At 36.2% G+C, this 72,089-nt stretch overlaps 2 protein-coding genes across 2 annotated transcripts; both read right to left on the bottom strand.

Moving 5' to 3' along the window:
- Positions 1–33,042: 33,042 nt before the first annotated feature.
- Positions 33,043–34,667, bottom strand: LOC140160288 (uncharacterized). The gene is made up of 2 exons (XM_072183559.1): positions 34,491–34,667; positions 33,043–34,150 (listed from the first exon to the last, which is right to left on the bottom strand). The coding sequence occupies exons 1-2, from the start codon at positions 34,510–34,512 to the stop codon at positions 33,135–33,137; spliced, it is 1,038 nt and encodes a 345-aa protein (XP_072039660.1). The 5' UTR covers positions 34,513–34,667; the 3' UTR covers positions 33,043–33,134.
- Positions 34,668–37,001: 2,334 nt separating this feature from the next.
- On the bottom strand, positions 37,002–46,828 carry LOC140160001 (uncharacterized). The gene is made up of 8 exons (XM_072183268.1): positions 46,429–46,828; positions 46,194–46,253; positions 43,069–43,183; positions 42,283–42,431; positions 41,502–41,744; positions 40,790–41,116; positions 38,299–38,561; positions 37,002–37,214 (listed from the first exon to the last, which is right to left on the bottom strand). Exons 1-8 carry the CDS (start codon positions 46,826–46,828, stop codon positions 37,002–37,004), a joined length of 1,770 nt encoding a protein of 589 aa, XP_072039369.1.
- Between the last annotated feature and the right edge of the window lie 25,261 nt (positions 46,829–72,089).

The raw sequence follows: 72,089 nt of genomic DNA, 5'->3' as shown, positions 1-72,089 counted from the left end.
TTAGTATGCATTGGATCCCGAACCAATAATCGCCTGGGACTATTGGACTGCACACATTCCTTACAAGATACAAGGACCATCATGAATCAAATTGAGTTTATTATGTTAGCTTGTACAATGTATGTCAATCGTAAGGATTTCCAAAGTTAAATCGTATAAAGTACTGTTGCTCTTGTCCCAGATATCTATTCAATTTGTCATCTATCCAGAAGACAACATTAAAGCCCTAATGTAAATTTTAAATTTGTTATTCTATACTCAAAATGCTGAAATAATACTAGTAATAATTACTAGAAATCATTGTCGGGAAGGGTTTCTGCCGATTCTGAGCTGAAATAAGAAAATAAAGTAGAGTTCTATGTAGTTCTATAGGAAGGCATAAAGTGAACTTTAAGTCGAACTTTTCTCTGTTGACCTACAAACACAACACATATGATTCCATTTAGGTGCAAGTTGGGACATGTGTAAGCATTACAGATATGCCCAAAAACCATGTTTGAACAAAATATATAATATCGTACAGTATGGCTTTAATGTGACTAATATTTATCCACACGTGAACATTAAAATTTATCACTTTCATCACATTTTGAGATTATCTCCTTTATTACTACCAAGAGAATTATCTTGTGCAATATTTTAACCGACATAAAAAACGACATTAAGTAAACGACAGCTATACATTTGAATTAACGAGATCAAGTGACGTGGGTCGTTTGTCGAAACATGTGATTTTCAGCAGCGGGCAAAAGACGTATTCAAAGGAACATTATGGGTGCAACTTTTAGACAACTGAGTACTAGACTACACTACTCGTAGTTGTCTATGAGTTGTACCCGCGTACCTGTCTTTGTTTTTGCGTGTTTATATTTTGCTTACGGGCTCGCTCTTCATTCGCACGCATTTCGCTCGCACGCACTTCACGTAACAATCTTTTCTTTGGTTGTTTTAGGTTCGCGGATCGCAGCTCACACTTGATTAAGGCATATAGGATCTAGAATAAATTTGTGGAATTCAATTCCTATTTATGTAAATGGTTTGTTCCAGAACTCTCCTTCTTTGGATCCACTACTTGATGGATAATACTTGATGGAAGATGACGACAAATTGTGATCTTTATGTTCTCGAAAATGTTAGAGGGCATAAGGTTAAAATAGAAAACAGAATTATTGTAAGGAGACCATTAAAGCTCTTTTCAGCAATTATTCAAGCATCATTGAATTTTCATTTGAGCATATAATTTCCTTTTACTTCTTCTTTCGTACATAACCTACTCGTTTGCTTATGATAATGGAATCCTGTATTTTGGAAAAACAAAATGTATCAAAAGTATCTTGCTGCAACCACGCAGGTTAACTCAGATAAACATTTCCATAATTAACAAAATAGTCTTACAATAAACGCAATGCGGATGTTTTTTAATAAAGAGTTTGACGACAAATACTCTGCACATTCTATTATGTGACGTGTCATGTCAAAAGGAGACATTTTGGGGCAGGATCGTAAATGGAGAAATAGCCAAAAATCTGCCCGGTGCGATTTTTTTTCACAATTTGGGTTCGTTGCAAATTTGTGATGTTATTAATGTTAAAATGTTTAAAATTACGGAAAAGTAGCTGTATCTCAGCCTATGGAAGACGGATAAAGGTCAAACTTTAAGTTAAGACTGGCATTTCCGGCCCAGGCTAGGTCCAGATCTGTAACCAGATCTAGTTTTTATTCGGAATGTGTTCGTGCATGTGCAGATTTCATCAAAGTGAAATATCCACGTTTCCCAGGGACGTGTAAATTTTCGCTACTACAAATCGACTGTTTGGTAACCATAAATCGACTGTTTCCACGATTCCTTCGGATATATACATCAATTTGGATCGTCAAATTTCAGGATGGTAATGCGAAAAATATGATCGACTATAAATTATGATACCAAAAAATAGAAGGATTTAAGCTGTCGATTGGGCCTTAAAACGTTTACAAACATTTTTCCAAATACTGTAAAATATTTCTGGCAAAACATTTTGAAGACATTTTATGAGATATTTTAATAACATTAGTTGCACAACGTTTTGTAATAATATTTTTAAATACTTTAAAAGTGTTATGAAAACTCTTTATTAGAAAATGTTAAGAAAACGTTTTGTATTTGCTTCATGCTATTCTTTTGGTCATCTGATACATTTTTTTATTAATATATAATATACATTCTATAATGCTTTCATTCAATGGCATGTCTGATGGAACCAAAACCAATATTGCTACAAACGACAATATCAGTACATACTCTCCTTCCCATTGTTTGGTGATTTGGTATGGATTTCATGTGCCACTCTAGTTTCATATAAGTTGAAAATTTCAATAATTATAGTCAGATTGTCAACAGCAAGATCACATTGTTGTGTTTTTCAAATGTAAAAAGTGCTATATAGCGCTCTGTAGCTATCGGTAATTTTATACGTACATAATTATGTCGTATAATATGAAAGTTGATAAAAACTTTTAGTTTATTAATATGTACTTAATTACCGAATATTTCGGTAATCTCATTTTGTACAAATTTGCTAAATGCACGTATACCACTATGGGGTTCTCTAATTCACAATTGTAGCATTTTCAAAAGTCATGTAATTCACCATTTGTTGGCCATGGTTGCAAAGAACATTGATATGATTTTAACAGTGTTTTTTTGGTGAAGATGATTGAAGATTAACACATTACTCAAAGCGTAAGATTTGCTGCAGCGAATGAAACAAAATTTGACGGCACTATATTTATTTGCTCATTTGAGGCATGTATTTTATAAAATACGAAGGGAATTAACTGCCTTTAATGTAGGAAGCTTTGTTTTACAAGGAGAATCAGAGTTAAGTATTTGAAATATATGGGTCAGGAAAACATATCATATTCTTGCATTAATAAAATATATATAAAATTGATCATTGCAGTTTATAAAACAAAGGCGGAATGTCTCTTGAATGCAAGGAAATAAAATGGGAAAGACAGGAAGTTCGTAGTATTACGAATCGTTTAATGACTCAACATGCTCAAGGCAAAAAAACACCCTTTCCCAATGCACAACAAAACACACTGATTAATTAAGTTAACAATATCTAAGTCTTTTAATCAAAAGAAACGTATGGTTTAACAATAATTATGTGAGTCAACATAAACAAATGCAATCAATACATATACCCTCTTTAGCAAAGTTACTTATCCAGCAGCCTTGCTCTATTTCTCAGTGTTCTTGATGTATAACCTGAATCACTTGTCCTGCGAAGATCACTGTTTAGCGAAGTTCACTTTTAAGTGAACTTCGCTAAAGACTTTTAAATCCTTTGCATGAAATCCTCGCACGGTTGACTATCTCCAAAATGGTGTTAATTTCACCTTTCATATAATTTCTTGACTGTGTTGCAGTTGTCCCCCTGTTTCCACTTAGATTGATAGATGTGTTGTTTCATAAACCAGACTTCAGCAAGTCGACAGAAGAGTATATTCCGTTCATGGAAGAGGTACGCACATCGACGTAAACTAGATCTTCTCCAACATTGAAGGAAATGGACTGTAATAAACATGATTGAATAAAAATTGACTACATTAAATAGCTCTGCCTTTCTTTGAAGGAAATGGACTGTAAGCACATTAGCTAGTCCACAACAACATTCAACTGTGTTGAATTGTGTAAACATTTTCTTATATATTATTCTATTAATAGCCAATTACTACCTTCACATTATATGATGTAATCTGGGAAATTCACGAAAATAATTATAACATTAACCTTTCACATTGCATTACTTCCTGAGGGGATTCCAATATGTCATATCCATTTACAATCTAAGGGATTTTCCCAATGATGCAATACAGTGAATATTCTAGAGAAGAAGGGATTCGCAAACAATCCTAAATTCGATATGATTCAACTTGTTTTGGTCAACTTGATGAATGAGAAGGGATTTCCCAAAAATCACTCATGAAGTACCTCTAAAACATAAATCATTTAATTAAATTACTCAGGGCACATCACAGTAGCTAGACGGTCATGAACTCACATCCGTTACTATACAGTTCATGTAGTAAAGCTAGTTTTTATATAAATTATATAGTCACTCTTTAAACTACATCAAACATTCTTAAACTAGGGTTGATTTATAACTGCCTAACTCTTTTAAGTAAGGATATGCTTTCACCGTTGCCATTATTTAACGCATTTCATGAATAGTTGCATTATATTTTAAGCATTACGAGTACCGCTTCAACCAACTGTCTTTTTAAACCCTTAAAACGTTCGTTGATTAAACGTTTGTTTAAAAATTGTCTTTTGAAGCACAACGACTGAAACAGCATTTTTTTGGCTTAACGATGTTTTTGTTCATTACTTTGAGTTACATTCCAAGATCCTATTACATTAATACAGATAAGAGTCAATGAACTGAGAACTCAGCCATTGTGATTTCAAACAGCAAGACAATGAGATGCTTTGTTACATGAATAACGAATGGTATACGTCTCTGCTTCATCTCCTGGCCTCCATGCACTCCCATGACTGTTAAACCAAGCAACTGAATACATGAATACAAAACCCACCCAAGTCCATGGGAAGTGATTTTGAGAGAAAAACCTGTGTATCATTTTAATTCCTTAAGTTAGATTTACCTGGTCAATATGATAAGTTCTACGTGCAAATGAGTGGAATAAACTGTATAAAGTATGACGATTAGCATTTCAGGGACTTTGTAGGGTTCATTTTAATTTTTGGACTTGGGTGTTTTTTTGAATCATATACAAAGACAACAACGTTGGAATGAGATTACCACTAGTAAGATAATACAAAATAAAGCACACGGGTATGTATATAATGTTGATAAGCATTCTGCCATGTAATATAAACCACACACGTTCATTTATTAAAGCCATTTTTTTTTCAAAAGTGACTCTTCAGCAATGAATGTGTTACAAGTGGACTTTTTTACATACTGGATTTCAATCAATGTGTTACAAGACTCAAATCACGGAATTGTGTGATTCTTTCATACATGCTATTTCTCACATGCTCAATAAACACAGATGATGAATTTGAGTTGTTCTTTTATCCATATGACAGGCCTATGTATAGCAACAATTTCTAATGCTTAACTCAATTTGGCCAACGTATGGACTTGGGTGGCTTTTGTATTCATATATTCAACTCTTTGATAACATAGTGTATAAGAGACATCATTTAACTATTATTAGCATCATTCTCACACATATAATTCACGCTTGAAGAAATATTTACAAGCAGAGGATATGCGAAGAACTGGTGCTGTTTTGATCAGTTTCAGCCAATAGTTCCTGTACAATTGTTTACTATGTAAACTTTGTAACTTTGCCAAGAGATTCTGCTAAAATTATTCTCATGTGTTTGGTTTGCTAAATGTAGCATGTTGCGCTGAATGACCTGGCCTATAAAGCAACACCTGCATTCTTATCAGCGTACTATCTGGGTATACTAGTATTTGACTACCATCACAGATGTTACTTTTGACGGTTGAAGTTTATCCAAAGCGTTGTAAAAGTAACATCCCAGCAAACACAAAACGTTTTCGACATCATTCGCCAAAGGTTATAAAGGTTGTCAGAAAACGTTTAAATGTCGGGTTATATAAAGGGTACATTAATGGTATAAAACGTTTTCATAACATTAAATAACATTTGTTGGTAATTTACTGCACAGCGAACACAAATGTTTAACAGAAAACATTTAAATGTCGGGTTATATAAAGGGTATAAAAACGTTTAAATAACATTCCAAAAACATTTGTGAAAACTTGGTACAAATCATTCTAAACAGAATGTTATTTTGGGGTTGAAAAAATATTTTGCAAAAAATGTTTGCCCGAAATATTTACAATAACGTTTTTAAAATGTTTTCACGATCTTTATATAACCCGACATTTAAATGTTTTTAAAACGTTTTGTAAAAAATATTTTAAGAACATTTCTGTGTTTGCTGGGTGCAAATATTTTAACATAATGTTATTTAAGTGTTGACAAAATATTTGGCCAAAAATGATTGCAAAAATAGTTTACAATGACATTTCGAAAACATTTAAAAAATATTGTTGTAGTGTGTTTTCAAAACGTTTTAAAACGATGTCATGACCTTTATATAACCCGACATTTTAATGTTATTAAAACGTTTTTTACCTAAACCAAAACCCAAAATATAACTTATTTAAAACGTTTTAAAAACGTATTTGTGTTTGCTGGGATACTATATGTAGGTTAAATACACTTTGAGGTACATTCAACAATACATTTACATTTTTTTAAGAACCATGACTAGCCCTTATGTAGAGATGACGATTACGACCGATCATGATGAATTGGAGACGCCAGACCCGCCAGAAGCATTGCATTCCATTACAATACATTGAGTGTAAAGTTAATATTATAACAATTTATATGCGGTAAAATGTCATGAGAAATAAAACTGTTGAAATGTAGGAGAAACGAGTTTGGTGTTGATGATGAATTTTTTAAATCAAATATTCGAAGTGCTTGATTACAATTACCAATACTGAAGTTATTCATTCAATTGTGTATCAAATACAATTACTTATAACACCTTAGGGAATGACAAAAAAAGTATTCATCATTGCAAACACATGCCGCTGAGTGCACCAAATCCGCGTAACTTTGGAGTAAGCTACTAGTTTAATAAGTTGGCAACTTACTCTTCATCTTTTGCGGAGTAAGTTGACGAGTATCTCAGAATTTCTTGACTTCCAAATGTGCGTAAGTTACTAGACTAGTAAAGTTACGCCGCAGCTATTGTTATTTACTCGGTAACGTACTCTTCATTGTTGAAGGAGTAAGTTGGCGAGTAAGCAAATCGACTCATATATAGAGGAGAAAATCATTGATATTGATGAGATTTTTAAAGTAAATAATAAGATATTTCGCATTCTGCGTGTGGAGCGTCTCGTATGCGGCACCACAAACCTTTTGTGTAGGCCTGCTGACGGAACATTTTAATTTAAGGTTGGCCTTAACCCTGAAACTATGAAAACCTCATAGTTGCTCATAATTACAAACATAATTGTAGGGCTATATAAAAGAACATATATTTAAAATGGCAAACATTTGAGGAAATGATGATGGTATATCATAAGCGACGAGATCCAGGTTGGCACTACGAAAAAAACTTATTATCACCCGAAATGCCGGTGATGTCATTATTCTGGAAGGGAGAACAAGGAGTAGTTACTCGCCAGTTGCGCTTCAGAGCAATTCTCAAAAATACTAGTTTAGTAAGTTACGCGGCAGTTGCGGGGTAGTTACTAAAGAAGTAAGCTACTATCTAGTAAGTTACGCGGATTTGGTGCACTCAGCGGATAGATTTGGGTTAATGAATAATTGTTTAGCATTTCCATCGACATAACAGTTTATCCAGATGTTGACCCAGTTTATTATCATGAAAGATAATCTATGCCATGAATTGTTTATCCTTGTTCAACTCATCACGAAGTTTTAAAACTCCGCGACAAACTTAAATGGTTGTGGCATACATAGGAGCTATAGGGGTTAGACTGCCATTATCTGAGTTTAAGTCTCTTGGGTTAAGGCACCTTATCTTGGACGACCCTTGTTAACGACCCTTATCTAGAGTTAAGGCACCTCATGTGGGGTTTATATGCCTTATCTGGGGTTTGTGTTCTTCATTTAGTGTTAAGGCGCCTTATTTATTTATTTTATTTTTTATATTTTTTATTCATTTGGCAACAAACATCAAAAAATAGAAAATAACATAAAGGAGACTTCCTGAGCTGCCAGGGGCACTGAAAAGCACAGGAAAGCACTGTCGCCAGAAGGCGCAGTGCCTCCTACTCAGCAAACCTCAACATAATTTTACACAAAAGTTATATACAATTTAACACAAGAGACAAGAAAAAAAAATGGCTACAGTGACGGAAAAAATTGAAGTTGAAGCTAAGAGATGTTGTTTAGAAAAGCCCTTTGGGGTTTGGACTGCTTTATCGGGGGTCTGCGTCCCTTATCTGGGGTTACGGCGCATTATCTGGGGTTTAGACTGCGATATGCTAAGGTTAAGGCATCTTTGCCACAGGTAAGGAACGTAAACCCAGGATAAGGTTGTCTAAACCACAGATAAGGCGCCTTATCCCTAGATCTAGATAAGGGATGTAAATCGAAGATAAGGCAGTTTAAACCCCATATAAGGGACATGAACCCCAGATAAGGCGAAAATGACACATGTATGCTTCTGCTCTCATTCAAAAATCACATTTACGCTCTACCAAATGGGGGCCATCTTGGATTTCTGGGCAAAAATTATGTTATAACGTCAAATTAATTTCAGATTCGGATTTCTTGGGGTCGACTTACCGGGAAAAGTGTCTTTGTACACGATTTTAGGTCCTTTGGCTCAAAACTAAATTTTTCAAGATGGTGCTGGCCACCATCTTGGATTTCTGGGTTAAAATGATGCCGTAATGTCAAACTAATGTCAGAATCGGAATCCTTGTACTCGACATATCCGAAAAAGTGTCTTTGTGCATGATTATAGGTGCTCTGGTTCAAAACTTGGATATTGGCCTCTAGCGAAAAATGCCGGGATTTTCGCGAGGGACATGGGGGCTATTTTTTCTAAATGGTCCATAGAAGTCGAATCAATCGTCAAACCTTACTAGCCAGAGAGTGGTCACCAAATTGAAGTTTTTGACCGTATATAGTATAACCGAAGTACACTGAATAACATCTGATTTTATAGTTATCAAATGCCAGTCTCTTTTCCTTGTTATTTGTATGATAATAACTAATGTAACATATATCGTTGACTCGCTTTCTGTTTACATGTTAGTAAACTTTTACTTTTCTCTTTACTTTTCTATTTCTCTCAAAAGTACATCACAAATCAAATCAGAATTATGCCTGAAGCTTCAATTATATTTTTCACAAGACGGCATTTTATGGATCACTGCAAAAGAAAGGGTTGTTAAGATGAAGAATTAGCCAAGCAAGTCAGTGTAGCTTTTAGCCGATAATTGCTAAGTGATGAGGAGTTACCTGATGGTTTCAGCTTTTAGCATCATCAAATCTCAATATTAAGGAATTGTGACTCCGTGAAAAAATTAAGTCATGCAAGAAATTTAATATCCACACCTTTAGCGCTATGGAGCTATTGAGTGCTAATCCCAAATTGATATTTAATTATACTATACTATCTCAGATATCCATTAAGTTAATTGCGCAAGAAAAGCAGTTACGGATAATATTGAAACGTACGGTAGCCCATTGCTAACCCTAACATATAACCAGGTTTAAAACACCTGAAAATACTACCAAAAAGTTAAGAGAAAACAAGAGTATAATAGCAAATATAGCGGAATACAAATATCAGGTCAATAACGTTACTTAAAAGGGCATCTCGTGATCCACAGCCTCATCCCCACTTTTCTCAAAAAAAGTTGAGATTTTTATATCACTGGAAACATCTGGCTACATGTTTATGTACAAAATATTTCTTGCAGATTAAATCTTTTAGCAAAGATATCGTGATATTTGAATTTCGTTCTGGTGCACCAGAACGAAATTACAACGCATTGTCTATGGAGCAGTGTAATACACATACTCATGCATAACTCGCGAACACAAAATCGGAATCAACTGAAATTTTGGGAATAGGTTTTTTTCGTGGCTATCTAATGAAAAATGACATAAATAGAGGATGCTAGGATCACGAAATACTCCTTTAAAGAATAACGTTGTTGAGATTACTATTCGAATTGTACTCAAACAGATGTACTCGTAGAACTTGGATTCGTTCTAATATCAGATTATACACATTCGAAGTTGTGTATAATTAACTTTAACCTCTTTGCGGAATCGAGAATATCGCAAGTAGAGACCAAGACCAAGAATTGTTATATCAAATCAAATCAGTAGCGCCGGCCTTTTGTTGATGGTAAAATGTATTGTGATTGTGATGATTCACCATTGCAGCGAAATTACAGCGCTTTGAGTCCTCTAAGATCTGGAGAAAGGCGCTTTATAAATCCAAATTTTATTTATTTATTTATTTTATTATTCCATGATATTTTATGCAAATGAATATATAAAGTCCCCACGTGACCTATGGGCGCTGCCATACCAAGACCGACCGCTAAGTAATCAAGCGATGTACCGCAATACAATACATGTATTGGATGGATCAACATCCAAACTGTAACTATCGTTATTGAATACGCCTATTGCATCGTGGGAAGAAAATTGTCGTCTAGTACAAAAACCCAAAATCCGCGTATATACTTATGATAATTAAATTATTACTAACATGAGAGATTCTGCATTTTTCATATGTTTTCAAAAACTAAATCTGAAACGTATTTGGTCAATTCCAGCGAAAGCGGGACAAAATTCTCTCTATGTTAACTTTCCACTTTAAAATGTCAGCAATAAAGGAAATCACGTTATTGATGGAGCATATCATGTCACGTCCAATGTGCTCTCTTTGTGCATATAGGCCTTTACTAGCAAGTCATACCAGGGAACAAGTTATGATAGCTTAAATGAATTGGCGTTACCCACGAATCCAAAGATAAAGCACCATATATGTCATTGAATGTCCTTCAATCAAAATGAAATTATTACCGTTAGAAAGACGTTTGCATGATCTCTCATCATATGTAAAACGATTGAATTCCACCAAAGTTTGTGGACTCTAGAGGCCATTAAGTCAATTTGGCTAATAATTTTGTTACCCGCGTATCAAAAATAAAATGATCGTTCTGAAAATGTTAAGTGAATATGCCATAAATGACTATATCATGAAACGAAGTTTCGTTCTATAATTCTGAGGTCCAAGTGATTATTTTATGCAAATACGTTTTACCCATAAAATTCCATAAAATCAAATTTGACGTTACCCACGTATCAACTGTTACCCACGAGTCCAGCAAATATAATTGCCATAACTTAAATTAACATTTAATGACTTTGGACACTGAATTTAGTTTGACAAGCGCTTAAAATTGTAAATCGTAAAAATACGTTCACCGCTTTAAAAAAGAATCTACGTTTAAGTTTAAACTTTTGTTACCCACGAATCCCGAATAGATGCTAACCTTGAAAAAAAAGGAGATTGTTTATTTTAAGTTTAAATCAGCACATATTCAAGCCATGGGTATGCTATAATTTTTACAGTACTTACAGTTTATGCACCTAAGAAACGCAAACCCCAAACGGTACTATAGTACTTATAGCTTTACCCACGAATTCGGCGTTACCCACGAATCCAAGGATTTACTCGTAAATTATATGTTTCTTATGCATCTTAGCATTTTGAAAACATGCGAAATAGGTTCCAAAACAGTCCTGTTTAATAGCGTCCTCTTGAAGGTATACTGAAGCTGTATCATGAAGTTTTGATTGATTATCCTAAATTGCCATTTTTTGGGTAAATGCAATTGGTTAGAGAAACAGGAATCATTGAAACACAATGGAGGAATAACCGCATAATGGTTTCCAACCTTCTGTAATATTTTCTATTTTGCCGCTTACCAATACATACCTTCAAATATGTGTTACCCACGAACATTTTGGTTACCCACGAATCCCTACTTAAATTATAGTTAACAATGTATTGATAGTGTTTTGGTACATAGGAACTGTCAAACACGATTTAATAGAATTTTTGCTGCATGAAAATATGGAATGATTTTACTAAAATAATAATATAAAACTGTTTGCTCTGTCTATTTGAATTTGGCAACTTCATTATTCTCAAAATTTTTATACCCAAAATGCCATAATGATCCATTCTAAATATTCCATGTAGTTTGTATTTTGATTAAAATTCATTTTAGTGCCATTGCAGCCTAAATTATTGACATACGGAAAAGTATTTTTTATTTTTATTTAAAAAATTAATAGGAATTGCTATTTTCAGACGCTGTTACCCACGAATCCATCCGAGATCCTCATCCTGCGACGAGATACAAAATCTAACTTTATATTTATATGAAGCATTTATTCTAATCTTTCGAAATAATACAGTAATGTTAAATGACAGCCACTTTGGAAAGAGTTCGAAGAATTGACACAATCTTAACTGTACACCTGGTTCTTTCTTAAAATTTGTAATAACCAAAATATTTCTTTGTAGATATATGTAATAAAATTCTATTTTACGTTCAAAGTCTTCACCGATTTCTAGTGTATATGAGTCACACATAAAATATTGAAAGATATTAGAGAAAGTGAAATTTTATGGCGTACAACAGGTGAAAAAGGCTTGAATTCGTGGGTAACATGCATATGCGCATTTAACACTTTATTTGGTCTAGCAAGAAAAGTCATTTTTCAATCCGATGGCACTCCCACCTGATGATTCACTAGATATGATCGTCTCATTTGATAAGTCTAGAATTGAAAAGGAAAACATTTTCAAAATGGCCCCCAGAGAGAATTTTGTCCCCCTTTGCCTGGAATTGACCATTTACAGACGGAAAAGTACTTCGTTATCGCTTGAACGTGATTCTGCCTTTAATATTTAGAACTGAAATATAATATGCATTATGCACACGGAAGATTCGGATCTAAGAGATTGATATATGTGAGTAGATATCCACGTACAAAGTTTATTCCCAGCATTTCAAATGATTCCGATTTTTGCGATTGGGAGTTTGACCTATGTATATGATACACACCGACATCGCCTGGCTAATAATTACTTTCTATGCAGAGATAGTAAAACCAATACCCGGGATCGATACACGTGAATGTCCTATGCACGAGTTTGATATGAGACGAAAATCTTTGGATACCGGGGTAGAAAATGATGAATATCTCCCGTAAATGATTTCGTATTAAGAAACCAGATATGGTTCCTTGCACTTGAATATATATTTTGAACAGATATGATAGTCGTTAGCTTGCGTCTTGAGATAGAAGCTTGCGTCTTGAGTCAAAAACTGACAATAATTCTGATTTATATGTACCGAATTATACAGCGCAGTGTATAGGCCAATCGTGGGGTAGTCTAAAAGCATATGACCTATGGCGTACATGTACCATACTCGACTCGGCGAGGTCAGTCACCGGCCTAATCGGGGCTATTGTCAGTAGCCTTAGTCAGATGTCCTTCGGCCCATTATACGACTCAAAACTATTAAACAGGTCGATACAAAATGGCCATGCGTGGCGGTGGATTCAACCTACCATGACGATTTCTGCCATGAAGATATCGGGGCGATGACACAGTGTGATATTGCTACATAAGCTAATGATTATTATGGTGTAATTTCGTTTTGAACGTAAATACAAATTTGACGATATTTCTGCAAGATATTTTTGCACACAAACATTATGTAGCCAGGAAGTTTCTGGTGGAATAAAACCCCAGCTAGATAACAGATCATACTAGTCCGCGTGGTTGCAACTCGGCTGGTATACACACGTGGGTCAACAACGCGACGTTGCATGCGATTGTAGTCGACGTGAAGTAACCCCCTCATCTGTCACTGCGTCAACGTGCCAGTTAACACTGGCTACACTTCCAATATGCTTTACTCAACATGATTTTCACGGCTTTGTTCGGCTGAGGGGTTATACGGCAAATCGTGTTTTGCACTTTGTTGACTAAAATCTTTACTCAACTGATTATTTTAATAATCAGTTGAGTAAAGATTTTAAGTTCAGGTAATTTTTCAGCATGGTTGGCAAAGGTCAAAAAATAGATTTTGCTTATACCTTGGGGGGTTGAAGTACTTTGGTAGTGTGTTACACTGACGGACATTGTTCATCCATTTGTTGCTTGTTGCCATGGTAACAGACAATTCTTAGTTTTAAGCAGTTTTCAGTCAATTTCGGGGTAAAAAAAGTGAAATTTACCCTATTTTGGCGTTCTAATTGCAACAATGCATAACACATTTGTGCCAAACCAACTGTTACATGACATAGATCCATCTTCATACGTTACGAAAAAAGTTTAAAATGTTTTGGAAAAAACATTTTTATGTCTTTTTTGGAACTGGCAACACTGCAAGTTTTCACATATTGAAAAATGTGATATTTTACCCCATATTTGCATCGAAAAAAATCTATATGCCGGAGCACTCTGGATATTGATCTTATAGGAGGTGATGAAGGTGACTTGGCCTCACTCATATCTGATGAGAACAGCTTGGGCACTTGTATAGATTGGAAGCAGTGTTGCCATAAAATGATGTATTTTGGTGATTTTAAAAAATGAGATTTTTACAAAATATGATATAATTTGCTACTCAGAAGCAGGTTTCTTAAGATTTAATGTATCTCTACATATCCTTATGATATAGGGGGTCTTAGGTGCACTAATTCTGATGAGAAAAACTTGTTATATTGTATATCAAAAGGCAGTGTTGCCAGAAAATGATGCATCTCTGTAAATTATAAAGAAGAGATTTATTCAAAAATATTATATAAATTGTTACACTGATTACTGATGCATGTTTCTGGTATCTCTCCATATCTTTATCATAAAGGCGTCTTAGGTTTACTCATTTCTTATGAGAACAGTTTGTAATATTGTATATCAAAAGCAGTGTTGCCAGGAAATGATGCATTTCTGTAAATTATAAAAAAGAGATTTATACAAGAATATTATATAAATTGTTACACTGATTACTGATGCATGATTCTTGTATCTCTCTATATCTTTATCATAAAGGAGTCTTAGGTTTACTCATTTCTTATGAGAACAGTTGTAATATTGTATATCAAAAAGCAGTGTTGCCAGGAAATGATGCATTTCTGTAAATTATATAAAAAAGAGAGATGTATAGACAATATTATATAAAGTGTTACATTGATCACTGATGCAGGTTTCTTGTATCTCTCCATATCTTTATCATAAAGGTGCCTTTGGTTTACTCATTTCTTATGAGAAACGTTTGTGGTATTGTATTATGAAAAAGCAGTGTTGCCAGAAAATGATGCATTTCTGTAAAGTATAAAAAAGAGATTCATACAAAATATTATATAAATTGTTACACTGATCACTGATGCAGGTTTCTTGTATCTCTCCATATCTTTAGCATAAAGTCGTCTTAGGTTTACTCATTTCTTATGAGAAATGTTTGTCATTGTATATCAAAAGGCAGTTTTGATAGGAAATGGTGTATTTTTGGTGGATCAAAAGTTCCTTTGTCATGCATGATGATAAACTAAAGATGTAACAAATTGGGTAACAAATTCCCATAATAATACCAAGAATGTGGCAACATTTCACTTTCTGATATAATCTAACTGTGAAGTAGATAGCATAAAACTACACATTTCTTAATTTACACAGCATTGAATAATTATGTTGAATGGGAGTAACCAGCAAAACTGTTCGAACAGTGAGAAGTACCACATCAATTAACAAATACTGAAAACTGTCTCAATATTAGTGTCTGATAGCCACCTTTATCTCAACTGGTCATCATAACCGTTATTCATTTTCTGGAACAGGAACATTCTCTCACAATTTCCATAATTTTGATTTGATATTCTGATTTTCTGCGTTTGTCCAGCACGTTACCGGTATCTATGTCCAAGTCAACACATATATCTTTAAGAACTCTCAAATTTAGTGAATCCAATTGGCCACTGTGAAATAGTTCGCAAATGTTGTATGTATTCGACATAATTGGATGCTGAAGGCCAACAGTTTCAAGAACAGTAAGTAGGAGCGCGCCAGTTCCATCTGTATCAGCGTCTGTTGGAGCAAGAACTCTGGATTTAGCAGCAAGTCGACTAAAATATGATGTTATCTGTTGTGTGGTGAGATACTCTCCGAGTGTAAACATTCTTTGTCCATTGTTGTTTTTTTTACTCCGCATCTCTTTTGCGACAACATTGGGGTCACATTTCCTCCCTGACACCTCACCCTGGTTGAAACACTGGTTGAGAAACCCCTTTTGTTTTTCAGTGAATCTCTTTGCTGGCTTTCTTTTCTGCAGAGCCCATCCTTTGGGTAATGCATGCTGTTCATGTTCTGCTAATATAACACTGCTTTGTGTCACTGTTATCACAGGAACATCCCTTCTTTCAGATTCAAGCTTTCCAGCATACAGCATCTTAGCTTTGTCATGGAAGGTAGGTCTCTCCAAAGCTTGTTGATGTTTCCCACAAATGAGATGATTGTTCAGATTGTGAACTTTCATAAATGTCATGGTGCAACCTTCCTCTGGGCAAGAGAACAGTCTAGTTTCTGCTAAAGCGGATGCGCTTTCTTCTTCATGTTCTTCAGGAGATATCTCTGTTAGTCTTTTGCGTCTTGGTTGAACTATCTTGAATCTGCTTTCTTTGCATGCAGTGTTGCTCTTTATATTGAGATTGGGTACATTTACCAGTTTGACATTAATTAATGTCGGCTGTCCTATTTGGTAAGCTTTCCAAGCATACATGCCTTCCTCACTTAATTCAAAGTTGGTATACTGTGTAATCTTGTCGATTGGGTTTGCCACAAAATCTTTCACATTGTCACATAGAAATACCTTTACCCCTGATATACCGCCGTTACTCTCCACAGCCTTCTTGAAGGCTGTTGCCGTATCCACGTCGTTCCCTTCATTAATGTATAAAGATATGTGTGCTTTAATGGTGGCAGCCATCCTGTCGCATGGCCCCTTACCACCCTGAGGCTCAGAGAAGTCATATCTTTTGCATATAGGTGGCATTGATTGCAGTGTTTTTGCATTGTGGTAACAGGCAGCGTTGTCACTTCTGTAATATATCTCCTTGACATCTGGACAATCTGATTGGATTGTTTTAATTGCATGCTTCATGATGCCTGCTACAACAGAGCTATCTTGTGAACAGTTTTCAAATACATGAACAAGTGTTTCAGTTTCAAATTTATCATTGTTCAGCCGTGTAGCAACAGTAACATGCCAGGATATACCTCTCTTACCAAACCATTGGGACTGTGACTCTCTAAACTTCTTTGGCAAGTATTTCATTGCCCAATCTTGGGTACAGAGCACACGCTCTGTGCTAAGATGGTCTAGAGTGTATGCCCTTGCATTTTCTTGATTAACATATCTGAGTTGGTGAGCTTTAAAAGAATCGATGTCTTGCTTAGCTGTGTCTATGGTATAGGTGAGATCATCTTTGACTTCCCATGATGGTAGAGGAACATGGTCTACTGCTGATGTTATCTCGGTAATAACATCTTTTAGTGTGTTGCAACTTTCACATACATCATTGTGGGTATGTTGGCAATCATCGTCTGTATTTGCAGAGAGTGAATGCTGCATACAGTGATCTGCAATGGTCGACGTATCTTCTACATGCACCTGTAACATAGAGAATAGAGTACAATATAAGGCATAACAATGTTTAATTGGCGTAATATAAAAAATGGGTAGGTAGGTAGGGATTTTTTTTACTTTTAAAGCTGTAAATTGCGTTTGATGATAAAGGCCTTGGGACATTTTGTTTTTAAATACGAAGTTATATTGCATAAACAAGATGTGTTTTTCAAATACGAAAGTTAGGTTCTTACCTTATATTCACTAGTGAGGTACTGCTTTGAGGATCTTAGGCGTACATCTTGTTCTCGCCCCCATGCTTGGCTCATTCCAAGTGTAACGAGTCGATCAACAACACTATGCAGATCCACAAATGCATGACCATCTGAAAAAGAATGACAAGAAATATTATAAAACATGTTTACTTTTTCAGTTTCGAACACATATTTCTACTTATACCATTAATGTGTTTTTAAAATCAAAATAAATCACAACTTACTCTGTACTGCATAGTAATCTAATCCTTGAAGACACTTCCTAATTGATGCACTGCATTCTGTAAGAATCGTTCTCAGTGTAGACCTACGGATGGGTGTAAATCCAGTGTCGATGCAATACTGTTCATATTGAGTAATTATTCTCTCAGGTATCAACAATCTGATTACATTGGGCACCTTCAGAATTTCACCTGTTGAAAGCTTCAGAATCTTCTCACCAAATGGTAAATCTTGAACTATGTGACCACTAGTGATGAACGATATGAAGTGGTCCAGCTTTGCCACATCAATTTTGATTCTAGGAGTATGACTTGCAGTAACTGGGACGCCTCTGCCAAACTCAGTTTGATGTTTTCTTGCAATGGAAATCTTGTAGCGAGACAACCCAGGAATAAGTCGTTGAAGTTGTTTTACTGTGAGTTTATCTGCCATAATTGATAAAATCTGGCGTTTGGTGTCCCAGGTAATTGCATTATAGTAGCATTCCACTAGGGCGTCAATTATTTCTGCCTCTACTTGATCTTTACTAATACCAAGATGACTGCTCACAATTCGTGTTTTCTGAAGATCTAGCCAAACACTTTCAGCCTCACCTGGGGTCATAACATTTAACACGGCACTGATTGCCTCTCCAACTTGCTTAAGGTGGAGTCTCTTTGTTCTCGACTGAGCTTCTTGCCAAGTGGATGTTAGTATGTGTGGTTTCTCTATGCCACAAGAAGCTAGAAACTTGTTCAATAGTTGTTGTGGTGTAACTTCACTTGATACTCCATTCGATTCTGCTTCACTTGACCCTGTACTTTGCTCTGTGGTTTTTGGAATGTATCCTGGCGTCTCTGGAACCAGCTGTCCCAATGATTCTTGACTACTTTCAGAATGTTCCTGTTCTGGTGCACCTTCCTAGAATAACAAAATGAACAAATGAATAAAATATTGTATAAGCAGACAACAGAATGGCGTTTTAGTCAGGAGTATATGCATTTTAATTTAAAGCAATAATGTGTGATTTGCATAAAGATAGATTCCTATTTTGTATTCACTGAACACATTATCCCCTTTTAATTTTGAGCCAAACAAATGTGGTAGGGCCTATAACGAAGACAATTGCGATATCATTCCAGCGCCTACAATGCGTGTAGGCCTACTACGCTCGCCAATCGTATTATAATTATGTATTAACTGCACGGAGCATCGCACTCGACGTGTGTACACATACGCTGACATCCACGGGACATGTTAGCACTAGCAAGCCCTAGATCGGTAAACGCTGAATAAAACCGGGTCTCCCTGGTTTTAATATAAAAAGTAAAATTTTACTGTTATTAAAGCACTTCAGGCTTAGTCTTTTACGTGGTATTTTAGTACTTTTTTAGTATTTTATAATTATGCAAAAAGTAGAAATCCGAGTAAAATTGAGGGCGTCGTTGTGAAGCAAATCAAATTAAAATGATGAAAAATTCACAATACAAAAATTGTAAGAGTCATATTTACCATGGTTAAAGCAGCCAAATCTGTAGCTAGTTCAAGAGCAACTGCTTCTGATTTTCCAGCCTGGTCTTTGAGGATATTTTCTGCCTTTAGGTGTTCCCTACAGCGTCTGCATATGCCTGCATAGAAAAAACACCAATACATAATATATAAAACATATTATTTGTCTGTCTTGAGAAATAAATACATGTACCTAAACTTTAAAAAGTAGATATAAGGCCCTATATTGTAACTGGAAAAACAAGAGAACAAATTGCAGAATTGTTTCTTTGAAAAAAATACCCCCCAATAAAAGCAACAACATTAAACATGAAAGGGCCATCCGCATGTGGAACAAGGTTTTTTTTTTCATTGACAAGTTTAGGTCAATAACAATCCTGATGAAAAAACATTTGGCATTAACATTTTGTAATTTTGTGTGTAGTCAGGGGGCAATTAACAATTTCAGTTGGCAAAAAAGAATATCCAGTGGGTACATTCACAGGTTTGTACACAATCCTTTGCCCCACTGCTTTCGCTAAATGGTGCGACAAACTGCGATGTGTTTTCCCCCTTTCTGACCATAACCATGATAAATTAGTCCTTCAAGAATGACCCACGGCTATGTGGGGGGGGGCTCGGCGAAGCCGAGCATGTTCGGCGAAGCCGAACAACGAGGCCGAAGGCCGAGTAGCGAGGCCGAACATGCTCAATACTAGTATACATGTAGTTTTAAACTTCTCAAGCCGAGAGTCATTCTTGAAGGACTATGATAAATAAACTGCTGACCATACACCTAATATTACATTATGCACCACCAATGAATGTCCCTGACCCCTTTCCTGTAATTGAATACCCTTGTAAATCTAAGCATAAGGCCTACTAGCAGCACAGAAATTGCTGACCTCCGTGCATGCATAGCTAGGGTCTATATGATGCATGAATCAGTTTAGCTGTTTCAACAACAATTATAGCTATTATAGTTTGATATTTTGATTATTAAAATAAAACTGATTAAAAGAGCATGGGTCTTTCATATATAGGCCTTAGTTTTTGGGTCTTAGTTTTTTTGGGTCTTAGTTTTTGGGTCTTAGTTTATGGATCTTAGTTTTTGGATCTATATAGTTTTAGGGTCTTAGTTTTGGGGTCTTTAATAGGTCTAAGGTTTTAGTTTTACAGACACTCCATTTAACAATTTAGTATACCATAATAATAACAGTGATCAACGTTGTTTATAGGCCTAAATGATAAGTCTACGTATATCCGATTGCCTAAAGGTAATTTCACACGCAAGATGACACAGGCAATATGTTTAAATTACGTATAATAAAGGAAACCTACCTGATCCAACTGGAACTAAAATCTGGACAGTTTCCATAATTCTCTTTGATTGGAAAAAACCAAGTCCTCGGTCAGCACGAGGAGGTTGCTTCCTATGCATAGCAACTTCAGGTGGCACCTGGCATCGTGTTGAACTTCCTTTCCATTGGACTCCTAAGTTAAATCTGTGCAAAGGGCAAATGGTCAAAGTTGTGTCCTCCTGGTCGAAAATCCCAACACGCGCTAAAATAAGCGTAGATTCCAACGTGATAGATGAGACAACCTTCAAAATTCCCAAGTGTGTATTTATTTCTCTTTGGCATGAACTTAGTTGTACAACACTATCCGCATCCTTTGGAAATTTCGGATGGGATCCGCATGGAGAACCAGTTATAGCATGAAAAGAGCATGCCATTTTGCTCTGAAGACTTACACCAGTCACTGTGCTGATTAACTATCACAGTCAAGTATGTGGTGTGGAGTGAGATGAATGACCAGTATGACCAGTGTCATTGTGTCATTTAGCATTAAAATTTGTGTAGAGCAAGCTATATGATATAGGCCTTCAGTTCATCATCCCCTAAGTGGTCTGGTCTGAGCCACCAGACTGGTCAAGGACGCCAGACATAAACATTGTCTGATGACCATGCTGACCTTAATGTTCTAGCCCTACTACATGGCTTTTTTAAACTGCTAGAACCCACCCGAGGGAGGGGTCAGGGTTAATAGTCATAGACCATCTAATGTTATATGTTATTTTAGGTGGTCTATCTTGGTTTACCAGTCACCAATGGTCATTGGGTTTAGCCACAGACTCAATATCTGTGGTTTAGCAGGGTTTTTTTTGTTATTGGTACGGTCAAAGGGCCCTCTGGTAGGGCTACCATGTGCATCCCTGGTATTATCAAATCACAAATAAGGGCCTATGCATTGTCTTTTTTCCGTTTCTAAATTAAAAACCAAACTTTGCTAAAAAGATATTGTAAATAAAGGGGTCAATATCACTAAATCTAACTATATCAATTGTCAGGCTTTTCAAAGAAGTTAATTTTCTATTTTCTGGCAACAATGCTTTTTGATTTTACAATATAACACACTGTTTTCATCAGAAATGAGTGAACATAAGATTCATATGATAAGGATATGGCGAGATACAAGAAATCTGCTTCAGTGTAACAATTTATATGATAGTTTGTACGGAGATTGTATTAATCTCATTGAAAAAATACCGAAATGCATCATTTTCTGGCAACACTGCTTTTTGATATACGATATAACATCCTTTTCACATCAGATATTAGTGAATCTAAGACCCCCTTATCATAAGGATATGGAGAGATACAATCAATCTTGAGAAACCTGCTCGTAAGTAACAATTATATCATATTTTGTAAAAATCTCATTTTTTAAAATTTGCCAAAATGCATCATTTTATGGCAACACTGCTTCCAATCTATACAAGAGCCCAAGCTGTTCTCATCAGATATGAGTGGGGTCAAGTCACCTTCACCACATCCTATAAGATGAATATCCAGAGTGCTCCGGCATATAGATTTTTTTCGATGCAAATATGGGGTAAAATATCACATTTTTCACCGTGTGAAAACTTGCAGTGTTGCCAGTTCCAAAAAAGACATCAAAATGATTTTTCAAAACAATTTCAAATTTTCTTCGTAACGTATGGAGATGGGTCTACATCATGTAACATTTGGTTTTACAAAAATGTGTTATGTATTGTTGTAATTAACCAGCCAAAATAGCTTAAATTTCACTTTTTTTACCCCGAAATTGACTGAAAACTGCTTAAAACGAAGAATTGGCTGTTACCATGGCAACAAGCAAAAAGTGGATGAACAATGCCCGTCATTGTAACATACTACCAAAGTACTTCAACCCCCCAAGGTATAAGCAAAATCTATTTTTTGACCTTTGCCAACCATGCTGAAAAATTACCTGAACTTACAATACACGCTTTACTCTGCACACTGAGTAAAATACTTTTTAGAGTGTAGCATCACACATATAATTCACGCTTGAAGAAAGTTTTACACGCAGAGGATATACGAAGAACTGATCAGTTTCAGCCAATAGTTCCTGTACAATTGTTGACTATGTAAACTTTGTAACTTTGCCAAGAGATTCTGCTAAAATTATTCTCATGTGTTTGGTTTGCTAAATGTAGCATGTTGAGCTGAATGATCTGGCCTATAAAGCAACACCTGCATTCTTGTCAGCATACTATCTGGGTATATTTGACTACCATCACAGATGTTACTTTTGGCGGTTGAAATTTATTCAAATCGTTGTAAAAGTAACATACTATATGTAGGTTAAATAAACTTTGAGGTACATTCAACGATACATTTACATGACTAGCCCTTATGTAGCGATGACGATTACGACCGATCATGATGAATTGGAGACGCCATACCCGCCAGAAGCATTGCTTTCCGTTACAATACATTGAGTGAAAAGTTGACTCGCAATATTATACCAATTAAATCATATGAGGTAAAATGTCATGAGAAATAAAACTGCTGAAATGTCGGAAAAAACGAGTTCGGTGTTGATGATGATTTTTTAAAATCAAATATTCGAAGTGACTGATTACAATACCCGATACTGAGCTTTAACTCGGGTAATTTATCCTATAGTATATCAAATACAATTACTTATAACACCTTGGGGAACGACCAAAAAGTATTCATCATTGCAAACACACAGATTTGGGTTAATAAATAATTGTTTACCATATCTATCGATACAACATTTTATCCAGATGTTGACCCAGTTTATTATCATGGAAGATAATCTTTGAAATGAAGTGTTTATCCTTGTTCAACTCATCACGAAGTTTTAAAACTCCACGCTTGGAGAGTTATGTTGGTAAATTTTGATTGCTCCTAATTTGCCTAAGGTTGCTCAGCTTTTAATGAATGAAGTTTCCTGAGATGACTTACCACAAGGTTAACCCAAAGACATGATATCATGTCTTCGGAACTCAGAAACTTTTGCTGATGGGCATTTGAAATGTAGGTGCCCCGCCATGCTGACATAGTTATGTTGGTAATTTTCAGTGTATAAACAACATAAAACTGGGACTTCTGATATTGATTTTACGCTGAAAACGGTGTTTAATGTTATGTTTTAATATTTCCTGCCAATTCAGTATTTTAAAGTTAAAAGTAAAATTTTGGCATGTCGCGTGTAACTGGGACACCAAAGGGACACCAAAGTTACATGCGACAGTGCAAAATTGATTGAGAAAAGTTGCCAAAATGTAAGTCTGATATATATCACATAAGTACATTTGATAAATTAATTATTCTGACTTGAAAAACATCCAATATTGTACCAACTATGCTAAAAATTGAAGCAAAGTTGAATTTTGGTACTTCTTTGCAGTGTTGAAAAAATAAAAATGCAATTTTTTAAATTGTGAAGAACTCTTTCAAACATTTTTCATTTTCTTTTACTTTTTTCTTTACCCATCTGATCTCTCAAAAGTACATCACAAATCAAATCAGAATTATGCCTGAAGCTTCAATTATATTTTCATAGGACGGCATTTTATGGATCACTGCTAAAGAAAGGGCTGTTAAGATTAAGAATTAATCAAGCAAGTCAGTGTAGCTTTTAGCCGATAATTGCTAAGTAATGAGGAGTTACCTGATGATTTCTGCTTTTAGCATCATCAAATCATAATATTAAGGAATTGTGGCTCCGTGCAAAAAATTAAAGCCATACAACATATTTAATATCCACACCTTTAGCGCTATGATGCTATTGAATGCCAATCCCGAATTGATATTTCATTGTACTCAGATATCCATTACGTCAATTCCGCAAGAAATGCTATTACGGATATAGTAAAACGTACGGTAGCCCCTATTGCTAAAGCTAATAACCCGATTTAAAACACCTGGAAATACTACCAGAAAGGTATAAGAGAAAACAAAAAAGTATAATATAAATATAGCGTAATAGAGAAAATCAGTTCAATAACGTTAGGAGTTGTGCAATGAGCCCAGGGGAGGGTAAAATTGGGTGGGATTTTAAAGGGGGAGACTTTTTGGCATGCAAGCCGAGAGGGGGCCAAGTAATTTTTGGCACACATTCATGGAGCGCCTTTTATAAAATAAAACGCTCTAAAAAGGCTTAAGGAAACAGTACGGAAACGCTTAAATATGCAAATTTTCCTGCACGCTGCGCTCGCATCATGTATCTTCACAATTAAGCAGGCCGAGTGGGGGAAAGCGATTTTTGGTGAGCCTATAGGGGGAAGCGATTTTGGGCGAACCGTTTGGAAATCCCCCCTCGTTCGTAATATTATTGCACAGCCCCTTACTTAATGAATATAACGTTGATGAGATTACGATTCGGTACTCGTAGGTGGGTCAGTCCATATGAAATCAAGGAGGCCCCCCACCTGACCCCCTCAGATTTGCTTTATATTTTAGTCATATGTTGTACCTGTTAAAATATTAAAAACCTGCAAATCTGAGGTCTGTAGCTCTTACGGATTTTCTGTGGCAGCCATTTAAAGTTGGAGTAGGGTGGTCTAAAATTGGACTCAAAAGTTGCCCTTTAAATAAATTTCATCTTTGGGAGTCTGTGACTTCTTTACAAAAAGAGAAAGAGGTCTGAAACCTTGCATACACACTAACTGCATGCCCAATTTGTCAAAAAGTAAAAAATAAAAATTTTTTGTAATTGCGCGTTGTGTCACGGGGTCATTAAATATGCAAGAAAAATGTAATGTTTTGTAAACTGGCAAGTTTAGCCCCCTAAATTCACATTTGTTGTCAAATTAATTATTTTTTGTTGTCACTGATGCTAAATATAGGATAAATACAATACATATCCAAAAAATTGAGCTCACAATTCATTTACATTTCGAACAGCGCCCTCACGAAGATGAAATTTATTGCAAATTCAACATTTTCAGGGGGCCCAAAGTCGATGTGGTCCACCTTCAAAATTTATAAAAGATCACTTTTATATGACTACTAGTCTTAAATTACAACAGGTAAGTCCCAGTAATTGTCTAGGTTGACTTCATATAAAACGACAAGCCCAAAGTTGACCATTTTCTTATGATTGCATGTACTGCAAATGTGCCGAATTTGGAAGGCTTCAAAGTCAAATTGGCCCCAATATTGAAAATAAAATGGAAATTAAAGTAAATAGGGCCAATAACTACGCATCTAGTCATTTATTTTCAATATTGTGGCCATTTTGACTTTTAAACCTTCCGAATTCGGCACATTTGCAGTACATACAATCATGGTCAACTTTGGGCTTGTCGTTTTATATGAAGTCAACCTAGACAATTACTGGGACTTACCCAAGTTGTAATTTAAGACTAGTAGTCATATAAAAGTGATGTTTTATAAATTTTGAAGGTGGACCACATCGACTTTGGGGCCCCTGAAAATGTTGAATTTGCAATAAATTTCATATTCGTGAGGGCGCTGTTCGAAATGTAAATGAATTGTGAGCTCAATTTTTTGGATATGCATTGTATTTATCCTAGCATCAGTGACAACAAAAAATATCTAATCTGACAAAAAATGTGAATTTAGGGGGGCTAAACTTGTCAGTTTATAAAACATTACATTTTTTCTTGCATATTTAATGACCCCGTGACGCAAAGCGCAATAATTTTTTTAACTTTTTTACAAATTGGTCATGCAATTAGTGTGTATACAAGATTTCAGACCTCGCTCTTTTTATTAGGAAGGTACAGGCTCCCAAAGATGAAATTTATTCAAAGGGCAACTTTGGGTCCAAAGTTAGATTCCCTACTTCAACTTTAAATGGCTGCCACAGAAAATCTGTATATTAAAAATAAAATGGAAATAATAGTAAATAGGGCCAATAACTACGCATTTTTTTTTCAATATTGTGGCCAATTTGACTTTTAATAAATTTCATCTTCGTGAGGGCGCTGTTCGAAATGTAAATGAATTGTGAGCTCAATTTTTTGGATATGTATTGTATTTATCCTATATTTAGCATCAGTGACAACAAAAAGTAATTAATTTGACAAAAATGTGAATTTAGGGGCTAAACTTGCCAGTTTACAAAACATTACATTTTTTCTTGCATATTTAATGACCCCGTGACACAACGCGCAATTATAGAATTTTTTTATTTTTTACTTTTTGACAAATTGGGCATGCAGTTAGTGTGTATACAAGGTTTCAGACCTCTCCTCTCTTTGTAAAGAAGGCACAGACTCCCAAAGATGAAATTTATTTAAATGGCAACTTTTGAGTCCAAATTTAGACCCCCCTACTCCAACTTTAAATGGCTGCCACAGAAAATCCGTAAGAGCTACAGACCTCAAATTTTCAGGTTTTTAATATTTTTACAGGTACTACATATGACTAAAATATCAAGCAAATCTGAGGGGGTCAGGTGGGGGGCCTCCTTGATTTCATATGGACTGACCCAGGTGCCTTGTCGTAACTCTCTGACAAACTTTTAAAGGTCTGTCCCAGGCAAACAGTCTAGTCTAGCATAGTATATTCTTTTAACCAATCAATTATGACAGCATATATTTTATTCGTTTTATAAAACAAATATTGACTGCTTTATATTCGGGGCATGGCTAGAATTATAGGCCTGCGGTGATCTCAAAACTCATGAATATGCCCCTCAACTTCATCTCGGAGCATAGTCATTTTTTGAGATCACCTTGGGCCTATAATTTGAACCATGCCCCACATAGCAGTCAATATTTGTATAATATATAGATGTGGGTGCATGTAAGTTTAGGATTAGGTGATACGTAACACAAGCACGATCAAGTGCCTTCATAGAACTCCGACGTATGCATTACACACTGAACCAATAATCGGCTGGGACTATCAAACTATGTAATTACCAGATTTTATGAAACAGCAAAAGAACATCACGAATGAAGCTGAGTGTATATTTGTTCGCTTCTGCATATATCAATCGTATAAGAACATAAATCTTATAAAGTATTGTTATCCATGATCCAGATACCCGTTTGATTTGCCATCTATTCAGGAGAATTGTGTGACAGCAATTGTGTGACCAATTTGTCTTGAGTGATCAATCAGCCATGCACACATCAACACTGAATGTTGGCTTTATCACTTACACTTAGGTTATCTTCTTTATTACCTCCAAAGAAGATCAAAGTACGGTATTTGTTAAATACCACTAATTATGTATTGCACGGGTTCCAATGGGAAAATGGCTAATTTCGGGTTGAATTTTCTCATATTCAGAACTCTCACAGTTAAATGCCACTAATATCAGATGAAACTATATGATTTAGATGCCAAATGATCAAAAACTCAATATAGGTTGACCTGAGACTTTTCTTGTTTTAACGCACTGAACCGTAAACACTTTAAAATGGCAGTGCGCCCTCGAAGCTGAAAGTTACAATAAAAATATGGTAGGGCTAATATTTACTGAAAACCGAAGCCGTGCGTATGAATTTTGGTACTATTACAACAAAAATGTCATATAATGAGATAAAATATACTTTTGAAGCACCAAACCCTAAAAAGTACTTTTTTGGCTATATACCTTTATCAATTTCAGCGATTTTAATGCAGTCTTTTTAGATACCATGCAAACAAAAATAGTTACTCGTTGTATTTCCATGTATCGCCCGGGCCTATTAGTGCGACCCATTTTGCTTAATATAACTGAATACATGAATCTAAAACCCACCCAAGTCCATGGGAAGTGATTTTGAGAAACAAAAACCTGTGTATCATTTAAATTAATTCAGTTAGATTTACCTAGTCAATATGGTAAGTTGTACGTGCAAATGGGTGGGTTAAACTGTATTAGGTATGACGATTAGCATTTCAAGGACTTCGTGGGGTTCATTTTAAATTCTGGACTTCATATACAACGACAATAATGTTGGAATGATATTACCACTAGTAAGATAATACAAAATAAAGCACAGTTATGTATAATGTTGATAAGCATTCTGTCATGTAATATAAACCACACACTTTCCTTGATTAAACCCATTTTTTTCAAAAGTCACTCTCCAGCAATGAAGATGTTACAAGTGGACTTTTATACATACTGGATTTCAAGCAATGTGTTACAAGACTCAAATCATGGACTTGGTTTGATTCTTTCATACATGCTATTTTTCACATGCTCAATAGACACAGAGGATGAATTTGAGTTGTTCTTTTAAACATATGACAGGCCTATGTATAGCAACACTTTCCCATGCTTAACTCAATTAGGCCAAAGTATGGATTTGGGTGGCTTTTGTATTCATATATTCAACTGTCGCTACATGTGCTTTTCAGTCAGTCATATATTTAAAACCCGGGTGCATTAGATTCTGGCCAGGTACCCGTGTTCAAATCGAAAAAAGACGAGACTAGCGCTAGTCTCGAGACTCACACTAAGGGTATCAAATTTTAAAAAATGACTCTCTCTAGTGATATAATATTGCAAAATATTCTCTTCTAGTCCCGCTATGGATATCAAATTCACCTCTTCTAGGGGTATCAAGTTTTCTAATGATATGCCTAAAATCTTCTTCTTTTTTTTAGAATATTTGATATTACAAAAAGAACAAAGAATGACTTTTTAACTGTCAAAAGTACAAAGGTACAATGATTGTCAACTGACTGGCACTTACCAACGAAGGTAAAGGACTGTTATATCGATATGCTTGAGTGAGCAGCATACAACCACTACACTGTAATAACCTTATGTTTTGTGATGTGACGGGAGTTTTAAAAGCACAGTTCCTGAACAAAATATGATGAGCGCGCATACTGCCGGGAACGAAGAATGGGAATTGCCGACAAACTGGCAGTGCCTGACAATTGAATACCTGAGTGGAAGAAGGACCCAACTCCAATTTTTTACAAAAAATAGTAACATTTTATTGCCAGCAGACTGTTCTTCCTTGTGTGTGAAAGATGAGCCAAAACCCACCCTCTAAATAGTCTTCCACGTACAATTAATCATGGTTTTCATGGAAGAAAGGCCCAACTCCATGTGGGCCCTTCTTCCACAAATATAGGATTAAAGAGGAATTTTGTTCATCCATGAAATCTGCTTTTCACTACAATAAATTTTCTTGCTAACATATTACATGAGTTCTACTTGTGCTACCTAATTTCTGTAGCTATTTATAACACAGAACTGGCACTTGCAGTATATTAGTGGAAGAAGGGCCCAACTCAAGCTTGTATTAGACCTGTACCGTTGCCATTGAAACATCATATATAATTTCGAATGTATGTACTATTGTATGTTCATGTGTTAAAGGTCCCCTGTAGATGAAAACATTCTGTCTGTAAAACTTTTTTCAAATAATAAGTTTTTTCTTAATATCATAAAAACAGTTTTGATGGAGTTGGGCCCTTCTTCCACCCAGGTATTCAATTCATTTATAGGGTGAATTTTACCGAAACTGCCTTCCAAAACTAGTCCCGTAAGGTTTATGTTTTTATAGAAATATGGTACTGCTAGGACTGTGTTTTTACACAAATTTGGTCACGCGGGGTATATTTTACTGACAATTAGTCCAGCAGGAGTTATCTTAGGAACCCGGTTCTAGAAATGGGTTCACAGAAAATCCTTGAGAACACTTTTTTCCTAATAGCGCATAATTCGTCAACTATAGGAAAATAATGTTTTATAATCATTATTCATCTTTCTTTTAGGGTCAATGATTCCAGTTTAATTGACTCACGTTGCATTAGCCAACCATGCATTTGTCAAGTATCATTCAATTTTCACTTGAGCATAAATTTTCCTTTTCCCATAATTAGGCCTACTCCTTTCTATGACACAATCTATCCCACGCATTTTGTTATGATCATGGGACCCTGTATTTTTGATGAAAATTTTTGCCGGCACCACTTCAGTTAAAAAGTTAAACTAAGTTCTATACGTATTTAGCTGTAGTGGCTGTCAATTACAGAAACGGGTAAGTAACGTTACTGTATACAGAAGATACCAGTATCCATTTGCATTTCGCTTCTGATTAAAAAAACAAATTCGTTCACACATTTCGCTCCCTTACCTTTCGTTCATACATACGCGCTATATAACGGCGCGCGTGATTGGTCGAGAGCCGGGTATAAACAACGTTTATGCCCGGTGGCCCGGATGTGCGATCGTGGGGTAGGGAAAACCAACGAAATTCATGTTTTTTAACAATGTTACTTGTAAAATTTTGTTATTATTTTAATGAAATAAAATCACAAAATGTTCTGGTGTGTATGGCGGCCCCTCGGGCATAAACAACCGTTTAGTCATGAAAATATATGAATGAACCCCTAAATCACAATAATAACACGACTGAATCTACGGTTTATTATTAAAATCTCGGATGTCTGCAATACATCATCTTTGGCTTAGTTTTTTGTAAGATAACATCGAAATACATTACATTAGTTTCAAAATCTAGATTGCTAGAAAAATTGAGCGCGGACTCGTGAGAAAATGTTACAGCATGGCTTTAATTAAACTATAAAAGCACACAAACAAACTCAAGTGACAGTTTCCTGTCATTTAATCTTCCAATGCAACCCTGCCATCTTAACTTACAACCTTTCCGATCAACCACATCCTCATAGTGATGTATTATACATGCACATGGCTTTATAAAACTAATAAAGTTGCCTGTACAAATTTGGCCATCACCACTGCCGTGTCTAGATTACCAATTTGTAATTCTGATGCTGGACAGGAATCTCAACCGACCTTGTTTGGGAGGTAATACAATGCCATAGGGCTTTCAAAGGACGGCAAACGGATCTTTATTTCAAAGTAAATACTTAGATGGATAAATATAATGTATTCTATACGTGCTTGAAACGTAGTGATTGAAAACCCTTAGGATCTTGAAGGATTTGGCCGGAGATACCAAATACTCTGATATTTTGCTGGACGACCAATCAATTGTACATCACTTTTTTTATCAATAAAAAGAACACAGAAGACATAAGCCTAGATCAGTGTCCCTGAATGATGGCGAAACGCAAATCTTAAATACACTGTTAGAAAAAGGGTTACCATTTGAACCCAACACGAATTACCTGCTGAACCAAACAATGGAACACCTGAATGCAAAACCCGCCCAAGTCCATTTTAAGAAATCTAACCATTTGTGTGTCATTTCATTTCCTGGTCAATATGGCCATTTTTACATGCAGATGACTGGATTAAACTGTATTATGTATGACGATTAGCATTTCAGGGACTTCATGGGTGGTCATTTTATATGTCGGACTTTGGATGTTTTTTGAATCACATACAAGGACAACAATGTTGGAATGGGAGTACCACTAGGTAAAAAACACGCACACTTTCCTTTATTAAACCCATTTTTTCAAAAGTTACACTCCAGCAATGAATGTGTTACAACTCCTAGATTCGAGTTATTCTTTTGTGCATATGATAGGTCTATGTACAGGCAACAATTTCCTATGCTTAACTCAATTTGGCCAAAGTATGGACTTGGGTGGGTTTGTATTCAGGTATTCAATTGTTGCATCACAGCAAAACATGTGTTCTAACAGTGTAGATGTATACGCAACATACAAATTTACAAAACATAAATATATATATACATGTATTACAATCAGAATAATGAATGAGAGTAAAACTAGGAGGTACATAGACGGGTGCGTACAGTGTAGAGGGCCGGAAGTATTCACTTTATCATAATACAAAAATATTTTTAAAAAAATTCAAAGACTTTTGACGTAATTTGAAACAATTGAAAAAAGTGTGACCCATCAAAAAACAAACGTGTTATATCAATTAAAAAAACAGTAGAAAATTGTTCAAAACGCGTACCATTAGCCTTTTATAGGTATTGCGGACAAACTATGATGGCGCTACACAAAATGGAGAAAGGCTTTTTTAATTTGGCGGGTTTTACACATATTGAATACTGACATCCTATTGTGTACGCCATGCTTCGAAAAGGCTGTGTTTTGTTTCTAAAAATGTGGGCCCCTAAAAAACCACGAAGGGTTCTTTGGATTGCTTAACTGAAATGCTAGAATGCCACACAACATTTCAGTTTACTCATTTTTTGCTATGTTCCCTTTTTATTCAACAGTCGAGTAATAATTATTTGCAGTGTATAGCCAGCCTTTTGAAATTCTGAGACCGATTTTACCTTTTAAAGTTTTTAGTGTTCAATATTTTGAATGTTTCAATATTTATGTTTGATTTGTAATTTTACATGTAATTTGACCATTTGGCCGCGATATGTGAAAAACACCGACAATACCGACACCGATAATAAAATAAACTCAATGTTGATTAATTGTACTCGCATTGAGTAAAAAATATAATCGATATTGATTTCCATTTGACTCATTTGTTGCTCTTTACTCAACAATGATATTATGAGTATAAATAACTACTTAAAGAGGTAGAGTGGCAAGGATAGTCAATAAAAGCCAATAGTTTTAATGAAGTATAATTGTTGCAGAATGGACAGTAGCTCTATACAGAGTTACTTAAAGTGTGTGGTTGAAATTCCGACAATTAAAAGGCCATATTTTCTTTGGGTTTGCATCTATTGCCTATCCCAGTTTACAATTTTGTCATAAAGACTTGCATCAAGCGGCTGAATAGCATCTGCTAGAATCGCTTTTCCATTTTTAGCTTCAGTTTCACTGAAATTTGCCCTAACATGATCAAGCATTCTGAAGGCTGGCCAATATGGCCCCGGCATGTTATCTGCACTGTCAAATTCTTCACACTCGTCATCACTGAATCCGAGTCTTGCAGCAAGCTCTCGCCACCTTGGTTGAATACCTCTTGCGACTCTTTCAAGGAAAGGATTAGTAAGTGAACCTCTTTCCCTCATTTTGTAGGGCTGCAACGATTGAAGAAGTGACTCTTCGGTAAGAGTTTCGTCACTTTCCCCTGCAGAATGCTTACTATCCGGCGTTGGTGCTTGCTCGACACAGTCGTTGTCTCTTAGCATCTTATACCTTTGGGAAGTTTGGTGTGTTGCAGAATTCACAATAGCTCCTTGTGAATAACCAAAACGGTATAATTGTGACTTTGATTCTGATTCAGGATTACATTGGCTACCTTGTGACGTTCGGGGCTCCATTAAACTTAACCCATCAGCTCCATATCCGGAATGGAGAAAAACTTGTGTTGTTGCTTTCTTCTCAGCGTTACTAATGCGAGGACTCGTTACACCACGACTTTGTGATGATGTTATTGGTAGCATATGATACCCAGGTGCTGATTGCTGAGACTGGTGACTTGCGAACCGTAGGGGCATCATAGATGTTGCAGACGCTCCCTGCTCAGTGGCGACACCCGGATACCTTTTCCGTGGGGGCTGTAAGTGGACAAAGGAACCTTTTTGGGGGGAGGAAGCTGATTGCTTTGCATTTTGTGCCCAAAATAGTGGATTTTGGGTAATTGTTTTGTTCTGACAGAGGGGAAACCGGGGGAGAAAGCCAACGTTTGGTGGGCAAATGCCTCCCCATGCCCCAAATTGGGGTCGCCACTTTATCTGCTGTTGTTGCGTGACGTCTATACCCTGTGCCCCGGGGTGTGGTGTCTGGTTTTCTAGAGGAAATGAAACATACAAATACTTCCAGTAATCGGTTATTCTTAAAGGTGTATTAGCTGGGAATTAGGCTTATTAAAATAATGAATTTCGAATTATTCTGCTATCATGTTCAGTGGCGTAGTGGCGCCCGGGACCAAAGATACATAATGCCCCCCCTTTACTGAAATATTTACGCACGGAGCATTGTATTGCACAAATACTGGTAAGTAATTGGTTATAATGAATGTAATTGAATTTTGCTTTCATCCCCTGGAGAGGGCGCAATGTTGACCCTCTGCCCCCCCCCCCACGCCACTGATCATGTTAAATGTTTTAAAAACATTATTGGAACCCTACCTTGTTTCTGTACTACACACATAGTACTTGCAAATGTTGAAAATGTAAAAAGATTTTGTTCGGCTTGATCGGCACTTATCAACCCGTGTATCTCTTTAACATCGTTGTCTGTCTTCTTGTAGACAAAGGTACATTTGGCGTATCTACCACCATGTAGCTGCTCATACAGTACTTCCTGTAAGGATACACATTAACATAAGTACATTAAAGTGTGAAATTTGTTTTTACTAATTGCTTAATAGTAGGGATGACCAATGAACCATCAACTTGATTAGAACACTCCCATAGACATGCAGGGTGCTCAACTGTGCACTGCTTGCACAGACATTTCTAAATTGATCTCATTCTTTTAGTTTTCAATATTTTTCTGTAAAAATTGGGGAAGTTAATGCCAATTATATTTTGTAACTATCTTACAAATTACAGCAACATAACTTATTTCATTTTCCTGTAAGTGCGAGTCAAAATTGGTCCATCGCCACAGTGCGCTTAATTGCCAGTGGCTGAGTTCAGCACTGCTCAAGAATGGCACAAAATATTCATGTCAATAATTTCAGGTAAAAAACGTGGCCTACTAGCTGTAATTTGGCAGAGTTGCCAGTAATACCTCTATCATACCCTCTGTAAAAAGGTTAAAAATTGAACAAGTAGATCTCGAGTTACAAATTAAATCACCAGCTTTCCTTTGGAATTTCCATACTCCTTTCGAATCATGCTAAGAAGACACCTTTCTGAACATAAATGTGAAGTTTCGTGCCCATTCGATGTATTTTTCACCTGATTTCAACCCTAAACGTTTTCTTATATTTAGGCCTATACCATATACAACTTGCTGCTGGCTATACCTTGTTTAGAACTTTCAAAAGAAGTACCTGAATGTGCAACCATAACTGTTTCAAAATAGCCCGCGAAAGTCATGCAGGTAGCTCCGAGGTCATGTATTGAATTGTTTTGAATGGGGAATACTACGGGAACCAGCACCTTTTGTTAGAAGTCACACATGAGCATGATGAGTGAAGTGGATAACCTCTATTGTTGTGAATGAGTCAATGACCTTCAATGACACTTAAGATTTAATTTGCATACACCTACTAATTGGTCATATTAAACCCAATAACAATAATAACAATAAATGTTTCGTTGTGAAAAAAAAAAAGTTTACCTGTACTTAGTGCAATTTTGATTTTGTGCCATATCGGCCATCTTGGATGATTTTTGGCAAAATGTTCTCTAAATGCATGATTTCAATGCCTCGGTTTGAAAAATAATTGATGCCATTGACTAGTAAAGTGCCATTTCATAAGAAACCCTTTGATACTTTCACAATATGCTTGTTTCATGTTTGCATATATGTTAAAATAAAGAAATATATAAAGGTAAATATATGCTTATGCCAATTTTGCTCCCAATTGATATTTTTGGACCTTGTCATTTCATTTCGTTCCAATGACCATTTAACCACCAAAATACTTCTATTGATGAGTTCTATCCAAAAAACAATATTTTGTAGCCATAGGGGCAACATTAAAATTTTGATGGTTATCCTATTAATAGTGAAGGATAAGTCATTCAAACTGTCATTTGTTATTTTATTTGGCAAAAATACCCAAAGAGTCAAGCAGTACTGACGAAGCTGAAGCCCCATTCAAATACATGTAGCTAAAATACATACTGTCAGTATATTAATTACAGATTCATGTAAATGGCTTATTTTGTCTTTAATACACCGCTTTCGGCTGAATTACTAGCAGGCTATGTTAGCACATCTATGACAATGACAAAGGTACTAAAATCTGAGTTTTGATGATTTTTACGATCGTCATGATGCGCAAATCACTGAATGGGCCTGTAACACGCTACACTGCAAAAATATTTTACTCAACACTGAGTAAAAAGGTCACAGATCAACAGTTACTCAAAAATTACTCAACATTGAGCTCACAACTCAACAAATGAGTAAACAATTATTCAATGTTAAGTAATTTTTTACTCGTTTGTTGAGTTGTGACCTATATTATGAGCTCAATGTTGAGTAATTTTTACTCAACTGTTGACCTGTGACCTTTTCATTCAGTGTTGAGTAAAATATTTTTTGCATTGTATAACAACAGCAAAGTGGGAGGACTCTATGAATATGCTGTTGATTTGTGTTTAGACTTCACTAGTATTAAAGATAACACCAAGCATGCAATTAAACAAAATAAAAAACCTTTAAACATATGGCACAAAACATCTACTGCAAAGAATATCATAATAACACAGAAAAATATATAAATTGTCGATAAGGCTGAGACGAACAGGTGCAAATACCTGTAACGCCATCCCACACTAAGATGTGAAAAATTAAAGCAGCATTATTGAACACCTCAAACATAGAGAAAAGTGCTTGTGTATATAGCTTATGTTTTTAGATTTGTTGGTAATGTAGCTGGTGTTTATAGATATGATTTACTACGATCCGAAATATTGTAATGTGTATAAATGTTCGCAGGATAAATTTACAAGGCTACATTAGAAGCCGCATTTGAAGCCCCTCCACCTGCCCCATTTAAAATGTCTGAAGGAAGACGTTTTTGCCTTTTGCTCATCGACCAGTTGCCACTTGTTTTCTTGACTGATTATCTTTATCCGGGAGGATACATTTTCCCCATTCAAGTGAAGTACAAAAGGTGTCATTTCTCCACATTGGACTCCGTTGACCATTTTTTCTTCGTTTTGAACACACTGAAAAGAGCAATCAAAGGAAGAACGAAGAAATAATTCATAGAATTTAATGGCATAAATAGATAAAACTAAAAGATCTACAAATATTTTGCTCTCGCTCACGCTATCTCGGATGTTGGGTTTCTCCCAAGTTTAAATCCGTGTCTTCATAGTTAGCAAATCTAGTCTGAAAAGACACGTTTTGAAGCAGTCATGATGTTGAAGGCTTTCCTGATACCAACATGAGCTCAAATGTCTCCAACAGAGCTTGAAGACACAGCAGTAGATATGCTCAAGCCGGCTTTGAAGAACCGTGAATTATTATCCAAGCACAGCAATGTTTCAGCCACCAGTACAGATACAATATACAGATGTAATTGTCTAGGGATAAGCAACGTTCCTCTCTCAATCTCTTGGCAGGTTACTGCTGCTGCAATGCTACCTGGTGTTGTTGTAGTCATCACCATGATTATTCCTTGCCACTTCAGCGAGTTTTTTTTCCATGAATTACGATGATAACTCAAAAACCATGTACTCTTATTTCGTACTATTAATTTTTTAATAGAATCCCTACTCATTTATTTTTTTATTTTGATGAGATATACTGTTCATTTTGATCAGGTTAGTGTATCACTTTAAACCGACATTATTTTGAAAAGGAAGAATTTCTGTTTTATTTTAGTAACTATTTAAATAATTATACAAGATCTCCAAACCACAGAACATTTGGCTTTGCCTCGTGATTCTACTTCAAATAATGAAGTAGTGGCGTTGATTTCTTTTTGTTATGGGGATGGGTTTGGGTTCTTGAATGCAACACTTTGTGGCATCATAATAAATAACTTTATGGTAAAATTGCGCGCGAAAACATTTGGAATATTGCAGCTAAAATCATAAAAAGGTATCAATATTAGAATAACCCGAATTTTCAAGCGCTATAATCACGCAGTATATTCACAATGTGAACATTTGTGTATTTGTGTGTATTCATTGTTTTATCAATCTGGTTTATGGTATTTGTAATGTTTGTTGAGTAGATTTAAATATGTTAAACATGGCTATAAAGTAAATAAATAATATTCATTATGCTATAAGTTATGATTACCTTTGTCTGATCTTCTCTTAGATAATAAACCCGCAAGTAAATCATGTCAATATCTTTGACATAGGGAGGATGCATAAATGGCCTCATCTCCATCTGCAATGTTTGTGGTGCTTGAGGCGATCCGGTAACGTATGAGTAAATCGCTGTAAACCAGCTGAAGTGAGTAACTCTTATCTTTACTTTGCCTCCTGTGACACGAACTGTGACGGATTCACTGGCATCTGATTTAGCAGCTCCATCAAATAAAATGTGCCACTTCGAAGCTGATATTGGAAATTTAAAAACAAATTGTTATATCAAACACCGATAGTTTTATAGAAAAAACATAACAGATGTTGCAGGTTATACCGGCCTTAATTAATTCACAATCTTTCGGAAATGGTGTCCTTCTTTAAGTATAGTTGGACTGATAGAATAGTGGATACAATAACCCAAAAGAATCGGTGTTTTTTTCTGTGTATGTGTGGGGTGTGGGTTGTGTTTGTTTTACCGGTGTGTGTGTGTAGGGGTGTATAAGCTGATATGAAAATGTATCGAACAATTTACATCATAGTTTCAAATTCAAGGAAATAGAATATTAGCTTAACAACTCAAGCTGAATCTCTCATAGACTACTACTAGAGTCTTCTGTTAAATGGTATCAAACAAAAAGATCTGAATCGTTTACAGAAGCTCCAAAACAAATGTGTCCGGCTGATTTACCAACAACCAAAATCTTGCCATATCACCCCTATGCTCACTGACTTGCACTGGCTCCGTATTGAAGACCGCATTAAGTTCAAACTTCTCATGTGTGTACACGTCACTGAATGGACACTGTCCTCAGTACATGAAAGACTGTCTAGTGGTGAAAAAAGGGCGGCTTGGGTCAGTAACCACCCGTTCTTGTCACAACTTAGACCTTGAGGTCCCTAAGACACATACATATGCTGGAGACAGGGTCTTCTCAGTGGTTGGCAGCAGCGCTTGGAGTGATCTCCCAAATCACATCCGTAATTCTCCAACAGTTAAAGCCTTCAAATCTGCTCTCAAAACTCATCTGTTTCAAATTTCCTATGTTTAGTTTCTCTTGCGTCCTTGTTTTTATTTTTATTAGTATTTATAAGTGTTTGTTATATCACTGCAAAAAAATATTTTGATCTCATATTGAGCTCATATTGAGTAATTTTTATTCATTTTGTTGAGTTGTAACCTACATGAACTCAATGTTGAGTATTATTTTACTCAACTGTTGAGTTGTGACCTTTTTACTCAATGTTGAGTAAAATAATTACAAGCTTCAAACAACGTTATTAAATTGATGATAACTACATAGTCGTTTTCTGGAGGGACCCTTTCAATAAGTTATATTTTTATTCTGTGGACTAATTTACATGTACATGAACCTGCCCGAGAAAAGACTTAAAAACTAAAATGGTACTTATTATATGCATATGTCCTGCATATATACAGTGTACAACTTATAAGTTCCCCCTAATGCTTTTTGAAATAAATCAAAAATTATTTAATGAAAAGTTATGAGTAACCTTATTTGTTTTACAAATCTGGGCCAATTTGTAGTGTCACACATCATTGCGTTTGGCCACAATGGTTCATTATGTAAAAAAAGAGGGAGTCTTAAAAGTTGCACCTGAGTCCATAGGAGTCAATTGTCAAACAATACAGTATGTTAGGCCTGTCCATGTGTTTGTAATGGAAATAAAACTTAAAGTCTAGATGTTTAGTAGGGGATGTTTGGGAAACGAGCACGACATAATTTATTGAAACGCAATAACTTACCAGACATTTTTCGACGGGTTTCAGCCAGATTCACTATATACATGTCCTGACGAACAGTCTTGACACGTCGACGAGGTGCTCTCGGCTGATTTTTCACCTCTCATGTCAACTGAAATTTTGTTCTTTCATTTTTCGAATTGCATTAGGCGCAACTCCCATACGACGAGCAATTTCTTTCACCGGTACATTTTCATCCAGGAAACCGATTGCTCCACCGCGAAGAAATTCGGGCAAACACGGCATTATTAAAATGTGACTTTTCACATGTGATGAACTACTGGCGATGTGGCCTATTCTCACTGCAGTACATATCCCTTCCATCTTAGACATTTATCATTAAAAAGAAAGAATAAAACACCCGCTTTGCTTTTCAAGAAGAAGAAGAAGAAGAATACCAAAGATTAACTTTTCTTTTACAAACACATGCATATCCCTGGCCTACTGTATTGTTTGAGAATTGAGTCCTATGGACTCAGATGCAACCTTTAACACTGTTTAAAACGGTCTCCTTTGTTTACATAATGAACCATTGTGACTGAACGCAATGACGTGTGACGCTAAAATTTGGTCCACATGTGTAAAACAAATAAGGCTACCCATATCATTTTACAGGTTTGCATTTCGTCAAATAGTTGTCGATTTATTTTTAAAAATATGTAGGGGGAACTTATAAGTTGTGCACCCTATATCTTGTGATGGCAATATTTCTTACCTTCTGTGATCTTCGACCAAACTGTTATATTTCTGGCTGTGATGTTTTGAGCTGAATGGGGAAGGACTAAGACTACTGGCTTGAGAAATCTTACACTGTGTGGTTCGATACATACTGTTGGTCCTATCACGAATTGATTATTTTCTAATGGAGGGTGATGATTCCCGGTCGGATGAACTGATGCGATGACATCCACAGTTTCTGTCATAGGAAGTGCTCCTTCTGGAACTTCTAGCTTGACTCTGGTATCTGGAACGTGTACTACTTGACTTTTGTGGTCTATAGTTGCTGAAAATTCTTTGCAATTCCAAGACTGGTTGCGAAAGTCTGCACACGCAAAAATATTGATTACACAGCTTTTGTAAAAGGTACATATTAAGCATCAGAATTTGCGTAACTATTATGCCAACTATTTAACTATCATTTGTGATTTTTGAAAATCAAGATGGCCGCTCTCTGCCACACCTCAGATTTTTCCATCAAGACTTTTCGTGCTCTTTGGGACCTATGTAAGGTATCTAGATAGGTGGGATGTTTTAATCATCCAAATCCCACGGCTGACCACAGTCTCCCGGACTATCTATACAATTGTGGTGTTTTACGTGTTTTAAGAGGCACCTGTGTGTTGGGGCGGGTGTTGGGGTGTGTATGTATATATAGGCCGACATAATTGATCGCTTGGTGTTTTTACTTTGCGGTTTAACATACTTACTTTCCACTTGGTCAGCAAGATTGTTCCTACCAATACTTCTCAACCCAGCTGTCATATACTTAATGACATCCACATTTCGTGGCTGCTGCTGTCTCCATTTGATAAACACTTGTGCCGTTTGCTCTTTTTCATACACTTCGTCATATGGACACTGTAGCTTTATAGCAAGATACTGCCATTGACTTTTGTCTAGAGACTGTACAATGAACTCTAGCCTATCGTCAGTTAACGTCGCCGCTGAAACTGTGTAGAAAAGAAAGGGAGGTGTTTCCCCATCTCATATTATTTTATTAGCGTTTATTGTTACAGCTATTAAGATTAATATGGATAAAACACAAGTCGTATGTTAAACGTTGATCGTGTTATACTTCCTCTTAAAATAAAGTGTCATTATCAAATTGATAGAACTCAATGTTTTCAACAAATCTTCCTATACTTTTATACAGGATCCAAGCGTTGTTAATCCGTAATGAATCCACACGTTTACAGTAGCGTATACGCGAACGCAAAGTTAAGCGTACGCCTTACACGTGAGCGCGTAATATTCGTCATGCCTGGAACTTATGCGTAAACACTTTCTTAAAGGAGTATTTCGTGATCCTAGCATCCTCTTTTAATGATATTTTTCAGATATTCATGAAAAAAGCTTATTCCCAAAATTTTAGTTGATTCCGATTTAACCAATTAATGAACGAGAATACATTAATGAAGGATACAATGGCAATTGTTATACCATATTGGGTCACATAGTAATATTTGAGATGAGTTTATTTATACAAACCTGAAACTCCGTATGCGAGATCCCTACGTTTGATTCTGACTAGAGCATCCTTGAGCTCATCTGTGTTGACGTCTCTACCCTGCGTTTGACGCCAATGGATCAACATTTGGTACATTTGCTCTTTTACATTGACGTAGTCGCTCTTAAATCTAAACAAATGAATATATAACGAAATCTTTTATTCTGGTCAGCTTAAATAGGCGGTCAGGATAAGTTCGACGAGTTCGCGTTTTTAGTTATGCTCCGACTATGTTGTTTGGGAAAACGTCAAATTGCCTTAATCAACCTTAAGGTTAGCAACTATTTTAAACTGTTGCAATTTGGTAGTTCACAGCATATTGCGAATAGTAGTGAGCATTGGCAAAAATTGCACTGATCATTTCATAGCGAGAATGTAGAAGAATTCAAATATACTTTTGTAGGTCCCGTGATTCTTGAGTTATGTTGTAAAGAGGACTGAAACAACAACACTTTGGTAAAACGTAACTATAACTCATTAAGAACAATAAATTAAGCAAGTTTTTAAAGTATATGATTTGCAAAACTTCAAAGTGTTATTTTTCAATAATATATTGATTTAGATAATGAAACTCGACTGATTCGACCAACAATACTTCTTCTACCCGTAATATTTCACTAAAAACTCATTTGGGCCTATAAGGAGAAAGATGAAATTAATCATGTGAAATGTTTTAACCCAGTCTCTAGATAACGCGTGGCAGCCAGTGGATTGCTTTTGGACAAACATCTTTTTAACATGGAAAATAGTTTTCTTCAGATCCTTACCCAAATATAATTGAATTCTTTATGCCGAGATAGTGTCCAAGAGCTTCCCTGTCGCTGTCAGATATCTGCTCAGCCAAGTGTCGCAAGGATTTGTTGTCTACTAAAAGCTTGTAGTCTAGGAGAAATTAAACCAATTAACAAAATAAAAACAAGCGAATATTAATTCTTTCTTAGTTATGATTGAAACGAGCATGCATTTACATGCCTCTAATAATGTAATGTTAGGGAAGGCATCTAGTTTTTATGCTTTATGTTGTAAATTTAAGGAAGTTTTATAATAGCTTGCTTATTTGAGTGGTTATTTGAAAGCGCATTTAGAAACACCTTTGTTTGTAACAACCTCAAATAGTGCATATTTTTTATTATTATTATATATTATCATGATTATGGTTTAAGTCTACATCACATCAATGCCTAAAGCAGTATGCAGACTTTTTATTAGACGTAAAATATTTGATGTAACATATCTACGTTATTTAATCTATTACCATTCTATTTCCAGTAACGAATGTTTGATGACGTAAAATCGATAATATATTTCTACCAGATATTATACGTAATAGGTCTATCACACTACACCGAATAGGTATTCCGTACAAGAAACGGATAGTATTTTAGTAAATCCGTTGTTGTTCGTCAATGATCGTTTTATGTTCTTTTTATGTCCTGCTATCATCCGCCAAATGTGTTTCGTGTTAGGTGATGTTCGTTATGTCCGTCGGCAAGTTTTGTGCATGCACAAAACTTGAAACGGAGTGTACCGAATACACATGTTCGGTATTTATCCGATGTGTGTTCGTATGGTGCTGCATATTGCCGGAGTTTGTTCGCTCTACTTTCGTCCAGGTTCGTTCTTTGTTCGTTGCACTCGGCCCGTGTTCGTTGCAAATACGTTCCTGTGAGGCCTTCACCACCGGATAGCATATTTTTGCATTCGGTGATGTACGTTGACCCAGACCGTGTTAGTGTCACACTACACCGGATTGGTCTTCCGTATAAGAAACGGATGGTATTTTAGCAAATCCGTTAGTGTTCGTCAATATTCGTTTTATGTTCTTCATATGTCCTGCTATTATCCGCCAAATGCGTTTCGTGTTAGGTGATGTTTGTTTAGTCCGTCGACAATACGTTTCAAGTTTTGTGCATGCACAAAACTTGAAACGGAGTGTGCTGAATACACATGTTCGGAAGTTGTCCGATGTGTGTTCGTACTGTTCTGTATATATACCCTGGGTTTGTTCGTTATTCTTTCGTTTATATACCGCAGGTGTTTGCAAGGTTTCGCAGGCGCTTGTGCCGGATGTAGGCCTATGCCGAACATGTGCATCGATCATGGGGGGGGGGCTTTCTGAAGGGTGTGTGACGCAATATCATATTTCCCCTAATACTTTAGTGACTGACAAGTAGAAAAAAAGGGGGAAAGGAGAGAAAAAGAAAAGAAAGTGAGAAAAATTGAAGAGAGAAAAGAAGAGAAAAAGTTAAATTGCACGTAATTTAGTAGGCCTATGCATGTAAGTAGTATTGAAGGAGGGCACTTTCTGAAGGGTAGAGGACGCAATATCAAATTCCTACCAGTTTTAGTGATTGACAAGAAAGAAAAAAGAAGAGAAAACATGGAAAAGGTTAAATTGTACGTTATTGAGTAGGCCCAGGATAGTATATAGTAAGCCTAAGTATAGGCCTGTGATTATTATAGGCAGTGCTTTAATGTGGCTCCTTGGCCCAAAAGCCTGTGAAAATTACTGCCGGCCCGTCGATATGTAGGGCCCGTGATATTTTGTCACCAAAGTCAGTATTGAAGACGGGCTTAGGTCTATTACTGACTTTAACATATCAATCCAGGCATGCTTTACCTGAAGTCTTATATCTAAGTGTCAGTGGATCAGTGTAACATTTTAAATTTTGCAAATTCAGTTCGGGCCTTCTTTGTTTTTTGTTTAAGGCAATAATAGTGTAAAAATGATGCACCAAAAACAATTGTCCAAATTTTCCATTTTTAAAACTGAATTTTTACACAATAGGCCTAGGCCTAATAATGTAAATAGGCCCTACAGTCCCCATGCAAATGGCTTCAATTGGACCTTCATTTTGAAAAATGGACATCCACGTGTTATTTTTAAAACAATTGTTTATATTATACAATAATGGTGAAAACTTTTCAATGGCTTCAATTAGGCTTTCGTTTCACCAATTTGCGGCTGTTTCAAACTAAAATAGTACCCAATAATAGTGCTAAAATTGATCCAAAAAATGACAAATGGCTTCAATTGGGCCTTCATTGCCCAAAGGTTTCTCACCTCTATTGCCCCGGACGTTTGTAGCCCTTTTGTACTTATTAGCCAATATTTGACCATTTTCGTCAAAGTTTGCCCCCTTAAAGTTGTCTTTCCCCACTTTGTTCACCCTCTGAAAAAGTGCTTGCTACGTCACTGCCTCTAAGGGGTCAAAAACCCTCTCAAACACCCTCTCCTTCCCCACTTTTCTGATAGGGTGGACGTCCCTGTTGGTGCCACATGCCACGGATTCGCCGGTCATTTGTCGGACGTTGAACGATTGAATATAAAACGCCTGCAGGATTATTAGCGGCCACAACGCATAGAGAGACGAATGGGAATCGGACCCCCAAATCCGGACATTTGTCGGACGTTGACCCCAAATCCGGTCATTTGTCGGACGTTGAACGATCGAATATAAGACGCCTGCAGGATTATTAGCGGCCACAACGCATAGAGAAACGAACGGGAATCGGACCCCAAAATCCGGTCATTTGTCGGACGTTGAACGATCGGATATAAGACGTCTGCGGGATTATTAGCGGCCACAACGCATAGAGAGACGAACGGGAATCGGACCCACAATCCCACCGAATCTTCTGCCGGACTGGTGATTTTTCCACCGAATAAAATATTTTTGTATTCGGTGATGTACGTTGATCCAGTCCGTCGTAGTGTGACAGACCTATAACATATTATCGATTTTACGCCATCAAACATTCGTTAGAACTTAAACATTACTGGAAATAGATGGGACTAGATTAAATAACGTAGATATGTTACATCAAATATTATACGTCTAATACTCGGAGTCTGCATACTGCTTAAGCCGCAGTAGAATAATGATGTTACCTGATTTATCATCAGTCGAGAATTTCGATGGACTCAGCGGTTCAACAGTGTCAAATATGTCTAGTGAGAACAAATAGATAGGTACAATTATGCTGGCAGCCATTGTTAAATTGTGATCATCATCATCATCATCATCATCATCATCATCATCATCATCATCATCATCATCATCATTTATACCACCACCACAATCAGATCACATAATGTGTGCATTGTATAGAGGAGAGTAGTCTACCTTTTTGTTGCAATCCTGTGACACTTGCAACACTTTCCTTCTTCATCTTCCCTGGATGAACCAGATCACCGTTATTCTGTATACACTCATTCAGATCTTCCTCACTGTAGTAGTGGACGTCGTCTTCCAAATCCTTACCCTTTCTCAAGTCACTGGGACTTAGATAGAGAAGAGTAGTTTGTGTACCGATTGATCGCTCGTTGCACTCATAGTACGCCATTTCAATCATTTCATCAAGTTGTTGTCGCCCCAAAGATTCTTCCCCCTCCTTCATTCGAACAGCAATGTGTATCGCTCGTTTATCTTCAGTAAGTTGTATCATACCTTCTACATATTTGCACACTTTAACACCCCGATGCGACAACCTTGGAACGACGTTACCGTGTTTGTATTGGTTCATGGTTCGAATCTGCAAATGAGCCAGTTAAACCTTGCTTTATTCTTGGTGTTAAAAAGTGTTTAAAAAATAAACAACAACAAACATGACCAACAATACTAAATTTAAAGTCAAAGGCTGTATTGCATGACATTTGAAAAATAACAGTGACAATTCCTAAACTAATACAGTTGACGGCACGGCATTTGCCCGTGACACTTCTAAAAGCAAATTATTGCTCTTATGGTTGGTCTTAACCCTGAGACTATGAATAATTTGGGTCTCATACCTGCTTAATTAATTGCTGGTCTAAAGTACATAGAAGTATACAAAAATAATAATCCAAGAAAGGTTGAAACCATGGGCATGGTAAAGTGCTCAACCAAGAAGGGAGCTTAATACATGATAAAACTTAGATGACCCTGCTACATTAGTTTTGTAAAACTAATGTTGCAGGGTCATCTAAGTTTTATCATGTATAAAAGTATACATATTTAAATTGGCAAACAACTCTTGACCAATCCATCTGTGGCTAAATATTGTGCAATTCTCACAGGATGTTCTGCTAAAAATATAAATAACAGCATGAATACCATGAACTTTACGGCATAAACCTATGGTGAGCTTCACCACCCCGTTAACTTTATGGCGACTTTGATAGTCGATCCTACCCTCGTGAAAGATGGGTTAAAATGTTTACACTAAAAGGAGCGCTAAGGATGAATCTACGATTAGCTTATTCATTATCGTACAAATTCATTATCATTATTATACCGGCTAAACATCTACCCCTACGTAGGACGCGGGTTAGTTTTGCACCCCGGTCTATGTATTATTTGATGATATGGATATTTGAGCGTACCTGTAAGGAAGGGAATGTTTCTGGTGTGAACATATCTGTTTCGTCCTTGCATTCTATTCGGATACCATATATATTGGAGAACTGATCGTGTCCTGTCCAATCAAGCTCCTTTACGTCTGGTGGTAGCTTCACGGGTAGGATGAAGGAAGTGTCATCTTTGCCATCATCTCTCCTGAAATTGGAGGATAGTATAATTGAAAAAGTGTCATTTGGGATAGATGTTATCATCTCAACCATAAGTCAAAAGAACGTTTTGCCTATTACTCCACTCCAATGTTATTGGAATAAAAGACAGGTGATTAAGTGTCACCAGAGGTCATTATTACAAACATGAATCATGATTAATGTACCTTGGTAAAGTTTTTAAATCAATGTTTTAAGATGTGAAATTGTTATGTATTTTATTAAAAATTCGCACACAAAAGTCCTGTTTTCTCAAAATAACCTAATTGTGGGATAGGTCGTTTTGCTATTGAGCCCCTCAATTATAGATTATGTCGAATGTCTGGTGGAAATATATTATCATCAATCATTCGGTAGAATAACCACTTCTAAAACCTGCTTGTTCTTTTGGCGCCCCTACCCTCTCCCCCCCCCCCCCCCCCCATAATATCTTAGACGCGGGTAATTCTTGAATCAATTGCGCGTGGAGCGCGCGAAACATTGAACAAATACCACTAATTAATTTTGAATATCGGTCTTTAAATGTTTTCATTTTCATTTAACTTTTCTATTTTATTGTACATGTACCATGCATTTTTTCATGCGACTTCGTAGTTGTATAAGTTAATGTGATATTAATAATATATTTGCATTCGTATTTGTTTTCTGTCCTTTTCTGTAGGAGAAGCCCATACAAGCTTGACTGGCAAAGATGTTACTGCAAGAACCCAGACAGTTGTTGAATGCAGGTGCCAATGTTGTCAGACGACGAAAGGAGCAGCATCTTTACCAGATTCTATAGTCTTGCCGATCACGAGAAGCAGAATATCTATCTCAGATGGTGCGTTAGGGTCAAGCATGAAGAAGATGTGAGACGTCGAGGTGGTAATGGAATGAATAGACGAAGTTTTGTGTACACAATAACTGTCGGCGCCAATACCCAGAATGTGTGTCAAAAGTCCTTCTGCGCCTTGCATGCCATTAAGAAGTCACGTCTGGAGAAGAAAGTGTTGAAAACTGAAGACGCCATACAAGACAGCAGAGGGAAGCATGATAATCATGCTCGCATTGATGACAACATGCGCAACAGAATAAGACAACACATAAGCCAATTTTCCTGCCCGAGAAAGTCACTATAGCAGGTCTATCTCTGTCAACAATCAACTCGGAAATATCTTGACTCGTCTTTGAACGTATCTGCAATGCATCGCTTCTTCTTGAAGGACAATTCAGACCTGACTGAAGAAACCGCCAAGGAGTGGCTTTACCGTGACATTTTTAATCATGATTTTAATATCCCATTTGGATACCCAAGAAGTGATATCTGCGATAAATGTGAATGGTATCACGCGCAACTGAAAGCCGCAGAATCAGATGAAGATGCAGAACGTGCAGCTGAACTTAAAACACAGCATGAACTACATAAGAGAAAGGCAGATGTCTTCAATAAACAAATGCAGGAATTATCAAAGCTAGCAAAGAATGATCCAACAAGGAGTCGCGCAGTCATATGTATGGATTATCAAAAGAACTTGCCATTGCCACTAACAAGAGTTGGCCAGGAATATTACAAGAGGCAGCTGTGGCTCCACAACCTGTGCATCCATGATATGGTTGAAGAAGAGGCAACAATGTATATTTACTCAGAACACTTCGCCGCGAAAGGACCCAATGAAGTCATATCTTGTTTGAATGACTACATAAATCATCTACCGCAATCCATCACTTAGTTGCATCTGTTCACCGACACCTGCTTCTCGCAAAATAAGAACAAATGTCTATGTTCATATCTGAATTATATCTGTAATACACGTCTCATGTCAGTTCATTTGTATTATCCGATTCCTGGGCATAGTAGAATGCCATGTGATAGGGACTTCGGCAGAATTGAGCAGAAGAATAAGCAAATCGACCGAGTGTCAAGACCATCTGAGTGGGTGGAGTGGGTAAGACCACAGATATCAGCAAACCATTCACAGTCAAGTATGCTCAACATCCAGTCACAGATGACCTGAAGAGTGATGGTACACCAGTTGTGAAGGTAAAGGATTATAAGACCGCACTGGAACCTCATATTAAACCACCAAGTCGTATCGCTTCAACTCGTGGAATAGTCTTCGAGCGCAGTAAAGCTCCTGTTAGCCGTCAAAGTATGACTGGCATCTGCACTGAACCAATGCATGTGTTGAAGAAGGGATCAAAGATGGCTAATGTCAAATCTGCTGTTAGAAGGGCCGCTGATGCATTTGCAGACTTCCTACCCATAAAGGATGCGAAGCTAAGAGATGCCAACTCTTTACTTCACCTTCCACCATCTGTGACATTCTATGGTACTCTTAGGGGAATAGAAGCTGATGACTCAGACGATGAGGAACTGGAATAAAGTGAACTCTAAAGTTGTCAGAAAAGACAATGACTTATGTTCCCAAACCATTCGAAGCATGACTGCACACGTTTTGATTATTATTTATGAGCAATCATGTAGGCCTAGGCCTAATTAAAGATTTGTAACATTACAGTTCATTGGTAATTATGACGGTGATTATGATCTTGAAAGCCATGGTAATTATGAGGCTGATGTCTTTTGTTCTTATTATACATGTAGGCCTATTATAGTATGTTTTTACCAAACAATAACATTATTTTTGATGACTTTAAGATGGATTTCTGTACCTTTCTTTTCTGAACCTAATGATGTTGGTAATGATATACATTACAATGATGACCATGATGATGATGTTAGTGGTTATTATCTTGTGTTTATTATTAATTACTAGTATTATATTCAGTGTTTTGTATTACAGTACTTCAAACAACATCATTTTTAATGGTTTTAAGATGGAATTTTGTATGTTTCTTTTCTGAATCTAATGAAGTTGGCCATGATGTACATTACAATGATGACCATGATGATGATGATGACGATGTTAGTGGTTATTATCTTTTGTTTTCATTATACAGCATGTCTCAAAAAAAATTGTGCAAGTGAAAAGCGCCCTCTCTGGCAGTTAGAAAATACTGTTGTGACATAATGTTTTCATCACCGTCAAGGTCGTAGTCTCAGCTCTCAAATGCCGTTTGTTCTGTTCAATTTGCTTGTTTTAATCTCGAGATATGAGTAGTTAAAGACGAAAAGGTAAAATCACAATTGTGCCACTTTTACTAGGAAAGAGGGCTTTAAATGTAACAGGGATAGCATCAAGTTTATCAAGAGTTCCTTCGTGAAATCAAAAGAATGCATCAATTACACAATACAACATGTTTTTACTGCTTTTATTGTTTTATCATGATGCAGGAATGATGATTCTCTTTTTCCACCTAAAAGAGATTAAAAGATAAATAAATATTTCACATTATGCTGTAAAAATTAAATACATGTGCATGTCAATGATTTTATCATGGTAAATGCTGTTCTCTCAGTCACTTAAGACATGCTAAAAGACAAACAAATATTGCGGAATAAACATGTTATAGGTTAATGAACGCGTATTACTTGTTGGGAGATATTAGACAAAAATAATGCACGCGTGCTGATGTTGATGCGTCTAATGCATGCGCCCCGAAAGGAGGAGTGCATTAGACGCATCAACATCAGCTATCATTGATTTACATGTACAGCTCAATTACCCAGTAAAAGTGGCACAATTGTGATTTTACCCTTTCGTTGTTAAATAAACATATCTCGAAATTGGAACAAGCAAATTGAACAGAACAAAGGACATTTGAGAGCTAAGACTGCGCCCGTGACGTTTATGTAAGCATTATGTCACAACGGTATTCTCAAATTGCCATAGAGGGCGCTATTCACTTGCACAATTTTTTTTGAGACAGGCTGTAGTTTTATGCAGTGTTTTGTATTATTTCAAACAAAAACACAATATTTTTGATAATTATAAGATGGATTTCTGTACATTGCTTTTCTGAATCTAATGATGTTGGCCATGATGTACATTCAATGATGACCATGATGATGATGACGATGATAGTGGTTATTATCTTTTGTTTATTATTCTATGTTATTACATTCAATATTTTGTATTTTACCAAAGAATAACATATCATTTTTAGTGATTTTAAGCTGGCTTTTTGAACAGTATGTTATTTTTCTGAATCTATGTTGGCCGTGATGTATATTACAATGATGACCATGATGATGATGATGATGATGTTAGTGGTTATAATCTTTTGTTGTATTATGCTACGTTATCATATGCAGTGTTTTGTATTATATCAAACAATAACATCATTTTGATGGCTTTAAGATGGATTTTTGTACCTTTTATTTTCTGGATCTAATGATGTTGGCCATGATGTACATTACAATGATGACCATGATGATGATGATGATGACGACGATGTTAGTGGTTGTTGTCTTTTGTTTATTATTCTACGTTATTACATTCAGTGTTTTGTATTATACCAAACAAGTGAACAACGACATAATTTTTGGTGATTTTTATGACATTACTTTTCTGAATCTAATAATGTTGGCCATGATGTACACTAATGATGATCATGATGATAATGATGATGTTATTGGCTATTATACCAAGTTTTGTTATATCATGTTATTGTAATCAGTGCTGTGAGTTATTTGTTGCAATAAACCTATTTTGTATCATTTTAAGATGGAATTCTGTATGTTTCAAACATCATTTGTGTGGAAGAAGTAGTCAAGTACACATTTTCTGTGGAAAAAGTAGTTAACGTTAAAAAGTGAGCTGTTGTAAACTGCTTATCCACAAAAATAGCCTGTTAAGTAAAATAAGTTTTAGGGGCCTGAGCTTTCGATCCTAGCAGGATCTTTATCAAAGGCAGAGTGACAAGACAACACACAAACATGCATATAGGGACATGGACATAAAGGAAAAGGAAATTAGCAAGACAATAGAAGACATAAGTGTTTCTTGGGAAATATCAATAGGGGCAGGAATGAATGGAAGTAAGAGGGATAAGGATATGAATGAAGACAATGGGCTGAATAGAAATATGAAAATGAATAGCAACTTCATGAACATAATACAAAATGATAGATGTAAATAGGAAATAAAAACTAAAATGATAAAGTGGAGGAAAAAATGGGGGGGGGGGAGGAAATATTATGATGATGAAAAACAAGTTAGTCGTTTCCCTCTTGGATGTTGAGACCGTGTGGCTGGATGGTACGAAGGCGCTTCATCCAGAATTTCTCCCTGCTGGCACGGACGGTGTCGGGGCGGTTACCTAAAGCCTCAATGCCCTGTAGCATCATGTCGGAGATGGAGTGGTTGGGGATGTTATAAAGTGATTACCAACAGGGGTGTCAAGCTTCTTGGTTTTGACAGTGGACCTGTGTCCATAAAACCGCTTCTTAAGTGCAGTCTTAGTTTCTCCCACATACTGTATACCACAAACTCTGCAAGAAATGAGATATACTACATTAGATGTGGTGCAGGTGATGTTGCCCCTGATCCTGTGGGAGGAATTGTTGGAATTACTGGCGACAGAATCCCCTTCTTGGATATGGTCCTTGCAGACAATACACCTGTTGGATTTGGAATCACATGTGAAAGTACCCTGTTGTGTGGAAGGAATAGTATCAGAAAGCGGGGGGACTTCAGCTCTCACAAGAAGATCTCTAAGATTGCGAGGACGTCTGTATGCCAGGATGGGGCTATCGGGAACTGCTCGTTGTAGCCGATCTGAGGTTTGAAGTATATGGTGATTGTCATTAGTGATGCTGCGGAGAGGAGGGAGGTTAGGATGAAAAGTGACCACAAGAGGGACTCTGGTATTGGTGCCTTGGCTTCTGGGCTTCTGCTTCAGTAGTTAAGTGTAAATTATTGATTATTAATTAAAGAAAATCGATAAGCAGTACGGCGTTGAAACTTTACCCAAAAAGTTGGAAGCTCATATCATACAACCTCTGTAAATTTTGTTTAAAAATAATAATGTTTGTGATCTGCAGACAAAAATGAAAACTTTGAACCCCATTTTCTCAGTTATGTTATTATGGCACTTAACTACTTCATCCATTAGGGTCTTCAAATGTTCTTTTAATTGATTTTGTGCTGAAATGCGCGCGAAGCGTGCGAAAAGTTTGACTTTCATCGCTTGGAGGGGCGCAGAATCGATGCTGAATTGGTAAATTTGTGGCACCCTAAGGGTGTTTTAAAAAAAAAGATTGCCCCAACAGAAAAATGGGGTTTTATACTAATTCTAACCCCTTAATAACCGTAATCTGATTCTTTTTTCTGAAAATTTAACGAAAGTTATATTTTGTAAGGTTACTGAATTGTGGCATGAGAAATATATTATATGTATGTATATGTATGTATGTATTTTTTGCAGTAAATGATTTTCTTTAGTGGGTGCCAAAATATACATGTCGTTATGTGTTGATATAACTAGTTTTATAATCGATATGTTACGACATTTAGTCTTTAGCTTACTTGAAAGCCAATCCAAAATATTCTAGGAGCTCAACCAAAATTCGAGGGTTTTCTGTCCTGCCAAAACGTCCTCTTAGGTCATCAAGTGTGTACAATTCTTTCTCTTCTAACCAACGATAATCTGTCCTGAAATTCGGCTTGGCAAATATTGGTCCAAATATGGTTGTTGTGAGCCAGTTTGGGTTGAGGATGATCAAGTCATCGTCGTTTTGCACTTTCACGCAACGTAGCTGCAAATATAAATGGGTTAAAAGTTTAAATGATGCCAACAACGACATATTCTACTAGAGTAGATTCTTTTTCATTTACACTGTGTAACTCTCATAATTTTAGGCACAATGACTTTCATGGACAACACAAAGCCATGCCCATTAGCTTGTGGCCGCGCTGAATGCAATGCTTGTGATCTTTGAAAAATGTCAAGTACTTGATTTTAGCTATTGTCAGCTAATTTATTGATAAATAATTACTCTGTTTGAAGTAAGATAGCACTTGAAATATCTCAAATGTTGTCAAATTTATTTACCCAATTAGAGTGCATACTCCAACAGTGTTTAATCATGTATTTTCGTGACCGCTGCCTTTTTAAGTTGAAGCCGCTATGTGTGGCGGAAGTATTCAATGTTACATGATTTAAATTTGATTTAAATTTTGATTTTGCTGCAAGGAGAAAGAAAAGCATATTATATTACCGCATGCATTATTTCGGCTGTCTGATTGTTAATAAACTATGCTTCAGTGATGTATCGTTCGAGTCCGGACTCGGACTCAAGTCCAGACTCGAGTCCACTTTTTGTAGGACTCGGACTTGGCTCGGACTCGAACTCGGACTCGAAGGCGAGTCCAATCGGAGTCCAGTCCAAACAAATTCCATGTAAAATATAAAATGTTTATCTAAAAACGTCAAAATAGATCTCAAATTTGATTAAAAATGTGTTGACTTCACCTTTTGCCCACTTTCCTATTGATTGGGGGGCTTGCAAATCTGTGATCAGTACTAGTACATGTACTAGTACATATCCACCAAATTATTTGGATTTATCTGTTGCTTAGCAGAATCATATTATTGTTATCATTATTGAAATATATAATAGGAGAAGGCCAACACATATGACCTGCTTAGTTGTATGAGTACGGCTGATTGAATTTTGTACTTTTGAACCGAAAACTCTCTATTATTGGGGTAACACAAGCGGAACAAATCCTTTAATTCATACAGGGATTGCTCATAAATCCCTTAATTCATACAGGGATTGCTCATAACAGACTTTGTGGCCCTACATACTTTTTTGGAACCGTTTATAGACCCATGCGATATTCCTTATAAAGTTGGGAAAATCTATCTTCAGGCGACGAAAAAAAACCATGTTCTACGAGCGTTCGGACCTTTTGAGAAATCACCAAAATCTGTTTTATTTCGCAATTTGGGAAAATACCACCAACAAATGTTTCCTTAAATTTCCGAAATTTGGGTCGGTATTAATTTTTACAGGAAAACTTCGTTTCCCGATTTACACGGTCGGTCCCGTAGAACATGGTTTTGTTTTTTCGTCACCTAAGGGTAAAGGTAAAGGAGACGATACTGTATAAACAGTGATCGGAGTGCCCATCTCTCTTTCATTGGCGATTGGGCCAGACTCCTCCATTTAATGTTGCTATATGGGGATCGCTACACCTCCTCTACAGCGAGTCTGATACCTTCCCAGCATTTAAGAATGCCGGTACCCATTTAAACACCTGGGTGGAGAGGAGTAATCGAGATAAAGTGCCATACTCAAGGGCACAACACGATGGAGTCGCCGGGGTTCGAACCCGCAACCCTCTGATTATGAGTCAGTGCCCGTTCCGCTAGGCCACCGTGCTCCCATTCGTCACCTAAACGAACATTATTGGTTTAATTCGCTAAAATGTTAACATCATAAAACGCTCACTGGCGAAGTTAAAATCGTACACTAAAAACACAGTTTCATGCTTAATTTAACACTCGGATTTTCTTTTAAGTATATCCAAGCACTATGGTCCGGTTTCATCCGATATTACTGACAAAATACTATTATTCTTTTTATTTGAACGAGAAAATGTGTTGCAAAGTAAACAGATGTTTTTCCGAATTGTATTGTTTTCAACATGTATCGATCGACTTCCAGCACCACTATGCATAACAATAAAGAGTGGTCAGTAGCGTTCTAAGTGTATAGCTAAGTGGAATAAAATCGCATCGTGCCGAATGATGTATCAAAATACGTAGAACAAGATCTTCCATCTTTATCGACTACCTTTTTAGCAATTTAGATTTACTGTCATTAAGACATCGCTTTTGTTTTAAGTGTTTGTATATTTTTGGCGCAGTATTATGTAGAAGTTAGAATTTAAAACATATGTAATATTTCTTTAAAATATTAACTTGGTACAGATCATTTTGGAACAACATTGTCAGTATTCTGTAATTAATTAAGTCTATAAGAAAGAACATCGATGTGCTCGAAATACTGAAAGCTGTAATTTAAAAAATATTTCAGCTTTGAGTAATTCTCACCTATCGATAGCCGAGGCTATCGGAACCTCATGAACAATTAATATTTGTTACCTCTCCCGTTTTGTTTAAGTATTCCAGAACTAGCCTCACAAGACTCTCATTTGCTAGAGGCTCTACATCTTGGTTAACCTTTGCCAGGAATTCGTCAAAGTTCATAATCGGTAGTTTGGATTTCCTTTTGGCCCATGATGGTACTTTTTTCAACACCTCCGCACAGATCGTTGGTACAAGTTTGTCCTGAAAAATAGGCATTATATTTATTGAACAAAGCAAAGCAAAATAAAAACACACACAAAGGACAACTTCCTTTCATCTGTGTAAAGACAACAACCATGATCATAATTATGTAATTATATAAGTTAGGCAGGGTAACGGCCAATTTCGTCAAAATGTAGACAAAGAGTTGACAAAAGCATCACATTGGCAATGTGCTTCCTAATATCGTAGTGATCAATTTTTTGAATAGGCTCCAAAATTACTTCTTGAAACCATGGCACAAAAATGTCAAAGTTTATCCAGGTACACACAAATAAAGGGTTCAAAAATACCCCCTGACCATTTCTTTGCATAACTTTTAATTTAAAAACCTGTGAATAAAGGAATCGTTTTTTACCCTCCCAAAGTTCTTTCTTCTTTTTGTTTTGGCCAACAATAATCACATTTTCAACATCCTCTACATGTAATGTACAAAAACATTCACGATATCAATGTTTTGATTGATTTGATGGTGTGTTTGTTGTCTTTGATTTTTATGTAGGCTATAACCCAATCACCCATGCAATCATCTTGCAGTATAGACAGATATATACGGGTTTTTCTAGGTTTTATTGAGCCGGTGTTTTAAAAATGGTAAAATCACGTTTAGAGTTACAAACATTTCTTTGCGTAACTTAACATTCATTTTATTGATTTGAAAAAATTAAAACTCAAAATCAAAATATTGTAGTATGTGAAATTGGAGATCATTTTGGATGCCATCTTGGAATTAGAATGACAGCAGTAGGTGCGCAAGACTACATCAAGCAAAATATTGTGCCATATGCAATTAGCATGAGAATACATGAGGTAAATATACTTAGTTTGTACGCATGGTGCAATGGGGTTCAAAAACTAAACACGTTATTAAGGTTTGACCCTTCGCTTATAAAGCATTGTGACAATCCATGCGTTATAAATTAACAATTGAATATATGAATACAAAACCCACCAGAGTCCATACGTTGGCTAAGTTGAGTTAAGCATGGGAAATTGTTGCTATACATAGGCCTGTCATATGCATGAAAGAACAACTCAAATTCATCCTCTGTGTCTATTGAGCATGTGAAAAATAGCATGTATGAAAGAACCACCAAATTCCATGATTTGAGTCTTGTAACATATTGATTGAAATCCAGTATGTATAAAAGTCCACTTGTAACATATTCATTGCTAGAGAGTGACTTTTGAAAAAAAAATGGGTGTAATAAAGGAAAGTGTGTGGTTTATATTACATGGCAGAATGCTTATCAACATTATACATACCTGTGTGCTTTATTTTGTATTATCTTACTAGTGGTAATCTCATTCTAACATTGTTGTCTATATATGATTCAAAAAACCACCCAAGTCCAAAATTTAAAATGAACCCCACAAAGTCCCTGAAATGCTAATCGTCATACCTAATACAGGTTAATCCACGTAAAACTTACCATATTGACCAGGTAAATCTAACCGAAGGAATTAAAATGATACACAGGTTTTTCTCTCAAAATCACTTCCCATGGACTTGGTGGGTTTTGTATTCATGTATTCAATTGAATAACCTTGTGATAGTCGACAGGGGATGTTCAAGGGCAAGCGAACTTGGCCATGCATAGAATTCCAACTGAATGACCATTTTGATGTTTTTGCAGAGAACTTATTATACATAAAAGTTAAGTCCAAAAACTTACTCTGATTGGTTTAGCGAGTTGTTTGATAACGCCCTTCAATGGCATAATGTTTGCTGAGCTAGAGACTCGTCCATCTATCATCAGGACATCCGGGTGAATTTCTAGCCAGTTTTGGTACAATTCGATGATTTTGCTTAGCAGCTGTTGAGCCCCTTCATGTTCTAATGTCAAAATATAGGAAACATTGATTCAAAACAATATTGTCAGTGATCAGAAAAACAACAACAGCAACTACAGAGTCATAATTATTCCTCGAGCCGGGAGGCGCGAGGTATTAGTGCTTACTTCTGAATCGAACGTGGGGACTATGGAGAAAGCCTGAATATAGTAAATTATATTTACCTTCATTTAAATATTTATGATACTTTCATTAAAAGAAATATTCAAGCGATGATAGTGTGTAATATAAAACAATATAAAATGTCACTATTTTCAAAGAATATGGTGTTTTTAGACAAAATTGACAATTTCTTTTCTGGATAGAGATTTGTCTCGGTCCCAGCCGGTGTGCGTCCCTCCGTCACTGAAATGGTTTGTTTTGACGAATGAGCACAATTCGGCTAGGACCGAGACTAGGGTTTTTTACTAATTGTATTGAGCATGCGTGGTGATAAATTGACAAGAAATTCTTTCATTTACAAAATTCACTTTAAAAGGAAAGCCCGGAAGGAAAGCTAAGAAATAAATATACGTCAATTATACGCCATTTTTAAAATATCGGTTACTGATCAAATAAGGGCCATGCCTGTCATTTTATTTTTGATCTTTGGTTCTCAATTGCCATGATAAGGGGCTCTGAAGGTGAAGTGGTGTTGGGGTAGGTCATGGGGTGTCATGGTTGGTCATTGAGAGTAAGTGGGTGTCATGGTTGGAAGGGTTTCATGGTTGATTAGGGGTGTTATACTGGGTCAATGTGTCAATTTTTGACGTCGGTGGTCAAGGCCTAATATAATTGGTTAATGAGATATAGACACTTTTTGTACTTTTGTGCACTTAATCCTCTATCTTTTTAACCAAATATCCTAGAGAGTCGTGCGATATGTCGAACTTTTCCTCTGGTCATAAGGAACAAAAATGTCAGTGGTCGTATATCTGTAGGAACATTGGTTAATGAGATATAGTCACTTTTTTAATTTTGTGCACTTAACCCTCTATCATTTTAAACAAATACCCCAGAGAGTCGTGCTTATGGTCATAAGGAACAAAAAAAGTCAGTGGTCGCATATCTGTACGATCATTGGTTAATGAGATATAGTCACTTATTGTACTTTGTGCACTTATGTCTGTATATTTTTAACCAATTATCCTACTGAGTTGGGCGATATGTCAGACTTGTCCTCTGGTCATAAGGAACAAAAAAAGTCAGCGGTTGCATATCTGTAGGATCATTGGTTAATGAGATATAGTCACTTTTTTCTACTTTGTGCACTTAATCCGCTATCTTTTTAACCAAATATCATAGAAAGTCGTGGGATATGTCAAACTTTTCCTCAGGTCATAAGGAACAAAAAGTCGGTGGTTGCATATCTGTAGGATCATTGGTTAATGAAACATACGCACTGACGTCACTACCGAACTTGAAGCAATGCATAGTAAGACCCCCGAGGTGGTGTCAAAAGAATGAGAAAAAATTAAAGAATACAATAAAAAAAAAACCTGGGGTTGTACATCTAATAGGTTTATCATGTGGGTCCCTATTTTCAGGGTTACCTGTTTCTCCAATGCTTAAGCAATAAAATATACGTCACTTATACGTTGAACACGGATCGATTGGCGTGAGGTTTATATTGGTGCGCATGCAACAAATATGTATCTTGTCTTATGTTTGTTTCTATACTAAGAAAGATCCATGCAACTAGAATTTCGAAGTTACATTAATTATATTACAACACACACCACTACACGAACATAATGCTACCCAATTTTGTGTTACACAACGTCCATACCACTATCCGAAACACCATTATTAACCCTAGCACCCCAGGCTTATTTTAGAGAAGGGTAAGGAAAGAGGAGGAAGAAGGAGAAAAGAAGGGAAAAAAAAGAAAAAAGAAGATATTTATTCTCGGGTGAAAGAAACACGTACGCCCATACCTTGCAATGGGGTCTACCTGTGGCCGGCCAAACTTTCCGTGCCCATATCAGTGTTTGTATAGGGTGTCACAGAATGATTTAAACCGGAAAAGTTTAATTTTGTTAGGTATGAAGAACATTACTATTGGTAGACATGTTTTAGATTCTAAAATTGACATATATTTAGCTTTCTTAGAAATTTTAGATTTAAGAAATTGGACGTTTCTAATAGAAGTTAGAGGACATTGCGTAAAAATGGTGAATTCCAAGTTTTGACAAAACTACTTACTTTGAAAACCTGTAAAATTAATTACTGTTCAGCCCAAACTTATTCTTACTTCCACTAAATAGTCGAATATCGATTCGAATATTTATGATATTACGAAGCAATCCTTGTATTGAATAAAGGATTTATTACGCTTGGGTGACTTTAAACTAATCTTTCTTTAGCGGCAGTTTTGAAGACAATTATTGCGGTGTGTGAGTTTCATCATTTGAAATGCCGGCAGGGATAGATTTTTCATATGAAAGTTTAGAGAAGGTTCGTCCTTAGTGTCACAGAATGTATTTATGTCCACAGCAACCCACAGCTACGAAACGGGGAAGATTAAAATGTACTGCGGAGGATCCTTGAGGAAGTTAAATCCCCTGTAATAATGACATTTTTGGGTAAAAATTGTGGCAAAAATAACATAAAAGTTTTTCAACCTAAATATCTGAAGTCACATTGAAACGTTGCACTTAATCCCATATCAAGAATTATTTAGTGTTTTAAGCTCTACATCTGTGCCAAATTTGGTGTATTTCCTATAAAAGAATGTAGGGTTGCTCCAATATATTGCACGGTGCGGCTGGACGATGGGGATAAAGGATCTATGTGTTATGATGCCTTTGCACTGTAAATTACACACATGCAGTTTTCGCCCTTTTTCAGTAATAGCAATGTCACGCCAAAACGAATCAAGCTATTTCCATGAAAGTCACAGAATAAGTAGGAGGTATGTGCATCATTGTATTGCATTCTGGTACACCCTGTATGATGACGCGATCGCAGATGGCAGATGCTTTGTGAATTGAGTTTTTTAGTGTTTGGTGATACGGCTAGTTTTAATATTAAGTTAGCTTGATAGGCTCTTACAGATGCCTGGAATACGTTTAGTAATCTCTACGTTGTGCTTTCATGATACAAGTAATAATGACGTCCGCTGTTACCGCCACCACTTGAGTAGCTAAGGGTCACATATAGAAAAAGTCATTCGGCCATTACTGGGTCCCTCCACACCAAACTGGTGCTGTGACTGCTCGTTTGTGTCGATTAAAGTCGATTAAAAATCAATTTTGTAATTGTTTTGTAAACTTTCATCAATCGTTGTCTACGTGTAATACGGGTGATGGAATGCAGTTGAAAATCTCCGCTAAGGCCGCATTTCAGGTGGGATGGACCCGGCGGCTATAGCTGCCATTGAGATGGAGAAATTGGTTCGTCAATACTCCAAATATTCGATGAATAATGTTTATTCAACAAGTATTCGTTCAATCTATTTCAATTATTTTTCATCTTCTAACGAATGTACGTTGATAAAATCAATATTTAACGTCAAATGTCGAATGTCTGGTGGCTAACGTCGTCAAGCATTCGTTAGAAGTTAAAGAGGGCACCAACTAGAATGAGAATAGATTAAATAATGAAGACATGTTGCATCAAATAGTTGACGTCGAAAAAAAAACCAAGTATACTCTTGTCACATATTTCAGGTTATCATGCTGAAGAAAGCCCTCACACCACCACAAACACACTTCCATCTCTCACGTCCACGTGTGCAACAGTGCAAGAACACACCCGTACATGGACATATGTTCCATACGCAGCATGTGGGCAGTACGTTTTAACGTACGTTTTAACGGTACGTTGAAATGATAATGATTTGTTGCAAACAAAAAGGACCAGATGGCAGATGCTTTGTGAATTGAGTTTTTTAGTGTTTGGTGACACGGCTAGTTTTAATATTAAGTTAGCTTGATAGGCTCTTACAGATGCCTGGAATACGTTTAGTAATCTCTACGTTGTGCTTTCATGATACAAGTAATAATGACGTCCGCTGTTACCGCCACCACTTGAGTAGCTAAGGGTCACATATAGAAAAAGTCATTCGGCCATTACTGGGTCCCCTCCACACCAAACTGGTGCTGTGACTGCTCGTTTGTGTCGATTAAAGTCGATTAAAAATCAATTTTGTAATTGTTTTGTAAACTTTCATCAATCGTTGTCTACGTGTAATACGGGTGATGGAATGCAGTTGAAAATCTCCGCTAAGGCCGCATTTCAGGTGGGATGGACCCGGCGGCTATAGCTGCCATTGAGATGGAGAAACGCATCAAATTGGTTCGTCAATACTCCAAATATTCGATGAATAATGTTCATTCAACAAGTATTCGTTCAATCTATTTCAATTATTTTTCATCTTCTAACGAATGTACGTTGATAAAATCAATATTTAACGTCAAATGTCGAATTTCTGGTGGCTAACGTCATCAAGCATTCGTTAGAAGTTAAAGAGGGCACCAACTAGAATGAGAATAGATTAAATAATGAAGACATGTTGCATCAAATAGTTGACGTCGAAAAAAAAACCAAGTATACTCTTGTCACATAGTTCAGGTTATCATGCTGAAGAAAGCCCTCACACCACCACAAACACACTTCCATCTCTCACATCCACGTGTGCAACAGTGCAAGAACACACCCGTACATGGACATATGTTCCATACGCAGCATGTGGGCAGTACGTTTTAACGTACGTTTTTACGGTACGTTGAAATGATAATGATTTGTTGCAAACGAAAAGGACCATATAATAATAATTAGACTTTCCTTCGTATGACTTTCCTTCGCATTATCCTTGATTGTCTTACACGTATTGTGAAATGGACAAATATTGTGCATTTTCAACAATGTATCTACGTCGATTTCACACGTGAAAAATCTTCCAAATCGCTTCCATACAGGAGAGTGGTTTTGAATAGATCGACGTACGTCCGATATCTACGTTTGGAAATCGCAATCTCTCTCATGAAATAATAAACGTATCCAAGAAGTTTGTTCCTCGTAAGTCCTAAAAACTATTCAATCAATTCTCTTGTTTTAAAGTGGGGAAATGGACTTATTAGTTATGCATCGAGTGAGCGTGTTTTTGTTTTTACTTTGAAACTTTCGGCCAAAAACAGTTGCATATTTCTTCATAGGCTTTTATGCATTTTATGCTTAAATTTGTGTTTGACAACATTTTTCCTTTAAGGTGAGTAATTTAATCAAAAAGAAGCATTGATTTTTATTATTTAAGTTAAGATATTCCTCATTTAGGTGTCACGCATTCTAAAACACTTTTTATGGTTCAGTGAATAAATTGACAGAAATTCTACAGCTTATAAATGTCTTTTGATAAAGAATAGGTCCTTCTTCGTGTGCGATAGCTTCCAATCCTCTCTTGCTCATACTGTTGAGAAGAGTTTCTCTGCTGTTGGTCAAGCTGGTTTTCCGCTTGTCCGCTTGTAACAAGTTAAGTCTTGAAAACGGCCATCCATAGAAATGTTTGTTTAACCATTCAAGGAATTACCAATGAAATAAATGTATTGTCTGGTGTTTATTTTATGCTTTTCGTGTACATAAGAAAATCTGTTGATAAGGTACTGTGACGCCATAGGTTAAAGACCACTAAATAGGCCTGGGCGATACATTGAAATACGACGAGGAACTATTTGTTTTCATGGCATTCGAAAAGACTGCATTAAAATCGCTGAAATTGATCAAGTTATATAGCCAAAAAGTACTTTTTAGAGTTTGATGCTTCAAAATGGTACATTTTCTCTTATAATATGACATTTTTGATGTAATAGTACCAAAATTCATACGCACGGCTTCGGTTTTTAGTATATAGTCGCCTTATCATATTGTAACTTTCAGCTTCGAGGGCGCACTGTCATTTTAAGGTGTTTACGGTTCAGTGCGTTAAAACAAGAAAAGTCTCAGGTCAACCTATGGTGAATTTTTGATCAGTTGGCATCTAAATCATATAGTTTCACCTGATATTGGTGGCATTGAACTGTGAGAGTTCTGAATATGAGAAAATTTCACCCGAAATTAGGCATTTTCCCATTGAAACACGTGTAATACATAATTAGTGGTATTTAACCTATAGAAACACTGAATTATATGGATCTGATATTCGTCATGGAGACTTTTCTAGCTATTCTTTGCTTACATTTCTCAATATTTAACTGTATTTGCCCTGGCAAGAAAACGTGCATCTTCTTCGACTACTAAGGTATGTTATTAGAACCCGTTGAGGTACCGGTAGTAACGGGTTGAGGGGGGGACTTGTGGCATTAGTATTGGGTTAAGGCTGGTTTCTGTTATTTCAGGGCTTCTAAATTCAACAACCTTCGATTGCCTGCGTATACATATAGAAAGCTTAATGATGATGAAAAATCAATGTTGATGATCATATACACATGCCACTTTGTTAATTAGACCCACATGCACATTTTGTTGGTGAATTCCTTGCCCTAAATAACGTACATAGGCCTATACGTGTAAATACAGTATAGGCCTAGGCATTTTGCTTAAGCTTTAAGGCGCATGTAAGGCCTATTAGTCACGTGTAAAATAAAACCTAGTCTTTGTGTACACGTTATCTATGGGCCTCTACAGCATCCTGTGTGGCCTCACTCTATCCTAACTCAAGCCGGAACCCTAACTTGATCTATAACTCTATTTTAAACCCATATCTAATCCTCGGACCTAGCCGTATCTCTATCCCTATCCATGAGCCTAGCCCTATAAAAACCCTATTCCTAATGCGAACCTGACCCTAATCAACAATTCTAACACTAAACAGCAAGCCTATATCGGAACACTAACCCTAAAGCAATCTTAATCTGATCTGATCGTGCTAGGACAGGCTACAGATACGAATCTCCAGATATAGTCCTAGGTTGAAGCAAAAACAGCGAAACAGTCATCATACAGGGTGTCCGAAAATCATTGATATTTTACTCGTCATGCTGTTTTCCAGAAATTTTCTTGTTAAAATATGTATTGCAAATGTCAATGTTTACATTCATGGCCTTTTACCCGAGATTGGAGCACCTTTGTGCTTATAGAGGTTAAAGACCACTAAATAGGCCTGGGCGATACATTGAAATACGACGAGGAACTATTTGTTTTCATGGCATTCGAAAAGACTGCATTAAAATTGCTGAAATTGATCAAGTTATATAGCCAAAAAGTATTTTTAGAGTTTGATGCTTCAAAATGGTACATTTTCTCTTATAATATGACATTTTGATGTAATAGTACCAAAATTCATACGCACGGCTTCGGTTTTTAGTATATAGTCGCCTTATCATATTGTAACTTTCAGCTTCGAGGGCGCACTGTCATTTTAAGGTGTTTACGGTTCAGTGCGTTAAAACAAGAAAAGTCTCAGGTCAACCTATGGTGAATTTTTGATCAGTTGGCATCTAAATCATATAGTTTCACCTGATATTGGTGGCATTGAACTGTGAGAGTTCTGAATATGAGAAAATTTCACCCGAAATTAGGCATTTTCCCATTGAAACACGTGTAATACATAATTAGTGGTATTTAACCTATATCGTTTAGACATTGAAACATTAACAGAGATTTGACATACTTTGCCCGATTTGTTAGTGATTTCCACCCTAATATAGGAAACATTATTTCAGAAGAAGTAAGGTGATTGACTCTCAATATTATTCTTGTACATCGCTTCTGTAAAACACTTAATTTACGCATATCTTCCTTGCAGGAACAAACCACACTATATTAGTCGAACTGTGGTTGAATAAGAGTTTAGAACATTAAGAGTGCGTACGTGGGAGAGCGTGGCGCAATGGTTGTGGTACTTGCCTTTAGTGCATGAGGTCCCGGGTTCAATTCCCGGTGGTGGCGATTTGCTGGGATATTGACTTGGGAAAAAAGGTCTGAAATTAATTGACAACTTCTGTAGATTAAATTCAGACTTCCGCTCTCCCCATGGTTCATTTTAGAATTGGGTAAATGAATCATGAAAGTACTCCGCCCTTCAGAGGGGACGTTAAGCCGTCGGTCCCGTGTGCAGAGAGCCATACCTGTGCATGTATTTCGCAGCCAGTTTCGAAAGAGTAGGGTGTTAACGCCTGACTGTTCCCAACCACTCCCGGTGTCCAAATGGACCCCAATGGAAATCAGCTTCAATACAGGCTTTCTTGGGTTATCCAGGGTTGTCCAAACCCGAACAAATCAAATCAAATCATACGTCTAGAAATGTTTTAAGACGTCTAAAAAGCTCTATTTTACAACATAACTTCTGTATTACAGACTAAACATGATTGTGCCAAAGTAATTTAGAATCAATCTTTACACCAAGACATTTGGCACTATATGAACTCATCAATGGTAACTAAAAAACCAGAACATATATCATTAAGTAACTTAGGCTCACAACCAATAATTAGCATAACATTTATTTTGTCAGTATTAAAAAACAATTTAAAAATATTAGTCATCCCTTAATTGCAGAAAGATCTTCGGTAAGCTTTTTAGAAATAATAAACGGTTCCAAAAAGTAAGTCCCTCCCCCTAGGAAATTTTAGTCTACTAATATGAAAATAATGATTAGTTATGCATCAAGTGAGCGGGTTTTTGTTGCTACTTCTTGTCATCCTGAAAAATACAGCCATTTATAATATTATTGGCCAAAAAAGTTGCATTTTTCTACATAGGTTTTTTATACTTTAATTTGTGTCTGACAACGTTCTCCCTTTATGTGAGTAGTTTAATCAAAAAGAAGCATCGATAATTTAGTTAACCTGATTTAGGTGTCACACATTCAAAAACACTTTTTATGGTTCAGTGAATAGATTCAAATGAATGTTACAGCTTGTTTCTGTGTTTTGATAATGAATAGGTCCTCCTTCATGTGGAATGATTCCAAGCATCGTTCCCCTGTGCTGTTTGTCAAGTAAGTTCCTTGCATGCTGCAAAATTTGTTGGAAGTCCTTGAAGGTGGTGTTGTCCCTCACTCAGTGTCTTGAAAGCAACCACCCTTAGAAATGTTTTTGAACCAAACAAGGCACTCAATGAAATAAAGGTATTGGGCTCCAGCTTAAGATCGAGTTTGAACCAAAAACAGTAATTGTTGGTCAATTGGTTAAATTAATTAATGAACACAAAATGTATCATTGAAGTTACTGTTGTTTCCTCCTAATATATTACATTAGAATGAGAAACGTGTTAAATTTACGCATGTTAATGCATACCAAAAGTCAATTATTTAGAAAGGTGCCCCTTTTGTTTGTGCATAAATTTCATGAATGGCTATATGATTTCTCACTGAACCATAAAACATGTTTTTGTTTTTTTTAATGAAAGATGTCGTTTGGTGCATAGCTAATCAGTGTATATTCCACACTTTAAAACAAGAGAATTGATCACGTCATTATTTATGCACTATACCATAATGTCTAGGGGGCTTACTTTTTTGGAACCGTATAGGACACGTCATTACCTATTTTCACATCTTCAAGTTGGTCCGCATGAGTACCGACAACCACAATTGGAGGTTTCCCATTCGCCATGTTGTGACCTGCTTTAATGAATCTTAGCCAGTGCATCAGCTGAATGGATGCAAAAAAAAGAATGAAATGCAATCAATAGCTAAAAACGAATTTTGTTGACCTGCGTGAAACCAAATTTCTTCCATGTCTTTTTTATTTTAACTTTTAATTCGGGACTGGTTCTTATTCATGGCATAGAACTTGTTTATGATGGTAAAGCTGAATATGGCTAACATATTTTTTTTATGTGTTGATGTGTTTAAAAGAATAAACATTCTAATGGGTACCCAGTGGGCTCCCTTGGGTAGAGAAATCCAGGACCAAAGTTTGCAAATGGGTCAAAAATAAAAAATGTTGCGCGTGTATGCTCGGTTGATTCATCAAAGAGGTTTTTGTGAACACGAGTGAAATAGTCAAATAAAGTCCATAAAAACGTGCGGTTGGGGTTTATAAAGCTGGATTTTCTTTGCTTGTATTTATTTAAAAAAAACCATAAAGTACATACATATCAAAAAAAATCTCGAAAGAAACAACGTCTAAAATACACAGCCACGTTAACACAAACTAATTGTCAATAATAACGTTCTTAGCACATCTAACGCTAACAGGGGCTAATAGCATTATTCATTATTTTTCCCCTTAACGTATGTTCCCACTCTTAACCCAATTACTAGGAGAAAAAATCCGGGAAAAATGTGTATACCAACATAGATTTTACGGTCAAAGATTTTCAAGGGAAAATATCTCCTCTATGAGGAGATAATTAATGCTAATAACGTTACTAGAACATATGACGCTAACATGTGACATTAGCGCTAATTACGCTCGTAGTGCTAATACAAGCTATAAGTGTCAATGTGCTTCTTCATCAAACTTATGTCACTTCTGTAAATTAGTACATGTGACGCTAACTGATGCTAAACGGTTCCAAAAAATAAGTCCCCCCTAAGAATTATTGGTATAATCCAAAAACGGCTTGATCAATTCGCTTGTTTTAAAGTTTGGAACATATGCTGATTAGTTATGCATCAAGTGAACGGGGTTTTCTTGTTATTTTTCTATCATCTTCACTGAGAAATACAGAATTTATAAAATTTTCGGCCAAAAAAGTTGTACATAGGCTTTTTATGGTTTTTTGGTTTCAGACCTCTTTCACTTGAAGAAAATTAATCAAAAAGGAATGTTTCTATATTTTTTTTTATTAAAATAACTTAAGTTAAGATGTTCATTAATTAATTTTTACACATTTCAAATATGTTTTATGGTTCAGTGAGTAATCATATAGCCATTTATGAAATTGTATTCATCAACAAAATCTGCATTTTTCGAAATTGGCTTTTTGTATGCGTAAATTTAACATCTTTTTCATTCTAACTAAATTTATTTGGAATGAACAACTGTAACGTGATAAATCTTGTGTTCATTGATTAATTTAACCAATGGACCAGCAGATTCCTGGTTAGATCTTTTATGCTGGACACCTATACACTTGTTTCATTGGTCATTCTTTGAATGGTTCATAAACATTTATATGGGTGGCCGTTATCAAAACTCCACTTGTTACAAGCGGACAAGTGAGGGACAACACCACCTTAAAGGACTTTGCAGCAAATCCTGCAGCATGCGGGGAACCAGCTTGAACAACAGCAGAGAAGAACGATGCTTGGAAACCATCTCACAGACTTAGGCATTATAAAGCTGCAGCATTCATTTTAATTTATTCACTGAACCATAAAACTGTTTTTGAGTGTGTGACACCTAAATCAGGAAAAGCTTAAATTTAAAACGCCTATGTAGACAAATGCAACTTTTTTTGGCCGAAAATTTCATAAATGGCTGCATTTTGCAACGAAGATGGTAAAAAGTAACAACAAAAACCAGCTCACTTGATGCATAACTAATCAGTCTATGTTCCAAACTTTAAAACAAGAGAATTGATCAAGCCGTTTTTGGATTGTACTAAAATGTCTTATAGGGACTTACTTTTTTGTAACCGTTTATTAGCGTTAATAACACAGTGTTCGACAACCATAATCACCAATATTCAACCTAATTAGCATCACCAACAATTTTCATTATGCCATCCTATAGTGATATTTTTGATACCAACTTACTTTTTTCATTTTTGTATCCCTATTCCATGTCATGTTGAAGACAACAATAAAGACGCCATTGCAAGATCCAGGCAACATGGCGTGCGTGACTTGGTACTCAATCTGTCCTGTTATGTCCCATATGACGAAGTCTCCAACATCTCGTATATGTGTAGGTGTTACGTTAATACCAGGAGTGGGAATGTGTCGGGCTTTACGACGTGTCGGGAGTATAGATCTTGTTCGTCCCTGGATTAAATAACGTAACAAAGAAACAACATGATACATTGACTTCAACTTCAAGAGACAACGCCATAATTTCAGACATTATACTGAATTATTGTACATCCCATCAGTCAGTATGTAATGAGAGTTGACTGGTAATCCCATATGTAAATTTTTTTCATGGCATTTCTCTGTGATCATATAAACATTGTACCTTTGTCTTTCTAACAGCACGTGTAAAAATTATATCACACACTTGATTACGTGACATCATTAGCATAAAATCAATGGTCCAAAGTCAATGGCTAAATATGAGTCGTTTTTGTTATTATAAACCTACACATTCACCTTCATGAGCAACTTCTTCAGTGTTGTTTTGCCCACGGCATGGTCACCGAAAAGGAAAAGTTGGACATTCTTAATGGTGTGGTATTGGTTAATGTCTTCTTTACAAATGGATTGAAAACGAGCTTTCTGTTGTGAGAAAATAACATAAAAATGTGATAAAATTACTCATCCTTACGTGCTTGCGTTGCTCGAGTGATCACAATGATCACTGATCATAACCTTTATAACCTTTATAACTTTCATCCAAAGGAGGAAGGCTCAGTGAGCTGCATATTAGAGTTATGGAGGCCGGTCGGGTTTGAGTAAGTTTGTGCTATATTGAATATCAAATATCAGTTGTTAACGCTATTATTTTGAAGAAAAACAATATAGCAATACTGTCTGGTTGTCATGGTAACGTGGCTAGGCATGTAATTTTCTAAACGCGGGAACAAGTGTAACACACTAAACCAAGGTCCGATTCAGATGCCAATCGGCAGAGATGACGAGAAGATAAATACCTGCGACGCCATGAACATTACTCTTACAGGTAAATTAAGTAACTTTTTAAGATTATATCGGTTGATATTAACGCTATTCAAAAGGGCCCCAACCATACACAAACCACTCCTTAAGTGGCTAAGGTACTTTTCTACTCCATTGGTGGCTAACTGGACGTTTTCTTATAAATATGAGCTCCCCGGGATGAGCACACAACTCACATGACTAACCCCATAATGAAGGCTCATATTTGGTCATTATGTGAAAAAAAAACAGTTTGGAACTGAAACAGCTATTTATAAACGTATTTTTGAACTGAAACAGTCATTTATATGATTTTGTTCTATAATAATCAATAAATAATCTTATACTCTATTTCCATCAACTTTCATTTTTATTTTTAAAAATGGCCTATCATTCTTTCATGGGATTACACGTTTTCGTACCAAATACGTATGATCAAAATTTATTTATTTATTTACCACTAAAGCAGCAATATAAATACATGAAAACAAAGTCATGTGGTG

The sequence above is a fragment of the Amphiura filiformis genome, chromosome 9 (genome assembly GCF_039555335.1).
Source record: "Amphiura filiformis chromosome 9, Afil_fr2py, whole genome shotgun sequence".
NCBI lineage: Eukaryota > Metazoa > Echinodermata > Ophiuroidea > Amphilepidida > Amphiuridae > Amphiura > Amphiura filiformis.
Note: the sequence above shows the minus strand (reverse complement) of the source record. Positions and strands in the feature narration are given on the sequence as shown.

Bases quoted from the DNA above. Each gene is read 5' to 3' on its own strand.
- LOC140160288 (XM_072183559.1), bottom strand. From the start codon at position 34,512: ATGTGTGTAGTACAGAAACAAG. The intron at 34,151-34,490 runs GTAGGGTTCCAA...CATTTCCTCTAG, and splicing joins GTGTGTAGTACAGAAACAAG to AAAACCAGACACCACACCCC.
- LOC140160001 (XM_072183268.1), bottom strand. From the start codon at position 46,828: ATGAACCAATACAAACACGGTAACGTCGTTCCAAGGTTGTCGCATCGG. The intron at 41,117-41,501 runs GTAAGTATGTTA...TTGCGTGTGCAG, and splicing joins TCTTGCTGACCAAGTGGAAA to ACTTTCGCAACCAGTCTTGG. The intron at 37,215-38,298 runs GTAATCATAACT...TGCTCTTTTCAG, and splicing joins TAAGAGAAGATCAGACAAAG to TGTGTTCAAAACGAAGAAAA.